This window comes from Magnolia sinica, chromosome 19 (genome assembly GCF_029962835.1).
Source record: "Magnolia sinica isolate HGM2019 chromosome 19, MsV1, whole genome shotgun sequence".
Lineage (NCBI taxonomy): Eukaryota > Viridiplantae > Streptophyta > Magnoliopsida > Magnoliales > Magnoliaceae > Magnolia > Magnolia sinica.
In genome coordinates, this window is record NC_080591.1 from 12271303 (window position 1) to 12343391 (window position 72089).

The following is a 72089-nucleotide window of genomic DNA, read 5'->3' on the forward strand; positions in this document are numbered from 1 at the left end:
ATGACTCATGGACTTGTCAGTTTTTTTGTTTACTCTGTTATATATGATTCATGATCTTGCCAATATTTCCGATATTGTATTGTATTGAATACTTGACACTTATTTTGTGCACACTTTACTATAAGCTTATACATGATAGATGCGTGCAGGTGGCGTTAGGTTGCAGCAACATTGAGCATGGAGTGTGCAGCGGTCTTCTGGAGCTTTGATTTCGATATATGTATTTCCCTTTTAGCACTGTATTCAAATGTTTATATTAGTGGATATGTGATGATGATGTTGCCTTTGTGATTTGGGTAAACTTGTGGTTATGCTTATTACGAGATAAATGTATGCTGGAGAATCCTCCTTGTAGGATCCCAAGATCGGAATCTGGCGCATGCGTGCTGAAAGTCGAGAATGGGGTACTACGGAGGCTGTCGGCACCGAATTCGGCAATAAAAAATTTTGTGATCCCGGTTTCCGAGTTTGGGGCGTAACAGTTAAGGTCCAAGGTATCTCTACTATGGTGTAAAGTATCCACTAGATTCTCGTAGGAATTCGAAAGGGACGTCAACAGGATAATGACTTTATCTTCTTCGTCGATCTTTACCTATACGCTCCTCAGTTTGTAAATTAATTTGTTGAAGGCGCTGATGTGCTCATCGAGATCTGACCCTCAGCGATCTTTAGATTATAGAGTTGCATATTCAGATATAGATGATTTGATAGAAATTTTGTTATGTACAGACTCTCTAACTTTGTCTATAAGCCTGCGGTGGTTGTCTAATTAATGACATTATAGAGGACATTGTTAGACAAGCATAATTGAATCGAGGTTATCACCCACCAGTCAAGTTCTTCCCACTCTTCATCATTTATAATTGCAGAACACTTTGTTATACCAAGGAATACCTGCGCGATCCTCGTTGAACTAGAAGTCATCTCATCTTCACCTCCATAATTCAAAGTTATTCTTCCCGATGAACTTTTATGTCTCATACTTCACATTAGATCATTTCATCGTCATGTTTCAAATTCAAACTCAAATCCCAAGGTATGCTTTGATACCACTTGTTGGGAGCCGCATAAGCAAACCCCAGGTAGAATTACACAAGAGAAAGATAAATGCAAACATAGCACTACAGAGAACACACGAAATTACATGGAAAAACCATTGCAGGAAAAAACCATGGCACAAAGCGACAAGCAAATCCACTATGAAATTGAATTACAAGAGATTAGAAGCAACTTACATGCAAAAACCTTTGTCTCCCTAGACAAATCCCTTTAAAACCCTATCATCTCTTTAGAACAAGCCTCCAATCAATTATGATTGCTTAATCATACCCTAAACCCACATTACACCCATATATATAGTGTTACACCTGGAATATCAAACAAATCGTGCGCGTCATCAATCTAAGCTTCGATCGATCGAGCAACCCTTTATTGATCGAGCCTCCATATTTGATCAATTGAACATGCTCAAAAGTGTCCAAAGAGCTAACTTGTTTTTTCTGAATTATCTCAATCAATCGATCCTCCAAGTTCGATCGATCGAACTTGTCTAAAACTATCCAGAGCCCAATCTGTTTAATTTGAGCTTCTTTCAATTGATCAAGTATATTGTTCGATCGATCAAAACCCCCTATTTTTGCATAGATTGAAGACATTCAATCAACAAATTATGGGAAATGAAATATAGTTTTTCTTATTTACTTTGTCAGTAAATTTTCCTAAAAATTTTAAATTTATTATTTGGCAAAATAAAATTATCTCAAAATTAGTTCCTTAATGGTTGTTTGCTTGTTTGTTTTTCACATGATTTTCTTAAAAATCTTGAACTTATTTTCAAATTTGTTGCATGGCGAAAATTATTTTTTCTTTAAAAAGTTTCCTAATAATTATTAACATGGGTGGGATTAGCACACTTTTTTTTTTGACATGTATTAGACACTAGAAAAATGAATGTGGGCCACTGGAAGTTTAATTACACATGCTGCACACACATGTATGTGGGCCACTGGAAGTTTAATTGTATCACATAATCTCACATGTGAGGTGCTTAAAGTTATATGGTGCCACATATGACATGAGAAACACATTGACATATTTTGTTGGGGGCCTTGCACAAAACCTTAGGATCTAGCCTCCCAAAACAAACCAGAATTATGGGATAATAAAGCAATGAAATAAATCAAAGCATAAACCACACGACATAAAAGATTTTTACGTGGAAAACGCTCAAAGGGGTAAAAACCACGGGACTTCGTCCAGATCAACAATCCACTATGAAGTAGAACGTTACAACCTTCTTCACTCACGCAGGAGTGGATAAACAATAAGAGAATAAAAGAAAAATGGAGAGATCTCACCGATCACGAGGACGTAGAAGCACTGAAATGTTGATTGCATAGTAGATCACCTCCACGAGCATAACCTCCCTTCTACAAGCTTCCTCTCTCTCTCTCACACACACACACACACACCTTTGATATCCCTAAACCCTTTAGCAAACCCTTGCAAAGCTTTAGAAAACCCTCTTGCATTGCCTAGAAAGGCCCTAGGCACCCATATTTATAGATTTGGAAACCCCCTTTCGCACCTCTTGCGAAACCGCCTCCAATTTCCGCAGTCTGCACAAGATTCAGACTCAAATCTGTGTAAGCTCGACTAGTCGAGCAGAGTCCTCAATTGGTCGAGCACTATTCACTCTACTGGTCGAGCTGGCCCTCGACTGGTTGAGCACTGTTCACTGAGCTCGCTGGACTTTGAGTCGAGTGACCCTTGACTGGTCGGGCGCTGTTCACTTGACTGGTCGAGTAGTCCACTCGATTGGTCGAGTAGTTTGGTGAAACACTCCAATTTTCAACCGTTTGCACTATCTCTCCTCTGAACTAAGGAGGAAAACTCCATCAAATCTCCCCCTTTCCGACTCAGGAGAAATTCACCTTCTTCAAGTCAGCCCGGTTTATACAAACTTCAAAACTTACCTTTGAGCAAAGCCTTAGTCATCATGTCTGACCCATTATCGTCCGTGTGGACCTTCTCAAGCTGTAACATATTCTGTTCCAAAGTATCCCTGATCTAGTGAGACCAAATCTATTGCGAAACCGCCTCCAATTTTCATAGTCCGCACAAGATTCGGACTCAAATTTGCGTAAGCTCAACTAGTCGAGCAGAGTCCTTGAATGGTCGAGCACTGTTCACTCGACTGGTCAAAGCCGACTCTCGACTGGTCGAGTACTGTTCACTGAGCTCACTGGACTTTGAGTCGAGTGACCCTCAACTGGTCGAGCAGTCCACTCGACTGGTCGAGTAGCGCGGTGAAACACTTCAATTTTCGACCACTTGCACTATCTCTCCTTTAAACTGAGGAGGAAAATCCCATCATATTTAACATGTGGGCACTCAAATTTAGAGGGTAGCACTTGTGCACATTAGCACATTGGGCATATATGGAGTAATCAAAGATAGACAAAGGCACATGTGTCGTGTGCCGACACACGTTGTTTGTTTTGCACATATGGGGGTGTAAGGGACGTGAATTGCCAGTAACCTTGGTTAAAGGAGCCCCTATAAGTAGGGTTGTACACGAGTCAAGCTAGCTCGAAAAGCTCGCTCGACTCGGCTCGACTAAGCTTGGATTGACTTGGCTTGAAAGGCCCACTCAAGGCGAGTCAAGCTTGTTTACTAAAGCTCGAGTTGAGTTTAAGCCAAGTTTGACCATGGTGTATTTTGACTCGAACTCGACTTGACTTGAAGCTCGAGCTCGACTCGGCTCAAGTAATATATTTTAATAATATATTATATTAATATTATATATATATATATATATATATATATATATATATATATAATATTTAAGTTTAAAAAAAGAAGTTAAAATTTAAAAGTTTTTACTAAAAAACCCTACCCGACCTTACCCGTCCCCATTCCCTCTTTTTCTTTCCTTTACCCTACCGAGGTAAACTCGACTCGACTCGAACCACTAGCTTGACTCGAACTCGACTCGAAAGCTTTGGTAAACAAGCCAAGCTTCAATGTTGAACTCGAGGGCGAGCTTGAGCTCGAGCTCGAACTCGAGTATAGCATGGACGAGTCAAGCCAAGCTTGGCCCACCTCGACTCGACTCGGCTCGATGTACAACCCTACCTATAAGCCCCCAATGTGACCCAATGAAAAGGCACATGCGTCTGTATTAAATATAGCGCCAATAATGAGAAGCAAAGATTTACATTGTCCATATCACATAACTTGTAGGTGGGCCTAGGCACGTAGAGTTGGGTTCATCCAACAATCACATTCAACAAACCAGATAACAACATTTTCAGTGAAGTGGTGACGGTGGACGCACTCTGATGTATGTATTGAATATCTATGCCGACCATCCATTTTGCCAGCTCATTTTAGGACATGGGCACAAAAATAAAGCAAATCCAAATCCCAGGTGGACCACACCATAGGAAACATGATGATCAAATGCCTACCATTAAAAACATCTCAAGGGCCACAAAAGTTTTGGATCAAGCCGATATTTGTGATTTCCTTTCATCTTGGTCCGTGTGACCTTATCAACAGGTTCGTCTATATGACCTTATCAATAGGTTAGATGGGAAATAAACATTATGGTGGGCCTTAGGAAGTTTTTAGTCATGGGCGTTCAATGACAAATGTTTTCTATGGTGTGGTCCACCAGAGATTTGGATCTAGCCCATTATTGGGCCAATGCCTTAAAGTGAGCTAGCAAAATGAAGGGATGGAATAGACATATAACACATATATTAAGGTTGGCTCCACCGTCACGGCATTGCCGAATTGGGTGTTTCCTAACCAAACGTGCTTTCCGACGAAGGTGTTTTAAAAAACATACTTACCAAATATGCTTATCTACTGATTAAGTATAAACCAATATACGCCACTGAGGCATAAGTAACTTATCATCCAAACACACCCTAAGAGCCCATTCCGATTAGAGTTAGGCAGAATCCAACCTGATCCGTCGAATCGAGTAAGCCCACTCAGATCCAACCGTACATCGACTCGAGTTCGGATCAGTGGCCAATTCGGACCGATCCGATCCGATCCGCATAACGTTCATTCAACACTGTTTCCTGTAATGTTGTCCACTTGAGATTGGGATATACCTCATTTTTTTTAAATACCGTAAAATGATATAGAAAAATAGATGGACGACATGGATGAAATATATACATCGTGGTGGGGTCATCGACTAGCCGGGGGAGTAGCCAATCCGTCTCCTCTCAGGTGTATTGATGTGATAAAACCATCAAGTGCCTTGAGACTCCTAACCCTGACGTGACGTAGGAAGCGGATTGGCAGGTGTACCACGCACCCAGCTATTATTGACGTCAACAAGTTCTGTGGGTCCCATCATGCAGTATGTGTTATATCCAAACCGTCCATCCATTTGGCGGGCTCGTCTTAAGGCTTGAGCCGAAAAATAAGATAGATCTAAAGATCAAGTGGACCACACCGCAAAAAGCAGTGGGGGTTTGAACGTCTACCATTGAAACTCTTTTAGGGGTTAGAGGAGTTTCGGATCAATATGAAATTTATTTTTCCTCCTCATCCATGTAGTTGTGACCTTATTAACAGATTGGATGGAAAATAAATGTTATGGTGGGCCCTACAAATTTTTTAACAGTGAAAATCATATTTTTTTTAAATTTTTTCAAAAAAAATAAAATAATAATAAAGTGGAAGACTCGATCCGAACCGTACCCAACCCGATCTGACTCGGTTCTCCTGATTGAGTCAGACTCGGTTCGGATCAGGCTAGCAATGCAACGAATCGGATCAAGTCAGATGACCTGGACTCGGTCCCAAATTGGATCGAGTTCGGGTCAGTTCATTGAAAATTTCAGACCAAGTCGAGTTAGACCCAACCCGGTCTGACGGGATGCCCACCTCTAATTCTGATACCACCCAGTAACTTTTTCAACCAAATTAGTTAGTAAGTACAATTATAAAAGTAACTTATATTACTATAGAAGTTACTTATCTCCGAGGTTGTTGTTTTTGCTTTTCAACTGTACATCTCTTTTTCTCTCCATGTGATGGATGGTCCGTATTGAAGGTACCTCTCTCTCTCCATGTGGTGGATGGTCCACATTAAAGGTACTTCTCTTTCTCTCTCATGTGATGGACGGTCCACATTAGAGGTGGGGCCCACATGGTGGACAGTCCACATCAAAGGTGCACTCTACATTATGGATTACCCCATGTAATGGATTGTCCACATCAAGGGTAGGCCCCTAATAATGAATGGTCCACTTCTAAAGTGGGCTCTGCATGATGGATGACCCACATTGAAGGTGGGGCCCACATGATGAACGTTCCATATCAAAGGTCAGCTCTACATGAGTGGCAGTGGATATTGAAAGTGGCCCCAGGCAATAACATTGAAGGTAGGCCCTACATAATGGACAGCCCACATCAAAGGTCAGCTTTTAATGATGAGTGGCACACATCCAAGCGAACCTTGCATGATGGATGAACCACATAAAAGTGTGGGCCATGCATGAACCATATCAAAGGTGGGGCCCACACAATCGACAGTTCACATCAAAGGCAGGCCCCACATAATGGACAATTTATTTTGACCGTGGGCCCCACATAATGGATTGTTCACATCAAAGGTCTCAATGATGAATGGCCCACGTTCAAGGTGGGGCCCATATTATAGACGGTAATATTGATGGTGGGCCCCACATGATTGATGACCCATGTCAAGGTGCGCCCCATATGAGGACATTCACATCGAAGGTTCGCTCCTATGATGAATGACCCACATCCAAGGTGGGCCCTGCTTGATGGACAGCCCACTTCGAAGTTGGGCCACATGATGGACAATCCACATTAAAGGTGAGCTCGCGTGATGAACGTACCATATTCAAAGTGGGCCCACAAGATGGATAGCCCCCATCAAAGGTGGGCCTCATAAGGTGGATGGTCCATGTTGAAGGCAAGCCCCCATCGATGGGCGGTTCACATTGAAGACAGGGCATGGGCCCACATGATTGATAGCCCCCATCGAAGGTGGGCGTCACAAGGTGGATGGTCCATGTTGAAGGTAAGCCCCCATCGATGGGCGGTTCACATTGAAGACAGGGCTAAGGTGGACCAACAGAATGAATGGTCCACATCAAAGGTTGAGCCACATGATGGACGGTGGATATTAAGGATGGACCGAATAAAGCAATCGAGGAATAAGTAGTTATGTGATGTTGGGAACCAAAATTTCCTTTTAACATTTTGGCTGATATGTTGAATAAGAGATAAGCTACTTAAGGCACGAGTAGCTTAAGTGCATTAAGATCCAAAGCCCTTCTAAGAATGAGATCCAGGACCAAAAGGACCTGAACCTGGCAAGACATGAACTCAGTTAGACCTGAATCTGAGCCATATATTTTCCATGTGTGTTGTGTATATACACATGTTTGCGTTGGTTATCATGTTGGGACTACCTTTAATTGATTTGCACTTACAAGTATTATGGGTTGGCTTCGCATACAACTGGTTGTACAACACAAGCGAACCACAACTTGCACAAGCCGTTCGTTACTCACGAGGAACCTAGCTGCAGTTTTGTTGTCCATGTTGTATGATGAGCTAGTCATATAATAGGTCAATTGAATTACGTGCTTATCACATGTATTCATGCACTTATATGCATGAATAGTACACAAGGACTGTCCCATGTGTGGCACAAGTGTATAATTCAATCTGTGCAAGCTGTTTACAAGGGCTATTGCATGTGTGGCATAAGTATACAATTCAATCTGTGCAAGCTGTTTAACAAGGGTTATCACATGTGTGGCATAAATATACAATTCAATCTGTGCAACCTGTTAACAAGGGTTTTCACACACACACACACACACACACACACACACACACACACACAATGAAGGCGTGTCAGCGTGGACTGCCAGCCCCATTCCAGACCCTACATTTTAATTGTCGGCCTGGACAGTTGGTGCCGTTTCAGCCGCTACATTTCAATCAGTGATCGAAAATGCTTTACGAAGAAAAATATCTAACTAGAAACAAGCATTGAGGTCATGGACAAATTGTCCAATATAGTGTGTGTGTGCACGCAGGACCCAAGCTTCTTAGCAAGTAGACTCTGCTGTGTAGATGCCTCTCACAAGGGGCTACGCTTATAAAAGTCCACATTCAATGATGCACGTGACCTACCACATTAGCAGCACAGCCTGATTTTCAGCCCGGATAATCTAGATAGTGGGGCCCACCTGATTGGGCGGATGGGATCAGCCATGCATGTGCCACATTGGCATGCATTAGCCACAGGTTAGAGGTGGCAGTGGGTCGGTTGCCCGTGGGTCAACTGGCCTGACACACTTCTGGGGCAGGTTCAGAACAAGATAAACAGCTAGCTCACATTAAAAAATGTAGCCCGTTTAAATAAAGGGTCAGGCTTGGGTTGAACACTACCCCACCTGATCCACACATATTGCTTTCCCATATAGCTTATCGATGGGTTCTGCTAGATGACCCGACCCGACCCGACCCATCCTAAACCCTACATGGATTAATAGAGAATAAGATTAGATATTGTACGTTTGCATGTATCCGCTAATAAGACAGGGCTGGCATACATTTAGCCCCATGTTCCATCATAAAGCCGAGTTACGTTGCACCTGAGTCAATTACAAATAAAATCAGTAGTGCATGTTCACCTCTGGGGTTTGATGAATTCTAAGTGGGTCAGGTCAGGTCCATGTTCCATCATAAAGCCGAGTTACGTTGCACCTGAGTCAATTACAAATAAAATCAGTAGGGCATGTTCACCTCTGGGGTTTGATGAATTCTAAGTGGGTCAGGTCAGGTCTGGTCTGGCCACAGGGTAATGGGTGTCACAGGTTGGGTTCGTGCCAGAACACTCGGCCCATTTAGTCAATGGGCTGGGCTCCTGGTGACTCTGAGCTGACAGGTTGGTCAAGTTTGATCTGCACTCTGCAGTCAAAGTGGGATGGCTCCCCTTTCACATAATGAAAGAAATCCAGTTAACATACATGTGAAACAAATCCACTGCCAAATAGCCTCGGCTATCTCTACTAAAGGAGGTATATCAAACAGCTCTATACAATTTCAAAAGTACCCAAACGACATGATGTCATCCATAATCTCAAGTTCTTCTGCAGTATGTTTTCAATCTGTTCTGCCTACATGCTATGGAAGCAATTCGTGTGTGATTTGAATACAGGCGACGTAAACTGATCATGAAAACAGGAATGACCAGTTTGGTTGCCACTTAATTTTTGAGTTCATCTCATTTTATTTAATCCTAATTATGCATTAGATATCTTTTTTTCAGGGGGCATGGATTAAAAAGATACCAACAATCTATATAAACTGTGATCTCTAATATGTTATTGGTATTAACTAAAATGAGATTAAATCATTTCTAAGTGGCATCCAAAAATGGCCTAAGATTTTCAACAGAATCATACCTGCTAAATTCCATGCCTCGTGTCATTATTATTATTATTATTTTTCTTTCTTTTTCCCTTCTTTATTTATTGTGATGGTAGCTTGATGAGGGAAAGAATGTGTAGGGCAATATGTGCAGATGCATCCGGCCGTGCAGCCTTCATAGCCTTCTCACACATCTCTGCCATCAGAATATCTTCACCTGCACAAGGGTGAGAAAAGCCAGAAATCATTGAGAAGTTATAATAATTTCTGCTAGACTTTTCAAATTTACAGTGTTGCATTCTGATTCAAATCCAGAACTCCCTCACCGTACATGTGGTAAACATGTATGGTAATTGGGACCTGCTGATAACACGAGCAAGCAGGTGGACAGTCTATACAAAAAATCAAAGCGATTGGAAAACTCTGACCATTCATTTTTCAATGGGGACAGTTGGCCCTGTTTAAATCAATCCAAACATTTTTCAGGGTTGCCACCAATCAAACGGTTACTGTAGTCTAAGCCAATTAATATCAGGATATGGCCCATCCAAGTGGTGTACTACAATAGTCCTGAACACCGTAGATCAGTGCCACTTGTACAACATAGAAGCCTTCTTATGCATACCATGGAACTCCACGACGCACATGCATGGCACAGTAGCATCCCTCATTACTTGACTCGCATTGAGTACCTTAAAAAGGTGGAGTAGAGAACATACCACCATTGGACTTTTACTTTAAACACAACCAATCATATTTTAACAATAGTTTCCTTTTAAAAAAACGCAATTGACAGTATTCCAAAAATCCCTTGCTAATAGATTATAGGCAATATCATTCATGTTATAATGACTTGATTTTGCCCAGCTCATTAGATAGGCAGCAGGACATTGAACTTTCCTACGCAATCATTAGATAGCCAGCCACAAATAGCTGATGATGGCTATGATGACGGCGACAACCACCACAACTTAATTTTAAGTTCTTCTTAAAAAGAGAATACTTACAAGGTCATAAAAGTCAATGCTTTTGCAACATTTCACTATCATTTTATAAATCTTAAGGAAAGGAGAAGAATGAGGAAGAAAAAATAGAGAAGACAGAGAAACTTGTAAAAGGGAGAAGTGATTAGGGTGTAAGTTACAACCCTATTCACAACTTACTAACAAAAGCAAAGATAGAAATGTCCTTAAGCAATCTCATCATTGCATGCACGGGCGTGCGCACATACCCACACGCACGCAGGCGCACACACAATATATATATAGAAATCAGTGTTTTAAATAGTGAATGCTGTGTAGCATGGCATTCACCCCTTTAAAGTGTGAGTACAAGTTACATAACTTGTAGCATACGCTACAGGGTACTTCTAAATTTTTAATATAAGGTCGTGCTTGATTAAACCAAATGTAACAAATCATTGAAAACATTAATTAATTTTAACGTTTTGTGAAAAATAACTTGTAATGTAAGCTACATAGCATGTAATTAGTGTGTAGCATTGGCTGCATGTGACCTAAGTGAGCTACATAGTGTGAAGGCTAAGCTACGCTACATAGCGTAAGCGACAAGCTCCATAGAATAAGCTATTTAAAACACTGCCATATACCAACTAAAGCACCACCATACATGGAAGTATTGTCACCCGTACACAGATGGACATATAAACTGGTGCATGGATATCAACCCAACTTGTCTAAACCAAAGAGCCAAAACCTGCAAATAGCTCTAGTAAAGTATTGGTAACTTGATCAGTGGACTTTTTCCTTCTTTTTTATTATTTAGGGAATAACGAAGACTGAACTAAAATAAGAAGGGAGAAGCAATGTGGACTTTGACGTATTGAGTTTGGATTTGATTGACTTTCTTTGCTATGAATCTACTTCAATGTGATTAGTTCTTCATGAAATACTGGATTCCAAGCAATATGGATAGCTTCTTGACTGTCACAAAATAAGGTCAAATAAGGTCATGAGAGAAGTTCTGACCAAGCTCTGTTATCAATGATTAAATCCAAATAAACTTTCTTTTAGTATGCGCCATAGCGGTCGTGTTGGCACTGATACCAGTCAATGTGACTCCTTTTTTTAAACATACCAGTTCACCCATCTATTGCACAGCGAGGAGGGATGATACAACCGTATCATAATAGCTTTAAATCAGGATTCACTCTACCCTTAACGAGAAAAATGTGTAGTGAATATTTTTTTTTAAAAAATTGTGAAGGGAGAAGGTTTGTTGTATGAGGATGTGCTTTCACGTGCTTCTTCTCCAGTTTCCTCATGATGCAACCTTGCAAAAGCTCATAGTTCTGGATTGATGGATGCTTGAATCTCTCTGCTTCAATGCTTGATCTCTCAACTGTTTATTCTTGTTAATTTTCTCTATTTGTTCACGCTTGTAGATGCAAATTGTGGCCTTTTAAGAGCCTCTTGAAGATCGGTGGTTGGAGGAAGCAGGAGCAAAAATGGCAACAAACATGACCATTGTCTCCAACTTCCCGGAGAAGGTGGCACGTTCCGGTGCTATTGATTGGGTCAACTAGGAGCTGGAATCAGGATCTGGAACTAGGTTCAGCAAAGACGAGAAAATGTGTTGCGGCAAATCTGGAAGCCAGAACCAAGCTTGGCTGGTTCCTAGAACCAGGGGCTTGGTTGGTTCTTGGAATCTTGTAACCAAGGCTGGGCCTGGTTGGTTTCTAAAACTATACAACTCATATATGGCAATGCAATTCCACCCAGTACTGATCCCAACCCAACTATTACATGCATAGCCTAAAGGGTGAGCAAGCAGAGTAGGGTCATGCAAGGGCAACTGCCATGTGAACCCTTATGCACGAAGCATTGACACACCAAAAAGGCATGCTCAAGTGGTTGGCTACTCAAAATAGCAAGAGACCCACCAATACATGACTACCAACATGATTCACATGCCAACACGGTCAGGCCCCCTTGCTGCACCATAGTGCAACTATTGCCCATTACCCACAAAGGGGACTTCGTGAACAGCTGATGTCTATAGCATATGGTTCCAGTTCCACACAACTCAAGCCCATTGCATAACAAATAATCATACAGATAATCATGTTAGGATATGGCAAGTTGAATTTGTTGCCCAATTGGTACAATTCACCATAAATTATAAATAACTAACACCTCTGGAGTTTAAAAATTCTCATTAATCTGGATTTCAAGTCTTATGAAAGGGTTGTCCCTTATCCTTACCCATATATGAGTGTCCAAGTATCCAACTTGAGCACTCTTGTTTTCCTAAGGGTCCAAGTAACACGAATGATCTTGTATAAATTTCAGCATAACATTGAGTCACACATGGAAATGATGAAAGCAAAGGAAGTTCCAAGAATAAATTTCATGAAATGAATGAAAATTATAATCGCTATGCTAAGTAGGACACCCTTCTCCAGAAATTGAGGTTGCCCACTTCAGAGGGCTTGAACATGCACGCAATGAGCCCTGATAAGGGGACTTGCACAAGTGATATGGTGAAGGGGCTTCCCCACACGTGCTGTAGAAAAAGTGTGAGAGATCCAGGTCATTTATCAAGCGGTGGCCACCTTGTACATGCCTGGCCCAAGAGTCAGACTGATCCACTCATGAGGTCAATCAAACTTGTATGACACAATTTGATGATACTAAAATAGACAATGAGCAATGACCCAAATTCAATGTATGCTTGTCACCCACCTGATGAGCGGACCACCTAAATTTTGGGCAGTGGAGTGTTTACTGCAAACCCTACTTGATGAGTGGCCAAACATCTCATGCATCCATGTTTGCAAGTGTGCGATACAGCCCCTTCTCCATCTCACTTGTACAGGTCCTGTTGGCATTCACTTGCGGGCCATTGGTACATACTAGGAAGAGAGGAATTACAAAGATGCACTTAGGTCCATAGTTTAAGAAACCTTTGTCCTACAACTTTGAATGAGATTTGACATATCACCAAACAAAGTTAAGAATCTCAGGTAGTCAACTTTCAGACATGATCAACGCTTGTTGAGAGAAGCAAGAGATTTCACATACCTAAGATCTCATCAATTGCATTTAAAAGAGTAGTTGAGTCAAGTTCATCTTCTGTTAGAACCCTTGAACCTGCTATGCTTGCCATAATGGATGCATTTCTTGTTTGATGACCTTCTGTGACATTTGGTGATGGTATCTACAATGATTATGAAAAATCTAATAATTAGATTACACAAATAATGACTCCAACATAGAGAAAAAAGGCCAATTAGAAAAAGAGAACTTGTATCCAATTAGAGAGAGACAGCTTGCACTACAAGATTTAGTGTAAAATGGTCATTTCATTTCATCTATTACACACAACACTTAAATAGTAGACTAGTTTTACACTATCTTTTCTTTATATTAGCAACAACACAAATTTTACCGAAAAAGAGATGGGATAGAACGAGCCATCAAGACAACGGATAAGAATCACCAATACAAAGCAAAATTCTAGTACAACTCAGCTAAGGAATGAGCTACAAAATTGACTTCCCTTAAAGCATGGTTAAAATCTCTACGAGGATGAGGTGTGCAATCTTAAATCATTTAAAATTAACACTAAAACTCACAACTGTGTAACTACTAGACAACCAAGCGATTGCATTTCATGAATCACCTTAATTAATGCCCACCAACTTGAGCGGAGAAGATTTCCACACTAGTTTTGATCAACACGAGTTTGGCTCCATTCAAATTATCATTCTTGCTAGAGTAGCGACGAGGACATCACTTCCCGTACACTTTTGCGTACATATCAGAGGAGGAGGCGGGCCATACTGATTTCCCTGTGGCTAAGCGAGTATCTGTGATCGTGGTGAAGACCCATGTGCATGTGCGGGCATTTGGAAGACCCCACATTGGGAAGATGCACATGGGCTGCTTTATGGAGTGATCCAGATCGTTGGATCAGAGGGACGTGAAGATCAGGCCGTTGGATCACGTGACCGGGTCATTGATCGTGGAGCATCCACACTAGTTTTTCTTAGATTTTATCAGCTTATAGGATTTAGTTTTGTTTATGTTATGTTTTGACACCATTAGGAGTGTTTTTAGTTGATTTTAGTTAGATTAGGGTTATTTTCATCAAATTTCACAAAACATGGTGTTTATTGTAATTTTCGAACTTTCTTGAAGCTATAAAAGAAGATGGGCGTGTGACCCTCTCCCTCATTGGATTTTTTGATTAAAAAAAAGAAGAAAAAAGCTCTTGCTTTCTTCTTCCATCTTCACGCAATTTGAAGATACTTCCATGCGATTTGGAAGGGAGATTGGTGCGAAGCTAATCTTCATCAACGGAGGTGCGAGGTCTTCATCTATCCCCACACTATCTTCTCTCTTCTCCTCCATCAAGGTATTTTCTTCGAATTCTTTGATTCTCTCATCCTAAGCCTTCATCTTTTTATAAATCCATCTTTCCTTTACCTTTATTCCATTCTCAAAACTCTAACCCTAAACCTAAAATCCCTAATTTTCCTACTTTCCCAAATTACCTAAACCCTAATTTTGACCATAAGTTGTATTAGGCCTTCTACTTTGAAATAGACTATATCTTATGCTAATTAGATGTCCTTACATCCATTAGATACTAGTTTCGTTTTGTTTAATGATCTTGTGAGATGATGTTGGTAACTTAGGCTAGGATCATGCATGATGTTCTTTTAGTTTTCACGGGTTTCATGATGATTATAGCAATACTTGTGTTTTTTTTTTTTTAAAATTTATTATTATTATCTTAATTCTGCTACTTGATCTCACATCTTATTCGGTCCGGCGTCAAGTAGACAAGGTCAATTTAATGGCTCTGCTGTCGACATCGTATTTCACTTACTACAAAACTAAAGCACATTTTCATATGTTATTTCAATTTCAAAATGATCTAATCCATGCAATAAAGTCCAGTGTCAAAAAGCAAGTGCAAATTATCAGTGATGAAATAAGAATATATATTGGGATTTATTGGAAATATCTAATTCTGACATTTCCAGCACTTTTTTGTTGGAGAGAAAATAACCTTTTCCATTTGATGAGCCCTTTAACTTAATGCTCGAATGGTGCCACAATAGATGGAGCATTTGGGTGGCTCAAATGGTGCCACAAAACAAAGGATGATGGGGCATTTAGGTATCCTCCTTCCCTATGAATTTATTTCAAAATTTCCCAACAACAATTAATGGCAATTTGTGGATCATTAAATGCTTCCACAAATGATGGGGTGCCTAGGTTGCAAATTTGGTACCTTGTGGACTGCCTGCTCACCACTTCTCTACCCTACCGAGAACTCTCCATAAGGACTTGGTTTAACTAATGGTTAAACATATGCTATTTTGGGAAGCTAGCCATATGCTTTCTGGTGAATAACGTAGCCATGGTTTTGAAAATCATTTACGATACAGCTGTACTCATAGATTTGATATTGGTATCATATAGTATCCTGTACTATCAAAAACGATATGGGATAATGGGTCAAGTCAGCCCACCCCAAAAAAGCTTGAGTCCTATTGGCATTGAAAAAAGCTCAATATGGCCATGATGGCCCAAATTATTATTATTATTATTATTCATAATCCTGTACTATCAGAAACAATATGGGATACTGGGTCAAGTCAGCCCACCCCGAAAAAGCTTGGGTCACATTGGCACAGAAAAAAGCCCAATATGGCCTTAAAGGCCCAAATTAAATTCTTTTTTTTTTTTTTTTTAAATTTAAAATTTTTTTTTCAACCTTGGAGGCAGCTTAGAAAATCATTTTAGACTAAATCTAGGTCATTTTTTGGGATCAAAACTTGTTGTCTTCCAATGTAATGGGCATTAATTCACCAAATCATGCTTGATTTATGTTCAATTAAGGTCCATTTGGTTGACTTTCGACAAGTCAAGCAAACATACAACATTCTTAACAAAGAATTGTCTAATATAACATTTTATACATGTCTAAGATACAAAAACGATAAATAGTTGAATATCTCATTTCTCCCCCCTTTTCTAAAGTTTTCTTTAATTATTGGCTTTAAAAATGTTGACTGATACGGGCAATACAGTGATAAGGACCAATATGGATATGTAACACCTGTAAAATATCGTTTTCTAGTTCAGCCGATATGCCTCTTGATACCAATATTCAAAATGAAGGCTAAATCGTCCGCATCTTTTTTCCTTTTTCCTTGTTTGTTTGTTTGTTTTGTTTTGTTTTTTTTTTTTTTTTTTGAGTGGGTGCGAAAATTAATTGAAAGAAAGGCCCAAGGCCCAGGTTCCAATGAGAACAACTGGAAACAGGGGAACACCAGCCTACCCTCAGTTAAAAGAAGTGTTTAACCAAAGGAGAGGCACAAGGATCACCGCACCAGATTGCGCTACTCGATCCCTATCTCACTAGCAGATACCCCACTAGTTCTCAGAGATTGTACCACCCATTTGATTGCCAAGCCTCTTATTTTATCGGCCATATCATGACTACATCAACCACCTAGGTCATGTGATATGGTTCACCAGTCTATTTATTCCAAAGGGGCTGTAAAGACAAATACAGGCTGATACACCTCATATTGGCACCAATATGGCTGCTACAACCATAAAGGGCTCATCTAAAAAAAAATAAACTTTTCTCCTTTTTCTTTTGTTCATTTCAACTGTGAAGGAAGCTTTAGAACTCATTTTGTACTAGATTCAGGTTTATTTTAGCAATCAAAACACAAGATTTGAGTGAAACTATGAATTGAAGCGAAATGAAACAATTTGGGAAAATTTAGAAGAATAAGAAAACTAGTGTTGTTTTCATCTTCTTTTGTTGTATTTCAATATAACGGGCCCTAATCTATCCCAATCCATACAACCATGCTTCATTTTTGTTCGATTTCGGCCTATTGGGTTGACTTTCCTCAGGTCAAGATGACAAACAACATTCTTATCAAAGAATGGTCTGACGCACCACTGAATACTTACAAACATAATAAAATAAGATAAAAGGGACAGATTCAGTTTCTACATGTTTTTCCTATTTTCTTAATAACTTTTCAAATTTTGGGCAAAGGATTTTTTTTTTTTTTTGGCCAATATGAGTCTGTACCATCAGATTTGAGTCCAATACGCCCCATATTATATCATTTTAGGTGCCTGCAATATGCCGACCAATAACATTATTTAAAACCTCGAGTGGCCAATCCAAAAGAAGCTCAAATGAGCATATCTAATCCCCATGATTTCTTAAAAAGGACAGTTCCATGCCACTTAATGGCATAAACTATAAATAGCCTACAACATTATGCTCAAATCAAAATCAAAATCTGCTCACATATACAATTCATCATATCTTCTTCTTTTTTTTTACACATGCACTCACACCCCACACACACTCACACCACAGTGGGATTTCACCACAATGGGTACTCGAACCCATGAGCTCATGTTGAAACTCTTGTGAGTCTTGCCACTAAGGCATGAGTAAGGACTCAAATATCTTGAATTTATTATTATCACTAAAAACACCAGTCATCCACATGCTCTAGAATAGGAAGAAAAGGATAAAACGTAAGTGTTGTTTATAGAATGCACAGACTACCAGAATAGATGGCTTCCCAGTGGCCAAGATCTCAGAGCAAGTCATTGCACCAGCTCTAGAAACAACAAGGTCTGCAGCTGCATACGCCAGATCCATTGTGTGCAAGAACCTACACAATTAGAAAGTAAATTAAGATATTCTTCTAAAATGAAAAGTTGCAAAACTACCAAAAAAAACCAATCCGCTACTGAATACAAGAGATGAACCTCAATCATTTTTAACCAAGGTGAAGTATACAATCAATGTTTATTATAGAACAAAAGTTCTCTCCTAATTCTACACTTTTAAAAGATCTAGAAGTAAACAGTCCTCTGAAGATATAAATTTGTAACATTTTGAAATAGAAATGATGTGAAGATAGACCAAAAAATAAAATAAAATGAATCCCCATCATTGTATTTCCAATGAATACTTGAGCCAAAAAAACAAATAATGGACAGACATAGCAACATGCCAAAAGTTGAAGCACATGGTGTGACTCATGAGCTAAGCTTGCAGGTATAGAAAGACAGTTAAAATAGACCAAACCAACAACCCCATAAATGTGAGTCTATATCATCTATTAGCCTCCTTATGGACATGATTAAATGCTGATAGAGCATTCAATAGTGACCTGATAGAACATCGGAGAAACAAGCTGATCACCCTAAAACAAGGGTCCCACCCAACTTATACCATTTTACAACTGTAAGAGAATCACTTAGAACTTACAAGCAGAAAAGGCCTAAACAATACCACTTGCACAATAAAACTGATCTGTCGGTGGGATACAGGGATACTCAAACACTGAACAAAAAAAAAAAAAAAAAAAGGAGAAAAGAAAAAGGGATTGAACTCAACACACCTAAAGGGAGCTAATGAAGTATTGGAAATTAAATCCAACTTCCACAGACAGATTTCCAAGCATCGCAGAAAGCGGAGCTAGACAGCTATTCAAATGGAATCTGGAGAGTAAGGATGTAGCTGTTCAGATTTAGGACTAGGATTTGTTCAACAGAATGAGGGAACACTTGGATTTTCCTATAATGACTCATATAATTCAGATAGTGGGTGAGTGGGATCATGTCTGGAATCAATACAGTCATATAAACAAATTCATATGGTAATTTATATGTGAAAATGATGAATGACCTGGCCTTAATGTGTCACTATGGTGTTCCATCCCCTCCCTCAACAATATTTCACTTTACCTATAAATAATAATAATAATAAGATCATCATTATCATCATCCTCTTTGCCTTGTCACTGATCATTCCTATCTAAAGCCCTACCGCTAGGAAGTGAACAAGCATCATATCCCTTCTCACCACCCCAATCCAAGTCCTTCTCATCTTTACCTCATCCTCTTTTCAGGCACTTCACATTCTTAGGGTCTTTGAGAGTACATTGTGGAAACTGCACTGTGTTTATTTCGTTGAGCATGGCAAGAATATATAGAAAAAATGGGAGTTCTTAACAGATTTACATAAGTCTAGACATATACATATCTATAGTATGTACAATCATACACACGTATCCCATACTCTAACACTCCCCCTCAAGCTGGAGCATGGATATCAATCATGCCTAGCTTGGAATACATATGAAAAAGACAATGATGATCAGCACATGAAACCTCTTCCTCTCACATACAACATGTCTATATACAAGATCTTCAAGTATTGCTTGTCAATAGATTAAGTTTTCGTCGTCCGGTGAATCTTCTCTTCATATAGTAGGCCATCTAAACTCGACAACCACTGAGCCACCAATTGGCCATTCACATGCAACATGCAACACTACACAACAAGTGAGTGAACTACACCCACAATGGTTGAGAATCTTGAGATAGAACTACATCCATAATGGCATGAGAAGGCATGTGTGCAACACTACACAACATGTGAGTGAACTACACCACCAATGGATAACCATGGCTTAATAAACGATGAACAAAAAAGGTAAGCTTGAGTGCTATCTTGAGAGCACCATAAAATGGAGGTGACAGCAGTAGAGATCTAACAGCAGGCTTAGATGGGTTTTGACATAGCTGTCGAATGCGATGCGTGGGTTAGGTCTGGCATAATTAGAGAGGAAGATTAGGGTTCACCAAAGATGACAAAGCTGCAGGAAGAGAAGAAGCTGTATGTTTTTTTTTCCTGTGCACATGTCAATGACCTGCAAAGCACCACAAGGAAAGGCAAAAACAACATTTCTAATTCTTGTCACTGCGTCCGTGCCCTACTTCCAGATTTGGGCCTGGATATGAATTTGGATCTTGGTGGCGTTGGTGATGGAGAGCACAAGCAAGGTCTAGCGAAATGGTGGTTCTAGATCTGAGGACGTTGGTGATTCTCTAAGAAGCTAGAAAGCTCAGTGGACCAGAACACCTAAGGTAAGAAAATTGAAGAAAAAAGTATATTTCTTTTTGCATGGATTTTAACTACAAATTCATGTTTATGCATGATTCTCATGCACTAACATGGATTTGAGTGAAAAAGCAAGAGATTTGAGAGTCGAAATGGGGAGAAATTGGGGGAATTGAGGAAATCCGATTATCCTCATTTTCTCGCCCATAATAACTAATTGAGGGCCCAATTTTTAATATAATAATAAGAGTCGGCTGATCTATCAACTCATGTAAATTTTTTGACTTTTCGCTGCCATGATCATCCGTCTAAGTTTCGCTGCTGCTCGCACACTTTTGCTGGCCCTAAGCCAAATCTACCCCCCTCTCTGGGTCCAAGATAGTAACACGACTTGTTGCGTCATGCGTATTGCTGGGTCTCCACCTCGACTTCTTCAATGTCCTCTTATACTTGTTTTTCCCTTAGTTTCAACTAAGGCAAAAGCGAGTCCTCCTTATCATAAATGTTGTCTAAGTTTATTGGGTGGAAGTCACCTCCGTCGAGTAGATTCCCCATATGCCTTGCATTCCACAATCTTAGCTTCATGTGGTAGTGTATGTAGACAAGTTGCAATCTATCCATATTGTCTCAACTCTTATATTTCATGAGCATTCTAAACAAATAAAAGTTGGTTGCCACTTCTTCGAGAGAAACTATCATTTGGTTTTATTAGTACTCCACACCTTTCTTCTAAGGATAATTCCCTGATATTTTCACTAAAGCCATTGCTGAGATATACTCGTCTAATATTGTATTCAAGTTGAGTGTGCATGATATCCATGCTCCAATTTGAGGGACAGCGTAATGCAAGGGCATTTTCACACCGGGTTCGAGTGGGGTTGCTTGTAGGATGTAGGGTACACTCGGGGTGAGCGGCTTGTGTGAGGCAGGCCCCACCCATGTGAGGCGGGTGGCTCGTGTGAGGCAGTACCCATGTGATTTGGGGCCCACGAGGAGGGTTCGACCAAGGTCCTAACCCATGAGATGTGGGGCTTGGGATATGAGATAAAGGGATTGATTCGCCATGCTCTAACAGTTCAAGCTTTTAGAGTTAGTGGTTAATTATCCTACATCAAATTGATATCAGAGTGGGAGGTCTCGTATTCGAAACTCCTCACCAGGGGTGATTAATGCAGGGGCATTTTCATACCGGGCTCAAGTGGGGTTGCCTATGGGATGCAGGGGCACACTCGGGGTGGGCGGCCCGTGTGAGGCGGGCCCTGCCTGTGTGAAGGGTACCCATGTGATTTGGGGCCCACGAGGAGGATTTGGCCGAGGTCCTAACCCATGAGATGTGGGGCCTGGGCTATGAGATAAATGGATTGATTCGCCATGCTCTAACAGTTCAAGCTTTTAGAGCTTGTAACAAGTTTACAGGCAACTTCAAGAATCCAAACAGCCCTCAAAAATTTCACCTGTAAACCCCTTACAACTAAAGGATTTTACAGGCATCCAAACAACCCCTAAAACTTATGTTCCATGCTCACTGATTCAAAACCTATATTATATCTTCACTATCAAAAGTTCCACACAAAATACGGGCCAGAGATGGCTGGCCCTTCTATTGTATCTTCTCCAATAATACAAGGGCAACGCCGACCAATGTTTTAAATAGAGAATAGCTTGTAGCATAGTGTTCACCTCTTTGAAGCGTGAGGTGTAAGCTACATAGCGTGCAGCATAAGCTACAAGTTACTTCTAGATTTTTAATCAAGGTTGCATGCGGTTACACCAATTCATGATATTCTGCACCAAATTATACTGATTTATATGAAATTAACAAAATTTCATCATATTTGGTGCAACCAAATGCGGCCTAAAGTAATAGGAAAGGGCCATGATTAAATGTAAAGGTAAAGAAAGAGCAATGAAATTGATTTAATATTGTTACTTATATTATTTTGCTACAAGCATTGAAAAGATTAAGTAATTTCTATTGAAAATAGGAATTTGTAACCAATCATTGAAAACATTGACTTTGATGTTGTAGTAAAAAATAACTTTTAATGTGAGCTATGTAGTGTGTAGCGTAGTCTATGTAGCATGTAGCGTACACGCATTATCATGTAGCGTAGGCTACATGAGACTTAAGCTATTTTCATGAGCTACATAGCGTTAAGGCTAAGATACACTATGTAGTGTAGCGTAGTGTAGCTATTTAAAACATTGGCCGACCTTGGTCGACTAATGCAACCTTCTCGTTCAAATTTTGGTGATAAAACAGTGCAAAATAGATAGAGAAGGGCATATCTATCAATATGCTGGGTCTAGATAGTGGCTCCCATAAGCAACACAAACAGATAACAAAAGGAAAACAAAAGACCTTGACTTACGGCGTCAACAGCAGCCGAGGATGGCACCTCACCAAGCTCTCCATCTCATCAAACGCTTCCACACCGGTCTGCCATATCAAGAACCTCTTCTCATTCTCCGTCAACATCTGACAATACATGTTCAGAACCGCAATGTTGATCGAATTCGCCCCCAAAGACCCACCCAATACCAGCACCACCTCTGCCCCAGCCACCGCAGCCCGCGTGAAGAAATGCAGCCTTGCCACCGCTTTCGATGTGTAAGTACGCAGCGACGCCCGCACCGGGTTCCCACTCAGCACACACTTCTCTCTGGGGAAATACGACGAACACATGTTGAATGCTATAAATATGGTGTCAGCAAAGAGCCCAAGAAGCCGGTTTGCGATCCCAGGCACGGAGTTCTGCTCTTGGATCACGATCTTGATGCCTTGGAGGGCAGCAGCCAGGCACGTGGGGGCCGAGACGTACCCGCCGGTCCCTATAACGATCGCCGGGCGGACGTCGCGCAGCATCTTGTAACTGGCAGCGATGCATTTGAGAAGGTAGAACGGGAAGAGGAGGTTCTGGAGGGAGAGGAGGGGGCGGGCTAGTGCGACAGCAGGGACCGCGACAAAGTCGTATCCGGCGGACGGAACAGAGACGGATTCCATGCCGGATTGGGTCCCAGCGAAGAGGATCTTGACGGTTGGGTCCTTGAGCTTGATGTCATCGGCGATCGCGATGGCCGGGTAGATGTGGCCACCGGTACCGCCGGCAGCGAAGACGACGCAGAGATCATCGGGTGCAGTAGTTGATGAGGAGTGATTCTGGTCCGTTGGATCTAGGGATAGGCAGCAGGAGAGCTTCTAGTGTATGCAGCAAGAGAAAGTAGAGAGTGAGAGTACGAAGAGAAGGGGAAGAGCATTTTCGTAAATTGGACAAGAGAGAGGAAAGAATACCTGCCGTGTAACTGTCGTAGAGGGAGAGATGGGAAGGAGATAGGGGCACTTTCGTGATTTTGCAGAACGATGGGGGTAAAGATGGAGAGAGAGGAGAGTGGTAGTAGCAGCCATGGGAGCTGGTGGAGGTCTGCTTCCGCACGTGCATTTGTATTTTAGAGATAGACTGTTCTAGCAAAGCATCAGAGACAACAGAAGCTCTGTTATGTAGTACGAGGCCGTTTTGTCGTTGTCGGCGTCTCAGGATCTAGAGCCTGTCGATTCCCATGGGGCCCACATGATGAGTAATTCGGTGATCTGCACCGTCCAAGTTGTGAAATCTGTGCTACATGGACCACCGTAAAATAAAATAAAAATAAAAATAAATAAATAAATAAACTTTCCCTGAATGGATGATTATGAGCATCAATGAAAATAATGTTTCTAATAGATCCCGTGCACCTTTAAAAATCAAAGGCTCAGGATCATCTCAGAATGTAGGCCCTAGGGCGTGGCCATGCAAAAGCAAGTTTGAAAGGAACGAGGATTGCATGATGACCCCACCATCAGCCGTTACTCGCACTGCAGGATTATGGAGCCATGTGCCAATGTGGGAGGCAGGCGCCGATTATGACAGGGACTTGGCTGCGACCCGGAACCAGCCCATAGGACCCACTTCAGCCCACTTCAATGTATGCATTGCAAATCCATGCCGTCTATTTATTTTTCCAGCTTATTTGAAGTAGATACTAATTTCATTTGAATGACACCACAGAAAACAGTAGTTATTGACCGTTAAAAAACTTTCGTAAGCTACGAAAGTTTTGGATTGATATTTGGGTTTTCCTTTTACAAAGGAGCCTTTTCATGCCTACTTTACACGGTCATGAGTTTGAGCATCGACTGTGGTTAAAAATCATTGCAGTGTGAGTGGATGGGTGATGGGTGGTGGGGCGTGAGTGCCTGTGTGAATAAAGAAAAAAATAAAAAAGCCGAAAAAACATGGGGTAAGTGAACCTATGGTAAGGTCCTCGCTCATGCCCTGGTGGTAGACCTACAAGAGTTTTTAAAGCATGGGCATTTTCACACCAGGCTCAAGCAAGGTAACCCATGGGATGTGGGGACACACGTGACCCATGTGATTTAGGGCTCACGGGAAAGATCTCGTGTTTGAGACTTCTCACCGGGAGTGATTAATGCACATTTCACACTGAACTCGAATGGGGTAGCATGCGGGATGCGGGGACACACTCAGGGTGGACAGCTCATGTGATTTTGAGCCCACGAGGGAGGTTTGGCCCAGATCCTAACTCATGAGATGTAGGGCCTGAGATATGAGACAAAGGGATTAATTCACCGTACTCTGATAATTCAAGTTTTTAGAAAACACCTGCCATTAAAAACTTTCTAAGGTCTACCGTAATGTATTTTAACCATCCAACTTATTGATAAGGTCAAAAAGACATCAATGAAAAAAAAAAAAATCAACTTAATCCAAAGCATTTATAGCCTATAAAATATTTTTAATGATTAATAAGCATTACTTCCTATGTTGTGTGCCACCTTAAATTTTTATTGTTCCGTTTTTGAGACCAGACACAAAATAATCTCACCAAATAGAATGATGGTGTGGATATACAACGTATACATTAAGATTGCCCTACGGTCAGGTTCCCACTCATATCACTGGTTTTTCGGGTCATGCTCACTTACCCAATGTGCTTATCCTAACCGCAGCCGATGGTCCAATCAAATTCTATTACATTCAATGTTATTGATGTCCATGTGACGGGATCACCATATGTCATCTGCATCCGCTGCCCTTATCTTGGGGCTAAAATTGGGGTGCATCAACAACTCTGGTGGGCCATATTGCAAAGAAAGACAGAGATAAGACACTAAACATAGGTGTGTGTGTGGACCACTATGGTGTGTATATTTCATTGTACTAGTTCACATAATATAACTCATAGTGGATAAAAGTAAATATAAAAAATGAGCCTACCCAAAAGTCAAAAAGACCACTATTTAAACTTGAAAGTTTAATGTAGTCATATGATTTTTTATATGACGTAGCCCATATGTACAGTAAAAATCTCAGACTGGGTCTCGGTTTGTCACTGGGCCGGATTGACTTCGGATTCGGTGGGTCAAGAAATTAATATTTTATTTTATTGTTATTACAAAATATAAAAAAGAACAATTGTTAGAGAGTTAAGTGATGGAATCTTCCAATTGATATTTTGAAATATAGACCATGATGAGGCCCAGTAGATGGACCATTTAGATTCACACTTCATCAACTATAGAACCGGATTGCATAAAAATAAATGGCTAGTGGTTCAAAATGTGGGTCAAACAGACGGTTTATTCACCGGCTCGATGTATATTTTGATTCATGCACCATCCACGGTTGGGAATTCCGATGGACCAGATTTTCAAACAATTACACTTGGACGGTGTGAGAGCTACGTTCATCACCATTTCTGAAACGGTAGTAAAGTATTTATTAGAAGAGTGGAATGGGGCCGAAAGTCGTAGGGTAGGGTAGGGTAGGGTAGGGTTGGTCCTCAACCCTAGCCCAACTCAAAGTTCCTATACCTCAACCCCAATTCAAACCAACCCAACCTTAGGTTGGGAATCCTCAACCCAAGTGGGCTTGGTCGGATTAATCGGTTAGATAGATGCTAATATGTTCATTATTACATTATATTTCAATACACGTCTTATGTTTTGTATGTATAATTTTATTAATTATATATATATGTAGTTATTTACTGTAAAGAATTTCACTTTTTCTAAATAAATAAGCAAGAATACTGGATAATTACTCCTTTAACACTCAAGCAGGTCAAATTTCAAGCATTATCAAATATCAACGACATATTAATTTTCGAATAATATCACACACACACATACACATATAAGAAAGAAAATACAATAGGAAGACAAGAACATACTTCAAGACTTTTATATTTTTGTTAAAGTGTTAAAAAAAAATAACTCTTTCATCATTGGTCCTACTTCTTAAAAAAAAAAAAAAAAAACGTATTAAAAGCTTTAATAACCTACATGGTACGCACATAAATTAAACTTTTATATTCAAAATCCAATACTACTTAAAAGAGCACCTTTATTCCTTAACTTCTTTTAAAACATGGCAGGTCCTAGAAAATGATGGACAATAGATGTCCAATGTGAATACTACTAATCATGTGCATTTCATATTTCATGATAAACTTTAAAAATAAAATAAAATCTTTATATATATTGTGCACATATGATGATCATGACCGTGGAATTTGCGTCAAATGAGTAGATGGGCCATATTCAAAACTCAATGGGATTGGATCATTTGACTTTAGTAACCACCCTATCAGTGACCAGAAAAGTGGGTCATAGCAGTCCACATTTAACATGAAGAGCTCATACAAAATGGATGGCCAAACTTGTTCAATCATAGCAATTTTTTGCCCAAGCCCATCTACGAAATGGATGGCCAAACTTGTTCAAACAGGCAAGCTCATACAAAATGGATGACCAAACTTGTTCAATTCATATACCATCCACAAGGTGGTCCACCAAATCAACGATCCCGATCATTAAATGAATGGGCGGTTGGGTCAAACCGGCCCAACCACTCACCTGATATGATACTGAAAACAATCACAAATACAGGGGCGAAAGGGAAAAAGAAGAAGAATGATGAGAGAGAGAGAGAGAGAGAGAGAGAGAGCATCTAGGGTGAGGCCCAGCATGTCAATGATTTGGGCTTTGGAACATTGAAACATGACCTACTCGGACAAACTAAAAAACCCAAACAATTGGACTATCGAAACCATCAAACCAACCTTTGTATGATGCAAAGAGAAAGAGAGAATAATATATTAATGACGATGCATAACTTGTGAGATGCTCTCTAATTCCTCCCTCTCCAGGCGAGGACGGGCTCTCCGACATCCTCTTTCACTCAGATGCAGATTAGCTACAGGCTGGAAGTGACGTCACCAAGTTTGTGGGCCCTACAATGATGTATGTGTTGTATCCACACTGGCCATTCATTTGGAGAGATCATTCTAGGGTAAGAACCAAAGAATGAGTCAAATCCAAAGCTTAAATGGACCCCACCATGAAAGCGGTGGGGACAGTGACACCTACCGTTGAAACCTTCCTAGGCCCACCATAATGTTTATTTGAGAGCCAAACTGTTCATACGTTAACGCAGACATGAACGAAGGGAAAAAACAAATATCAACTCGGTCGAAAACTTCTATGGCCCTCAAGAAGTTTTTAATGGTATCAGTTCAATCCCCACTATTTTCTTCAGTGGGGTCCAAATGGATGGACGTTATGAATACAACACACATCATGGTGGGCCCCACAAAACTTGGTGATATCACTTCGTAGGAGTACGTTTTAATAAAATGTTGTCTCTGGAAGTGGAATCAATGGATGGACAGCTGGACGCGAATTTCCTGCAAAAAATAAAGCAAATCCAGGCATATTTGGTGTGGCCTTTGGTGAGCCCATCTTGATATATGTGTTTTCATATACACATTGCCCATCCGTTTTTTTCATATCATTTTATGACATTATCCTAAAACTTAAGCATATCCAAATATCTGATGGACCACAACTAATGTATGATAAAATTAGAATAAGCGTGAATCGCCTGTGTTGAAGGCACAAGAAAATTTAGTGCCATGGCTTTTCGTTGTTCCACATCATCCTTGATGACTTCGGCTAACAAGATAAGCCAGATTTCTCTCTCCCAAGTAGATTGCCTACCACACACCACAACTTTTAGAGTGTCAAACTTCTCCAGGCCGCATGGTGATTTATGTTTTAAATCCACACTGTCCATCAATTTTTACAGATCATTCTAAAGCATGAGCCAAAAAATGAAGCACATCCAAAGCTAAAGTGGACCACACCACATAAAGCAACAGGGATTAAACAACTACCGCTGAAACCTTCTTAGGATCCACTGCAAGGTTTATTTGCCATCTAACCTCTTCATAAGGTCACACATACCTGGATGAAGGGAAAACACAAATATCAGCTTGATCAGAGCCTTCCGTAGTTTTAAGAAGTTTTCAATAGTAGGCATATAATACCTACTATTTCTGTAGTGTGGCCTACTTGAGCCTTGGATCTGCCTCCTTTTCTATTCCATTAGCTAAAATGTATGGAAAAATGGATGGACGGTGTGGATCTGATATATACATTATGATAGGCCCCACAAAAGTTCCACATATCAACACTTTTGATTTTCTCCTCTTAACTTGGAATGTGATGCACCATGGGAGCAGATTAGGTGAGACCCTGGCCTCACCCAAGACAGTGTGGCCCTGACCATGGTGGCTAAACTCTATTACATTTTTTGGTCCATGGTATGTGGACACAATATTTTGTTTAATGAATGACCCATAATTCTTACATTTGGTTGATATAAAGTAATTTCTACACCCTCATGTAAGACAGTGAGAGTAAAGCTGGGCACGGGATGACTTGACTTGTCCGACTAGTTCAGACCCAACTCGACCTAACCGAGTGAGTGAGTCAATCTAAACTGAGTAGACTTTGTCCAATCCAAACTCAAACCGAGTCGAGTTTGGGCCACCCAGTAACTCGACTGAAAATCTGACTCGGTACTGATTCAACTCAATCCGAAACATGACTCGCACATATAAAAAAACAAGATTTGATGTTTCATATATGAGATGCCATGTAGCTGATGGAGAGGCTACAATTCTGGCATGTGCACCTAGGTTCTGAGCTATGATTTAAGCTCATAGATACTTGTTGCACGCAACTCGACTCGATGTTGACTCGACCTAACTCGATACCTATGACTGGGTTAGACTTAGACTCAGACTCGGATCGGGTCAAGCGTGTTGGACTCGGTACTGAGTCGGGTCGAGTTCGGGCCAGGTCTATGTAACACCCCGTACTTTTCAGTACTCGAGTGTTATCGTGTAACCAAATTTGGTGTAAATACAAGCCCAACTTAAGTAAACACTGACGTGTATTCTAGTCTAAATCCGACCGTTTAAAAGTAGCCACAATTCATACATCAAGCTATCTATCCGTTGATTTCCAAGATGGCCATCATACCATTGAAGAGACCTTCCTTAGGATCACCACTTCATTGATGGACAAATCAAACTGTCCATTACGAACATTAGCTCTTAGATCACTAAACCCACTGTTCAATCTCAAGGTATACCATACATTTGTAGTAGGACTCATCGGAGGAACCATGAATCAATCATTACCCACTAGATCCACCGTTTTATCAAGCTACATCACTCAATATGGAAGACTGTCACATAACCAGGTAACCCAAAGCATAGCAGAACTACATCGACTCGCTAACCAGTCTTTAAAACTCAACCGGAAAACCTTATCCAGATGGTTATTGGGGCCCTATGACATTGTAGAAGCAGGTTGATTAGAGTTAGGAGTTATCCGCCATAGGATTGATAGAAATCAACAAATTATAATCAATCAAATCCTTGATGTTCAAACTATATAATCTACTATTAAAAACTATAATAAGTAGTAATAATAATAATAACAATGATAATAATAATAATAATAATAATAATAATAATGTGAAATTCTAAGATAGATGGTCCTAATAACCTAACCCACAACAGAGCATAGTTTAATCAGTGTCTATTATCATGGTAAGAGTATAGTTTAATATTTTCTAGCATTATCTGATACCAACAATTTAAAGGAAAATAAAATAAGATAATGATAATATATGTATAAATGCTAGAAATAATATTGTAACGATAATATTCAATGTTTTGAACACATATTAGGCTATCTATCCCAGAATTTCACATTATTATTATTATTATTATTATTATTATTATTATTATTATTTCCATTGCTATTATTATTATTATTACTTATTATAGTTTTTAATAGTAGATTATATAGTTTGAACATCAAGAATTTGATTGATTATAATTTGTTGATTTCTATCAATCCTATAGCGGATAGCTCCTAACTCTAATAAACCTGCTTCTAAAATGTTATAGGGCCCCAATAACCATCTAGATAAGGTTTTCCAGTTGAGTTTTAAAGATTGGTTAGCGAGTCGATGTAGTTCTACTATGCCTTGGGTTACTTGGTTATATGACGGTCTTCCATATTGAGTGATGTGGCTTGATAAAATGGTGGATCTAGTGGGTGATGATTGATCCATGGTTCCTCCGATGAGTCCTATTACAAATGTATGGTATACCTTAAGATTGAACAGTGGGTTTGGTGATCCAAGAGCTAATGTTTGTAATGGACGGTTTGATTTGTCCATCAATGAAGTTGTGATCCTAAGGAAGGTCTCTTCAATAGTATGATAGCCCATCTTGGAAATCGATGGATAGATAGCTTGATGTATGGATTGTGGCTACTTTTAAATGATTGGATTTAGACTAGAATGCACGTCAGTGTTTACTTATGTTGGGCTTGTATTTACACCAAATTTGGTTACATGGTAACACTCGAGTACTGAAAAGTAGGGTGTTACAAACTACCCCCCTTAAAGAGAATTTCGCCCCCGAAATTCAGCACTCTGACTATGAAGGTGGATATCAATCTATCTTAGGGCATCCGAACACATTCGCTAGTCTTCCACATACTTGTTGACTCGACCCAACTCGATACCTGTAACCGGATCAGACTTAGACTCAGACTCGGATCGGGTCAAGCATGTTGGACTTGGTAGTAAGTCGGGTCAAGTCTATTTCAAAACCGGGTTGAGTTAGGTCAATCCTAACTCGGTTCGACTCGACTCGATACTCAACTCTATGTGAGAGATCTACCACTAAATCACGAACCTAAGGTAAAAGCCAGAGACTCACAGGCTCACGTGAAATTTTAGTCCTCGAGGCCTTCCATGGCGTGGGTGATCAACTTGAGGAATTGGGACCTTTGTGCAATGGTGGGAGTTGTTAGGAAAATCCAACGGCCTTCTCTATTTAAACCATGCCCCGGTGTGCCAGTTGGTTTTTTTTTTTTTTCCGTTTCGTTTCTATCATGGCTGATACGCACATATACTTATAGTCTAATTGAAAGTATGAACCTCATAGAGTAGAATAGTGGGACATGATTCATGTGGTTGTATAACACCCCGATTTTCGTAACCTGAGTATAAAACTCTATTTATGAAAACCCTGGTATTAGCCTAGAGAAACAAATGTATGTATAATATAAGTCATGAAGACAAATGTATGTACAAAGTATGAGGGAGAAAAACTAAGCATGGTACGCTATCAAATATCAAATATCATAAAATCCCAGTCCACTTATCTGGAGACTTAATATAAACCCAATGTCATAAAATGTTTCAACACAACTTCTAATAGGAAAAATACTAATATCTACTGGTTGAGTCCATAGAACTCAGCCATGTCTTGACAGGACTCCTGCTCGAAGAGCTTCGCTCCCACCCTAGTGGGGCCAACATCAGGTTCCACTTCGTAAGCTCCACCATCTAGAGCTATCCCTGCATCATCTGTATAGTTATACATTCAAAGAATGAGTCGCCAGCTCGGTGAGAATTTCCTCTCAAGATTATACACTGCTGCATTATTTAAGCATAGTTTAAACAAAAAATGTAAAAAATAATCCATGATGCGATCTTATTTCAATGCATGGATGCGTGAATGCACATCAACTGTGGATACTCATTCAGTTGGCTTTTGGGTAAAACCCACGAGTAGGGCGAAATCCACATGCGAGTGGCCAGTCACCAACGAAAATATATCAAGTACATGCGTAGTGACTAGCTCACACAAATTAGGTCGATAGTTGGTGGTCTGGGAGTTAGCGAAACATACCGCAATAAGGGATACATGCTACAACATCCATAATTAGATACTCGGTATCGCCCGTATGCCATGGATGCATGATTAGCCCAACCGTTATTATTCAAATTGCAAATAGCTATATTGAGAAAACTCAAAGGTTACAATGGGGGGGTTCATCGCCTCGCATAGGCCGACATCTCGGATATAGTGTCCCATATCACTATCCCCAGCTCATAAGACTTCGACACTAGGATGTCTAAATGTTAACCTCCTCAACTATTGGTCAATCATAGTTTAACAAGCAGAATTTACCATCACAGGATTACACAAAAATGATCCATCAAATCCACATAGGGAAACTATGATCCACACAATGGTAAGTTCACAACCAAATCCCATTCGATCCATTAAATAAAGGGACAATTAGTTACATTACACCCCAATCCTGGATATACGTATATGAGGGGAGTTTTTCATCAAGTGTTAAGGTAATTCAAACTTCATAAGCAATTCTTAAGTATGAGAAGATATTCATGTGCAACATGTAAGGGTTCATACAAGATAAGTGTTATGCATATAATTTATTCCAATAGTTAACGCAAGTAATCATGAAATAAGACTATCAGTTATCAGATAAATTTAAAAGGAAAACTATCACTTAAGCTAACATGAAAATGAAAAGCCCAAGTAGAAAGGTCATCACCTTACGTGTTGAATAGCCCTCTAATACTGCTAAGAAGTGCACGCGCCTTTATAATTGAACTCTCTTACCTCCAATGTATGGAGTCGACTAGGTTTTACTAGAATCGGACGTGTTGATGCAAAAATCTGGTCCACCCTTTTCTAACCTTTGAGTACTTGCACAGGAAGAAGACAAAGGAGACCCTGGCTAGAGCAGGGGACCCTCCAATGCCAAAGTCAGGCTAGGAATCTGGGTCTAGTAGTATTGCGGAGTTTTGGATGAGAGATTCTGCATACCTTTCACCGTAGGCAGAGTCCTTATTTATAGCCTTTTGGAGGTGGTGGCGTATATGACAATGCCTCTCTATGATAAATGCGTATTGCGGAAGATCTTCCTTCGAATGTATCGTGATTGATTTCCTTATATCCTCGGCGAATATCTTAGAGAATAATCCTATCTTTATAGCGAATATCTTGGAAGATGATCCTATCTTTATATATTCTGAGTGTTTTTCTGTCCCAGGGCCAAGGTTGAGGTTGGTACCCTGGGCTAAGGTCGGGGTGATTTTTCGTCCCTCAAGCAATCCATAGTCTTCAAGTCTATTCATCTGGTCAGTCCATTTTTACCTATAACAGTAGCCCCCCTACTTCCGAGCATTCTTCAGAAGCTCGGGAAGTAAGTTAGTGTGGACTAACACTGTCATGACTTACGCCGAAGAGGTCGGAAGGTCGAAAGGTCGAACCGAGTAGAGCTAGTGGGAGGGACTTTTCTTCCCTTCAATTGAGGGAAATCTCAGTCGTCGATCAAAGGTCGGCTGATGTAGAACTAATATGAGAGACTTTTCTTCCCTTCAACTGAGGGAAGTCCTAATCAGGCGATGAAGAACTAATAGGAGGGACTTTTCTTCCCTTCAACTGAGGGAAGTCTCCTTAGTCGGTCGTTGTGTAGTTCGAATAGTCGAGAAATCATTTAAAAGAAATTTCTTCCCCTAACTTAGGAAAGTTCTTTTATTGTAGAAGCCCATAAAGCAGTAGAAAACACAATAGTAGAATCATGAGTATCTTTTTCCATTTTAAAAAGGGAGATCGCTCTTACTCAAGTAGGTCAGTTAGTCGACGCGCTCCTCAGTATCTGATATCGAGGTGCGTTGATTTGCCCTCGAATTTTTATGAGCTCTACTTCCCAAGGGCCATCGTTCTCGGCCACTGCTTCAGGGGCTTTTCCACAGCTCTTCCTCTTTGGCACGGGGCGCAGGTCGAATTCTGTGAGTGTGGCTATTCTCGAAGTGTGGGAAAGAGCCTAGGCTGGTAGCTTAAGAGGTTGCTTGTTTCTCTGCGAGTTAACTGGTGCTTGAGATGGTGCAGTAGTAGCACCATCCTCTGCATCGCGACCGAGTGGTGGATTCTGTCTTTTAAGGAGTTGCATGAGTATATTCATGTTTTTATTTAGGGCTTCGACTCGATTCTCCAAGGAGACTAATCGAACGCCCTGGATGCGGGATCGAGGAGCGGGTGCTGGGGGAGTAGAGTTGATCTGTTGTTGGTAGGGCTGGGCACCTTGCTTGGCTAATTCAGGAAGAGATGGGATGGTTGCAGCAATGACAGCTAGAACTTTTTCTTTCCTTTCACCATGTAGTTTTATGGTAAAGCAGGAATGGTTTTGATGTCGTTCCCACAGACGGCGTCAAACTGTTGATATAGAAATCTGGTTAACTCCTTCTGGACCTACTTACCTACATAAGGAACGGACAATGAAGACCCTAACTAGAGCAGGAGACCCTCCGATGCCTAAGTCATGAAAGGAATTTGGGTTTAGTTGAGGATTGAGGGTTTGGAGCTAAGAATTGTGCGTACCTTTCACCTTTAAGGGCTTTCTTATTTATAGGTGGGGAGAAGTGATGTCGTATAGCTCTCCCTATTTTGATAAGAACTGATTATAGGAGGATTCAGACTCCTTGCACTGCAGATCTTTCTAGATTCTTGGCTATAATCTCGGAGTGATCCGTGTAGGAGTCGGTTTCCATGATCTTTAGTTAAGAATGTAGACAGACCTGATAGAGGTCAGGTCAGATCGTACAGAGGGCGGGTTTAGTTGTCTTGAAGTAGTCCGACTTGGTCCACAACCGAGGTTGCGTCGCGTTCATCTAAGGATGGGTCTTGTCTACCTAAGGTGAGTTAGCTCGCTTCTTTCAAATCGTGGTTGATTAATAACTACCTCGACCTTGTGCTTAGAGGTCGAGCTCGGCCTATCTCCATACTTGGTCGAGGAGATGGAGGTTGGACCACTGGATCACACCTGTTGCCTTTTGAATTGTTGACTTAGCCTGTTAATAGTAGGTCGGTCTATTTTCCCCATAATAGGACACAAATCAATTGAATGTAGACTTAATTAAGGAGATTTGGGGAGACTAAATCTCTATACTCGAATCATGGCTAAAATTAATAAGAATAGTTTAAACTTTATTTCAATATTTAAATAAGAGCCCAAGGGGTTGACTCACCTTAATATTTGAGTCGTCCTAACTCGATATCAAAATCCGAGCTCAACCTGCTATAACTCAAGCGGATATATCTACACCTGGATGATTCAAATTTCTCACATCTAAATAAGGATTTAAATATAATTAATTTTAATTTAACATTCCATTATAATTGAGATTGACTTACCTTATTGAGTGATTTGCTATGCTCGGATTCGATTGAAGCAACCTGGTTTAACCTCCACTCGACTATGACCCGATGAGTAAGCTGTGATTTCAGATTAACCGATACTTGTTAGAATAAAATGAACGAAATCATATTTCAAAACAAGAGCAACTCAATGAAACTAATCGAGTTAGCTTATTAGCAACTCGGTGTAAGTCAATTGCACAAGGCTTGGCCTGGAATGAGTTTCCTATGAACCAAACCTCGTTGGTAAGACAGAAATGACCCCACCACTGGCCATGATTGGCTGGACTTGGAGGCAAGCTGAGTTGACTCGGCACAACTCGGTCCTCCCATTTCTTCTCCTCTTCTTCCTCTTCTTTCTCCCTTTTCCTTCTACCTCTTGACTGATAGAGATCTGAGAGCTCATCGGCGACTGAACATTGCTTAACTCAAAGTCCAATCAACTTAGTGCATTACGACACCCAACTGACTCAAACTAACCCCAACAACAAAAAACAACGGACTTTCAGAGCTCAGTTGGTTTCTTCTTCCTTTCTCCTTTTGAGGTGTCCGGATGAGGCTGGACTCGGACAAGACTGAGCCAGAACTCGCCCAACTCGATGAGAGACTCGGCAACGAAGAGTGGTCGAGAAAAGTGACTTAGCTTAACTCAATAATGGTGGCTTGGCTCGTCGTCTCTCTCTCTCTTTCTTTCTCTCCCTCTAACTCTCTTGCTTCCAATAGGGCCAGGGCTTGACCTGGTAACTCAGAGGATCTTAACTCAAGCCTGAGTCACGGTCATGACTCGGCAGCCTAGTGCGGCATCGAACTCAGACCCGCGTCCTGCTCTCTCTTTCCTTCTAGATTTTAGGGCTCTTTTCCTAAAATGGAAAGGGGGCCGCAATATATAGTCCTCGTAATCCCCTTCTAGAGGTTTTGAACGAAACTAATTAAGAGTTTAGTTGCACATTCTCTTCTAACCAAGGAAAGTTTAGGGACGATTCCACCCAATTAGGGTTGCATGACCACAATCTCTCATTACATACATTCTTCTAACATCAGGGTTCATCAAAAGGACGTACCCGATCATTGAATAGGGTCCACCACGTGATGATGGGTTTCACCGTTAAATGGAGAAGATGATGAGACTGCCCTTGGTGATTTTTTTTTTAATTATTTATGGTCCCATCCGACGATCTGTGGCCTCTGGATGGACTGGATGGGTCCACTGATCACTATGGGACCCACCAATCATCGGATTGTTTCTAAAAATCTCATGGGTGCCGAGATCTCCCGTTTCTACTACTATCTCTCGAGAGAATGAGATATTCTGTGAGATCTCCTATCTAATGTAGAGGAGGCCGATGAGTACCCTAAGACAAACACTCGAGATCCCCCCCCCCCCTCCCGTGCTTCTAGAAGCAATCTGGTGGTTGAGATCATATCACCCTTTTAATAGAAAGATCCCCTCTGCCATCTCTCCTCCCAGCAGTGGAAACCCTAAAATGGTTCGTTGATTGAATATAAGGCAGAGATTTGTGCAAGATGAATGGTTTGGATTTCCGCGAGAGCGGATTGCCAATGTAGCACGATGGTAAGAGATCCAACTTTCCTTGTTCATCGAACGCGTGACCCTATTGCCCGAAGATCGTGTGGGTGTTGTAGATTTTTGATTGTCAAAACCAGGTGGGGTTTAGTCAGAATTTCGAGCACAATCAATTAGATGATTAGGATTACCGACATGCATGATCACTGTGGGCCATAGTTGATGAGATTGGACATCGCACATTTAAATCCGGATCGGGTGGGTTTTGTAAAAAGCTCAAGGAAACTTCTTCTTCGGTCGTCAAGTCAAGCTCGCTTTGATCTAGCATTCGGGTCTAGTGCTCCGTGGTTGTGCACACCCTCAGTGTACACCCAATGTAAAGAGTGGGGTCCACAACGACGCATGATCCAATCCCCTTCGACCGTTCATTACTAAGGGAGCCTCCTTGGGTCATTTTACCGGAGATGAGGCATATCCAAAGCTTAGGTGGCCCATAATTTCTTATTTGGACGTCTCAACAACAATCTTATGTGATCTGGTGATTAGATATGTTATTTTAAGTCATAATATTGACTTTGCACAGTTCATATTTATAATTGATAAGTTCAATGAAGTTCAGTCACGTTTGGATTTCTAACCATAGGGTTTCGTGTTTAGATTTTACTATTTTTGAGTTTAAGTGGAGTATCTGCACATGTGTCACATAGGGTGGGGTTTACACTAGTGATTTTGATAAATATACTCCGTTTATTGGTTTTTTTTTTAATAGGTTTACATGGTAACACCTGAGTATTAATAATGTATGAGGTGTTACAAGTTGACCCTAGTTAATGGGAATAAAAGTTAGATGATGATCATGGCCATCAACTACCGAGTGAATGATTTGATGGCTCTAGTAGGGCACTCTAGTAAGGCCCGTAGTAACGAAGGTCATGGAATGAAAAGAAAAATTCGAGCGAAGCTGCTTGTCTCAAATTCGATCATGTAATACATGTGTGCTATATGTTGGGCATGCCAGAGCATGATGCAGCTCGATCCAAACCAAACGCCTTTGACCCTAAGTGTCGAGATAGACTGAGAGACTGAGAACCTGATGGTTCAACCATCTATTAGCTACTTGTAACAGAAACAAGCGATTTGCAAAGGGGAGGACAGTCGAAAGGACTTTTCTCCCAGCATGATAACAATGGTTAATTAATTAATAATATAGCACGAGAGTAATCAAACTAAAAAGAAATTGCATTTATAAATGTTATCAAGAAAAAAACTTACAAATTATAGAAAAATCCCCCATGATCTAGTGACAATGGCATAGATGGCAAGGTCTGAAAGCTAGTGCCATCCTTGGTCCAACGAGTGGGGTGTAGACAAAGTGAATTACATTAAATGTCGGTCCAACATAGTAGTGTAGACAGATAGGATTACACCAAATTTAAACTAAAGTTGGTCCAATGTGGTAGGCAGATAGACTAGATTGCACTAAAACTAAAATAAAGTTGGTTCAACATGGTAGTGTATGTAGATTGGATAAGTAAGCTAAGATAAACAATGTTGTGATGCATTGTTGTGTTGTGTTGGGTTGGTAAGGACTCATAGCTCTTCAATCTTCCTCCTATTTATAGAATGTTTAGGCAGTTTCTAGAGAGAGACCTGCGTAGCCAATTCCCATGTTTGATGAGATGTAAACAACTGTCCGGGCTGGTAAACAATCACAGCATATCATGTGTTGCCACATATATAGATTGTTTGTTGTGGGTTAGCCATTGGTTGTGTACACTTCTTCATCCAACTACGTGGGTGAGAATTCTTTGTATGCTGCCACGTGTGTCATAACAATCGATCGGTCAACTTGGCATTGCTGTTTTGCTTCTCTAGATTTCTTTTTTACCGAGCAGTTTTGGCCATAGAGGTCTTCTTTGTATGAAGCTATAACTCATCTACCGAACTTATTACTAGCTTGACCGTATTTCAGTCGTTATATGTCATCAACCACGGGACTGTCGGAGTGAGTAGCAGACTCTGTCATGTGAGTGAGATATGTTCCATAACGGTAGCTAAGTAGACTCACTCCTTTTGGGACACTCATGATGTCTTGGACTCTGATCAAATTTGACCGTTAGAGCAGTTGAGAAGAAATTCTATTTATCATCTATTAAGATTTTGCTATCATATGGTATCATTTGTGTCCCTAGATCTATCACGAGCGATCAAATCAAGTGTAAACATGAGGACAAATGAAATGAAAACTTTAATACAATACTGAAATTTGATGGTTCACACACGGGCACCAAATGCGACGAGTCTAACATAGATAGCAAATACCACCAATATACATATATTTCATAATATACAAAGGAAAGTGGTACATGTGACACATGTATTGAGAGATATAGCTAGGGTTACGTTCACCAAAGCTGGAGAAATTACTTAACAAACATGAAATCCACATTGTCCATCAGGTGCACTATCCTTCAATTGGTCTCATTCTAAAAATTAGGCTGTTCAACATTCAGGTGGGTAACCCTATTACAAGAGAAAGCTAGGCGGCATAGGCAAGAAGCCTTTTTTTTTTTTCTTTTTTTTTTAGCACACGCACACACACCCCCACACACTCACACCAGTGGGATTTCACCACCTATGGATACTCGAACCCTTGATCGGGTGTCGAAAGCATAGGCAAGAAGCCTATAAATACGGAGAGTTGCCTAAAAAGTGGCATGAAATTCTGTGCTCTAAGGAATGGCACATGAAGTACGAACTATGGGATGAGAATATTGTAGGGATAGCACAACGGAGCAGAAGTGCCATGCTGATATTGTCCTCTTTCAACTATTATTAAAAGTTGTATTTTTATTTTAATGATTTTGTTAGAAGTAGGTTTGATTTAATTTTATTTTGCTTCTACCGCACTCAAATGCTTCTCCATACGCAACTTTGTTGTGACTAAAGTATATAAAAAGTTTGTTTGCACATTTGCCCCACTATTTAAAATAGAATAACAGATTTGTTCACACATAACATGCAATAAGAGTCATTGCTCACATGATGAGTGGAATAACATGCATTTCAAAATAGGTTTCTCATACTTAATTATTTGAAATGAGTTTTTGTCCTTTAAGTGTTTGGAGATGTCATGCCACAATATTGAAGAAATGGCATAAAATTTTTTTAAAAAAAAAATCATGAAAATACCTCTTTGTATCTTTAAAAGAACAGTGGTTTTTTTTTTTTTACCAATCTTATTTTGATATTATTTTTTATTTTTAAATTGCAACCTCTTTAACCTTCCCCAAATGCTATCTTGAGTACAATATGAGCACGACTTTGATGCACCTTAAAAGCATGAAGTGTCACTAGACCATTTAAAGATGGTTGGCAAGAATTTAGAAAAAAAAAATAAATTCAAAATTTGAATTTTGGAAATTCCATTCCTTTTTTTTTTTGGGTTTGAAATGCCCGCTAAGATTCCCACTCATGATTATCGGATGGTGGGAGAATTGGGAGATAAACATCAGCTCTCCATGCACACGATTTCTCCTTAGAATTATTGCTTCTTCCTTGAATTATTGGTTATGGACAAAGAAGTGGAATTGGGAGACATGGGAACATAAACTCTCAGTCAACAATTTCTCCCTTGAATTATTAGTCATGGACAAAAAAGTGTTCATTGTATCTTGAGTTCTCGAGTCCCTCATGTCATGTGCCCAACAAGGATCTGTACATTGAACTTGAACCTAGGTTTATTTTGTTAGTTATTATTATTATTATTATTATTAATTTTTTGTAATTACAGTGGTAATCAACTATAAATGAGTAATGATTACTTACTATATAATTTAATTCTAAAAATGTCTAAGAAAATGATGTATGTTTTCTTCTAAATAAAATAAGTTTATAATATAAAATTATAATGATTACAATTTTTTTAAAATGCATTTGAATACCAATTTTTGTATTACAATTCTTGTGTTAACAAATACCTTTCAAAGATAATGATAATTCATTTACTTGTAACTACATGTGAAATTGGAAAAACAAACAAGTTTTCTTCTTATATTAACAAGCCATTCCTAATCATCAAATGACACCTAAATGAGGAGTAAGTTTTGATTTTTGTTGTGTTTTATCTTGCATGCTCTTGTATCATGCAATAGGTTAGCCATATCATTTTATGGATTCCAATCCATGAATCCACCGTTGAATCATTAATTAATTCTTTTAAGGTGAAATGATCCTTTCATTTGGAAAATAATAATCTTTTTCTTCATCATACTTTAGACAGCTTTAAAAAAAAAAAAACATTATTAATAATTATATTAATGGAATTTTACAAAATACTACATCATTTATATGGTATTTACATCTTAGTATCTATTTAAAATAACTTTTTATTAGCCTACCTCATTAACCAAATTAATCATCAAAGGGTACCTTCCCTCAGTTTTCTCTAAATTTAGCCAAAGTAAGTCTGATTTTTTAATAAAATGATAAAAATGCCCACCAATATGGATGAAAGAGGAGCATAGTCATTGGCTGTTTGGAAAAAGATGGCCCACCATGTATACTATGTGGGGCCTTTCTAAATTTTTTTATTACGACTTGTTCATGGTGACATTCACATGATGACTGGTCTCGGATTCAATACACATAGACGTGTCAACTTGCCGGTGATAATTGGATCCGTTTATTTTTGGAATAATGCCCTAAAAAAATATGAAAAAAATGGATGGATGGAGTGGATACAAAATAAATACATTAAGGTGGGCCCATGGTGAGGGCCTTACTTGGGAGAGAGGGTCTTACCTTCCCCTCTCTCTCTACCTCTCTCCCCAGCATGCAACCTTATACAATATATACTAATAGGATATAATGATAGAGAAAATGAGAGAATAAAAGAAAAGGATAGGAAATAATACTGGGACACTGGATCCTTTTTTGTGATTGGTCTCTCCTTTGACATAATATCATCACCAATATATTAATCAGGAGAGTTGAATGCGCGGTTGATTTGAGTGGGCCATAATGTTAAGGTATTTTGGTTCTCAATATTGTCCATTGATTTTAATTGTCAAGCGATCCCCACCGTTCATGTTGTGCACCCAACACAACCATCTATGAGAAATTGGCTAAAAAAAGGCATGAAATAATATTCACGTTGGATGGATATAATGGGTGAATCTAAAACATCGATGTGTATAGTCCATCCATCTTGAGGCCCACCATGTCAACATTTAAACGTGGATCCCACTTGAAAATACATATGAATGATGACACAATTACCAGGATGGCAAATGGGCTGGGATTGTCTGGCGTGATAAAAAAACAAACGGTTGATGCATAAATCTGATTAGCCCTTTTTCGACCCGCGTACCTATACAAGGAACGGACAAGAAAGATCCTGGCTCATCCAAGGAACCCTCCCATGAAGTTGGTAACCAAGGTCGAGTTCTTTAGTCGAAGCTGAGGTTGGTACTGAGATTGAGGTTAAGGTGATTTTCTGCCCTCAAGCAATTCTTAATTTTCAAGTCTGATCATCTGGTCAATTCATTTTTACTCATAACACAAACCAAGCACCAACTGACCTAGCTGACTCAAATCTGGTTAACTCCGAACTAACCTGATTTCAAATGGGTCAGGTTTCCAAACCTAATCTAACCCGAAACCCCCACAACCATCAGGTTGAGTTAGTCGTTGGGGTGCCAACCGCAGGTTGGAGCTGGCCCAAGCTCTATCAAGCCCAGCTTGCACTGCTCAATATAAAATCCCCACCTGCCAAAATTGTCCAACCTGTTGCTAACCTTTTATGGGCCCACATGCTAAAATATTCTGATGATATGAACCGTCCATTTTTTGCTTACTACCATAGGTATCTACTCCCTCATAAAAACCCTTCATTGATGATCTTAACCTTTGATCTTTAGTTGAATAGAATCCATTGGAAATTTTCTTTTCATTTTTCTAAATTCATTTACAGTTGCAATTTTTAAAACGGTCCGTTCGGTCTAATTTTCTATCTGTGGCCCATATACCATGGATTCCATGATATCGACGGTTCGGATTATCATAAGACTCAGCATGTGGGCTAGCGGGTGACGACGCACGGTGGATCATGAGTTGCGAAGGGCAAAACGAATTCCTGAAAAAATAGAATCTTGAATATGGAATCATGTACGAAACTCGAGGGCTGCGCTGGTGGGCACTAACTTTGAACGTTGAATATGGACCGTCCATTATATCATTCAGACATGACGTTACATCAAACAAGATCTGGAACATCAGATAAGATCTAGACTTTTTCAGGATGGAAGAGGATCCAATGGATCCAAGATTGAAGAGGCATACGTGTGTGCGAGATCCACCCCACATTGGGTGGGTTCCGCAGGAAAGCTGGCCCACTATCAGGTGGAGCACACGTTTTATGAGAAAATCCAATGATGAGTGGGGCCCACTGCAGAATGGACTCTTCCATCTCTCCTCGCATGAATCGCCTCGGCATTCCTCGTCTTTTATGTGACTCTCTCTCACAAGAAGCACATGTCCAGTCAGAGCCATTCATCAATGAGGCCCACTGCAGATGAAGAAAAGTCAGCAAATGGTACACTTCAAGGAACGAAAATCCTCCAAAGGAATGGTCGGGATTGTTTGATCACTTTTGTTTATTATTGAGGATATAGCCCTTTAGGCGCATCAGATGAACGGTTCATGTATTGTAAGAGCATCTCTTAGCGGTAGGGTTATGCACGAGTCCAGCTACCTCCAAAAGCCCGGTTGGCAACTCGGCTTGAAAGGCTAACTCCGGGCGAGTCAAGCTCACTTTCTAAAGCTTGAGTTGAGTTCGAGCCGAGTTCGAGTATGGTGCATTTCAACTTGAATTCGACTTGACTTGAAGCTCGAATTCGTGCTTGACCAAGCTTGAGTAATATTTTTAAAATTTTTAATATTATATATTATATTAATATTAAATATATATAATGTATATTAAATTATTATTTTTTTTTAAAAAAAAGGTTAAAAGTTTAAAAGTTAAAACAAACCTTACATGACCCTACCTTCCTCTCTTTCTTTCCCTTACCACACCCAACATGCCGTTGCCCGCACGGCCATTCCCAGCATGTCGCTGCTCGCCGATCACTGACATATGAGCAAGCTCGACTTGACTTGAGGTAAGCTTGACTCGACCCGAGAACTTTAACAAACAAGCCAAACTTCAATGTTGAGCTCGAGCTCAAACTCAGGTATAGCATGGACGAGTTGAGCCGAGCTTGGCCCACCTCGACTCGACTTGGCTCGATATACCGCCCTATTTAGCATGTGCAAGTAGGGGTAATAACTTAGTGGGTAAGTCCTTGATCACAGGGGCCACTTCAATATATGTATTATATCCACGCCGTCCATCCAATTTGCTAGATCATTTTAGCTCATGGGTCAAAAACTGAAGAAGATAAAATTATCAAGTGGATAATACCATAGGAAACAAAGGTAATTGACCGTTAAATTTTTTTTGTAGGCTATAGAAGTTTTTGATCAAGATGATATAAACGTCTTTATGACCTTATCATTGGGTTAGATGGAAAATAAAAATTATGGTGTACCCTGGGAAGTTTTTAATGTTTGACGTTTAATAACCACTGTTTTCTGTGGTGTGGCCAACATGAGAATCATTTCAGCCTCATTTTTCAAACCATGCCCTAAAACGATCTATAAAAATGGACCGGCCTGGATATACAACACAAATATCTAGGTGGGCCTCACGGTCAGTGACTCACCTCCCCCAACTCACCTAATACGCGCCCCACTATAGCGACACGCACACCTGCAAATAGGCACACATGCGACATCTAAGCAGCTCATTAATTGGGCCCCACCATATAAATGATCGGACCTGAAAATTGGTCTGATCGACCCATCAATATCGCCCAACGAGTAATTTTGAAAAAAAAAAACAGAAGAAGAAGAAGAAAATGGACGGTAAAAGAAGGGCCAATAGTCCATATATAACATTCACATGACGACCACACGATGAGTGGACCAGCCCCGATTTTCTGAGCCATCTCCACAGGGAGGCCTGCCCGCGGAGTAGTTTGGTGGTCACACATGTGGCACAAGTTAGCACGTGCGCACACCAGTAGGGAGGTGCATGGAAAATCAGTAGCTTTTGTAATAGGATACGTGGCGATTTAGCTTTTGAATTTTGGGTCATCTCTCAATGATTATCGTCTAAAACCTTTTGATTATTTGACTTTTTTACTTTGAAAATGGACCGTTCAATTAATCTTGGGATCATCAAAGGTTTAAAATAGTGCAATCTTCTATTTTTTAATGAGTGTTCCTCATCCAGATTATGACCCATCATATATACGGTTTTGGGTCATTCAAAGGACCCTAATCCAACGGCTAATGTACCGAACGGATTCTTTTATACAATAAGCCGAAGGTATTCTCCGTTCGCTTGAAAAGGGTGGTGACTCATCTCTGCACACGTGCACTGATGTACAGCTATCCAGGCCATTCAAATTGTAGGTTCGTTTGTAAATGTAGCAAAATCTATAAAATCAGATTGAGTAATTAATCCTAACCATCCACTTAATGGCTATTGACTGAATTGTCAAAAGTAAAATAGCGAGTGATCCAAATCCAAAGTTAAAAATCAGATGGTTGATGTCACTTTGAAAATGAAAATTTCTCTTTTATTTTCCATCCGCAGTTAGTGAATTGGACAGTCTGATTGCCTTGCAGCTACGCCATGTGTACGGTTGATGAGTCTCAACCATTTTTAAATTGTGCAAAATTGTGCAAAACTAACAGAAGAGCGACTTCAAACCTGTTATCTTAACATGCGCGAGGAGATATTGAGGAGGCGAGTCGCGGAGCATATAGTAATCCAGCATACATGTGGCATATCAGATCCATTCATCAGGTTCTTTGCATCTTGAACTTCATCTGACTCACACATCTGCATTGAATATAGATTTTCGGTCATGTTCTGTTATGACCGTTCATTTTGATCTGACGCTCTTGATCTACTACCGGAGTATTTTTTAATAGGACGTGTTTATGGAAGTCCTACGATATGAACGGCTCTGATTTGATTAGAAGATGCTAGGCTAATATGTGCGCCCCACTTCTTTCTATTCATCAGGCAAGTCAGCATACAATTCTCAATTCAAGGACAAACATCGAACAAAGACAGACGACATACGACGAGAGGATTCTTAACGTAAATGCCTCACTCAACTAACTCTTTCTTTATTCCATTAATTAATGAAATGGGGAATCACATGGTCTCATCAGCAAATTGTACACTTGACGGTTGTTATGCCTTACATGTGGGCCCAACCTCATCCAAACCATTGATCTGACTAGGTAGGCAACTGATGGTAGCTGATTCACAGATCTTCAAGGTCCAAATTCAAAGAAAAACAGTTAAATCATCCAAGGTTCTCAAACTCGGCGACTCGACTCAGCTATGTTCTGAGCTGAGTTGTCCTATATAATCAGCTTTGGACTAGGTCGACTAGACCTGGCTCAGTGAGTTGGGACAATGTTTATTTGTAAAAGGGTCCATGTTCATAGAAAAATAGTTAAATGGTCCATCTTTTTAATACTTTGTTATTCGACTCGAAATTTGGCCAAGTTAACTCAGCTTGGCTATGTTTTGGACCCAGTTATAGTGTAGACTTGGAACTAAAGGTTGGTAGTGGACCAGGTAGCCAGCTGGACCTGCCATTTGGCTGGGTTTGGGCCTCAGTTATAGTGTAGACTTGGCCTGATCAATTTTTGGGTTAGGGCACTAGGCCGGTCCCTGGACACTGGGCTGAGCCTAACCCTCGGGCTAAGTTTAGTGGCCCAAGCCTGGGCTCTTCAGGGTGGAGCCAGGTTGTGGCCCCTAGTTTCTGACGTGGACAGTCAGTCCACTCAAGACCTGGCTAGAGACGGATGGTCCTGTCAAGGGCTCTGTGGGGACGACCATGAGCCATGCCGTCCATCTATTATGACAAATTATTCTAAGCCCGTCGGGCTATTCATCACTAGCCTAGGCCGAGACAAGACACCGGGGGTGAGCCCAACCCTCAGGTTAATTTTAATGGCCCAAGCCTGGGCTCTTTAGGGTGGGGCCGGGTTGGGGCCCTTAGTTTCTGACTCAGATGGTTGGTCCAGTCAGACCTACATAGAGAGCGACGGTCCTGTCAAGGGCTCTGCGGGGCCCACCATGAGCCATGCCGGCCATCTATTTTGATAAATTATTTTAGAGCATGAGCCCAAAACATCCTTGGGCCATAGAAGTTTGGGATCAAGCTTATATTCATGTTTTTCTTTCAGCCAGATTTATGCGACCTTTGATGGCAACCAAAGGTTACGGTAGGGTTCCAGTCCTACCCGAGTGGTAGATTTTGAGGAGTTTCAACACGAGGTCTTGGGTTCGAAACTCATCAGTGGTGAAATCCCACTATGGCATGCGTGGGTGTTTTTTTGCTTCCTATGGTGTGGTCCACTTCAGCATCCAATCTGCCTCTTTTCTGGGTACATGCCCTGAAATGATCTGTCAAAATAGGTGAACTGTGGATAAAACATATACGTCACGGTGGGCCCCAAAGAGCCTTGACAGGACCGTCCCAATTTCACACATGTAAATATGTGAAGTTTCTACCCCTCTATTTCGTAGGCTAGTCTACTAGCTTTCCTTTGAATCATTTCCGTCCATTCAAACGTAGGCACGCCAGTCCAAAATATACGCCCCCACTGTAAAATATATCACACCCCAAAAATCACATTTGCCGGATAATCCCAAACATCCAATAAGTGGGCCATCAAATGTACACTTATCCCATACAAGACGAAAAGAAGAACTTTATTTCTATCACAAAAAGCAAATACAATACAATACAATAACCCAAACACAAGAAAATGCTATGCCAATTAGAGGAATGCGACTATAATACAAAGCACCTCACAGAAGTACGATTCGTCTCCCTCCTCATATTGACATGTGTCATACGTGTTTCCATCGGGACCATTGATCCTGTGGGCCACCGGCTACACAGGCCATATCCCCAAGAAGAAGGGGATCGGTCTGCCGTAACCATCTGATCAGTGACCTGCACAAAGAACGGTTAGATCAAAACAGACCGACTTTTCACTACGAACCACTAAAGCTGGATGGTCAGAGTCCTCCAACCACAGCTAAATTCGCCCAACAGCCCATCAGTGGCCCACCTGATCAACGGTCCCGGTCTCCAACATGTTTGTCACATGTACTGTGAGGAGGGAGCTGCATTATAGCATTCCTCATGTAAACATACCAAGATGATTGTAGCCCAAACACCTCCAACTCCAAAATTGCATTTACAGCAGCTGTGATGTTCCGCTCTGCTTAGCTTCAGCAAGCTGTGGTGGCCTCAAAGTCTCTGAATTGACGGTCTGATATTGAGCCATGGCAGCTGCCGCTGGCTGATTATAGTACATTTGGGAGAGCGACGGGTCTGCGAATTCATACATGAAATTAGATGCAGCAACCTGCGATGGTGGTGGCGGATTGTGCAGCTGTTGATAGCCCATGTACTGCTGCTGCTGATGCTGAAGCTGCTGATGCTGCTGGTATTGATCATGTATGAGCTGTTGGCTAGCACCAGCAGCTGTTCTTTGAGGCGGTTCGGGTCTTGGTGGATAGACGGATGCAGTGGGGATGGTTGCAGGATTAGAGAACTGGCCGGCCGGCTTGCGGGAATGGATTGAATGGGCGTCACCCAAATTCGACTGAAAGGCTAGATTGTATGCTTGGTTCTGTCTGACAGGCATGTAGTACATCGAGTACTGCTGATCGATCTGCTGCTGCTGCTGCTGCGGGTTTTGCTGCATCGAATGCATCTGGTAGTAGGAAGAGATGGGCACCAGCTGCCCCGTTGCAGGATGCTGAATGTACTGGGGACCCATCGCATGGAAGAATTGTTGCTGCTGCTGCTGCTGTTGCTGCTGTTGTTGCTGCTCTTGCTGTGGTGATGACATAAAACCTGGGTCCTGAAATTGAACTGGAATTTGATAATTCCGATTGGAAAATTCCCGTCTTGGATCGGTAACAGGATTCACTGTCGCAGATGCAGAAACCCTGTCTTGAATGGGGCCACCCGCCGGAGGATCTTGATAAAACTGGGGCTTTGGGCGAGAAACAACAGCTCCTGGATTGCTTTCCCTGCAAAATAGAAAAAACCCAATTCAAATTCAATGGAAACAAATGCAAAATTCCAACAAAAGAATGGAACCCAATTCAGAGAAATAGAATTATACCTCCCAAATGTCTCTGTTGGAAAATCCAGAGTACTCTCTTTCTGCTGTGAATGGATCGGCGTCACTGGTGGCGATTTCAGATTCCTCGCTGCCGGCGATCCCTGTTCTACCCTCTCAGCTTCCGACGGAGAAATCCCCCCCGCCGCTGCCTGCTTAGGCGAAAAACCGGAATGAGGAAGAAAACCCTCACCTTGCTTATTCCCAACACCGACTCCGATGCCCATCCGGGCGAATTGCTCTTCCAACCCGATCGGCATGTCGGGAAACCGGCCCAAGCCATCATCAGCGCCGAACCTAGAAACCGACGGTGCGGATGACCCGGACCCGAATAACGACGGCGTGTTCTCGACGAGCGGCGAATCGGGCACGGACTGAACATCCGGCGCAGCCGCTGTCCCGTTCTTTCCAACGTTCCGATCGACATCTCCGCTCACATCAAGCCCCAGCAGAGAATTCACATCCGCAGACATCCCTCGGGTCACGGAGACATCAGCGCCGTTCAGCGCGTCAACGAACCACGACTCGGACTTGGTGTCGGACCCGATCGAAGACGGGGCAGATACCGAATCGGGCTTGGAAGGGAAGATGAAGAGACGGACGCGGGTAGGCCTGTTGGGCACACCAGATGAAGCGGTTGTGGCTCGATCGTACTCGTCGATCATGTTATCGAGATCTTCGTCGGTGGAGATCGAGATGAGGGAATCGAGATCTTCGTTTGGGAGCTGGTATTTGAGGGTAAAAGGGCGGGTTTGGAGGAGAGAGGAGGAGAGAGTGGAAGAGAGACAGGAGAGATTGGTTGTGGTGCGATCGAAGGATATGATGCGGGTATGGCCGCCGAGATAGCAGAGGGATTTGTCGTGCGGGCGCGGTACGATGTGGCCGCCGTAGCTGCACATCAGGCGTATTTTAGCGGAGGGCAGGAGGTTGAAGGAGTTGGGCTCGTCCCAGGAATCGGTGTTGATTGAGTGCGGGGACGAGTCGACTGAGTCGGGATAGCTGGGTTGAGGAGCGAGTTCCATGGCTTTTTTCTAATGGATTCTCGCCCTCCTGGAGAGGCCGGAGGAAAGGGTTTTTGGGAGGTTAGAAGGAAGGAGGTGGTGGGTTTTAAGTAGTTTTGGGACGAAACTCCTCTGAAAACACCTCTTTTATGCGGCAAGTACGACACCCAATTCTGTGGGACCCACTTCTTAATTCTACCATCTAATCCGTTCATCAGTTCATCAGAAGCATGATCTTAGACCTAACATCGTCTATATACATGCTTCTGTTGGCTATAGTACGAGAAATAATAGGGAGGGAATACCAAGCGTAGGCTTGGTTTTGGGGTCAATATGGTTTTTATATTCCATCCAAACCGTTCATGAGTTTAAAATTACGAGAATTTATAGATATATAAACTATTATTATGATTAAAATCTAAAAAGAGCTACATCATGTGAATTTAATATTTTAGGTGTAATATTAGATTATAACCCGTGGTGTAGCCAATATAGGTCTTTTATAAGTCTTTTATTTTTTATTTACGGTGAATCATAGTATATAAACCTGATGGACGGAGTGGATTTTAAATTTTCAATAAAGTAGGCCTCATAGAACTTGAGTGTTTTATCCGCTGTGTACAACAGGTATTGCAACGATACCGGGAGCCAGGCTTCGTTCGTCCCAGGAATATTTTTGGGGGATTGCTCGCGTGAGATAGAGGAGGGATTCTCGATCCACTTGCCAATACAGCCGACACGTTAGAGATCTGGGACGTTTATTTGGCAGGAAAGGAGTTATGATATTCCTCAGTACAAATTTAGGTTGGTTTAATTATCACATAGGCTGAAATTATATGAGAAACATACAGTTAGATTGGTTTACTGGTCCTTTTTTAATGTATTTTTATGGCCTGTCCTTGAATCTAAGGTCTAGATTTTATCTTTCGTATGTGTATTGGACGATCTATTTTTATGGCCTGTCCTTGAATCCAGGGCCTCTCAACTCCATCTCACGTGCGAGTCCGCTCGGAATTCCTTCGTCGGGCGGTTTTGCTCCGCTGTGTGGGCCCCACTGGGGTATGGTTTTCAGTGCATGGACACGGAAACCAAGGAACTTTGGTGGGGTCCTTGTCATCGGCACGTGTAGGTGACTGTAGTTAGTACAGGTGGATCCCGGGCTGATCTGGACGGTCCATCTGGGAAACGGATTGGCTACTCCCCCTTCCACTAGCCCGGTGGCTGGCTATCGGTGCTCCGTGGGCCCAACAATGATGTATGTGTTTCATCCACGCCGTTCATCCACTTTTACGTACCATTTTATAGTTTGTTCCCAAAATAAGAGAGATAAATCTCAGGTGGACCACACCGGAAATAATATTGATTAGATATCCACCATTAAAATCCTCCTAATGCCCAATGTACTATTTATTTGACATCCAATACGTTGATTAGGCCATAGAGACCTTGATGAAGGGAAGAAACAAAGATCAGCTAGATCCAAAACTTTAATGTCCCAAAAAGTTTTTAATGGTCAACATTAATTCGACACTGTTTCACTTGAGATTGAGATATACCTCATTTTTTGTCTCATACCTAAAAATAATTTAGAAAATTAGATGTACAGCGTGAATGAAACACATACGTCATGGTGAGGCCGACGGAGTATCGACTAGCAGCCATTGGCTGGTGGAATGGGGAGTGGCTAATCCGTCTCCGTCCATCTGATGGCGACGGAGCCGATTCCATGCTGGGGCGTCAGAAATTCCTGCAGCGCCCGTCGTAATGCATGTGTTATATCGACTCTGTTCATCCGTTTTGCCCCCACATTTCAGTGGGGGTTGAACGCCCACCGTTAAAGCTTCATGGCACATCATGCTGATATTTGTACTTTCCCTTCATTTTCGAGGTTAGAGCCACCTTATGAACGGGTTGGATGGCAAATAAACATCATGGTGGGCTTAGGAAGTTTTCAATGGTGGGCGTCATTACCCCACTCATTACTGCGGTGTGGTCCACTTGGATTTTTGATCTACCTCATGTTTGGGATCATGCATTAAAGTAAGCTGAAGAAACAGATGGACGGCTCAGATATACAACGTACATCAAGGTGCCTAGGACTGCAGGAATCTTGGTGCAGCCGGGAGCGGCAGGCAATCCGCGTCCGATTGCGACGGTATATGGAGAAAGAAATGGACGGCTCATTTTGGGATCATGCCCTAAAGTGAGCTGAAGAAACAGATGGACGGCTCAGATATAACACATACATCACGGTGGGCACCCCAGAACTTAGGGTTGCACGAATCTTCCTGCAGCTGAGCGCCGCAGGCAATCCGCGTCCGATTGCGACGGTAAACGGTGAAAGAAATATTCAACATTGGAAGATAGCAGCTATCCAAACGATGACTTTTTTATTGATCATTTTTATAATTAATCTCAACCGTCAATTTTAAGAACGTGGATGAACCGTTACGATCTTCAAATGTGGAAGATTTTTGGGTTATCCCCCGTGAATACCGGGTGCAACAGATGGACGGTCTGAATCACCAGACGTTAGATCAGGACACTATATTGCCTCCGTCGCGGCTCACAAAAAAACGTGTGTTGCCACCTATTCGGGCGCACATGATAAGATGATCCGATGATTTGAACCGTCCATATTCTAGTTACCATCTTAAATAAGCTATTTTCCCATGATCACACTTCAGTGATGATCCCACCCTTTGATTTGTACATGAATTCGAGTAAAATAAGTCATTGAAGTATTGCTAGATTCCCGCTAATCATCTTTTGACTGATGTGCGTACTGATTCCCAGTGCTCACCATGCGCATCGAAGTCATGCTCCAATATTTATTTATTTTTTAACATTTTCAGTACTGAGTGAGATCCAACCCATCCATCCAGTAAGCTGCCTCATTTTCACCATGGAACCCAAAAATCATGACCATCCAGAATTCAAGTACACCACACCGTAAGTAAAAGAATGAAAAAGGGATGGAACACCTATTATTAGTTTTGTGTAGGGCCACCGTGGTGTTTACATGCTATCCAATCCATTCACTAGATTTTCCTCGTCAAGAGAAAGAATTAGCCAAAAATCACAGCATTTCAAAACCCGTATGGCCATACCACGTGAATTTAGTGTGTTTTAGGTGTATTTTTATGGGGTGATCTACCTGAGGGTTGAACCATCCTGGGATTTTGAATCAACGTTAAAAAAGGTGATTCACATGATGGACGGTGCAGATCTTATTCACGTGGAGTTGTTTCGTCCAAGTTACAAGAACTGACCCGGATGGTTCCTGCCCAGGGTACGCAACCGGTTTTCCTTTTTAGCCGTAATCCTACGATGTACGCGGATGGGGTACTACCCTGCCTGTTTCGACCTCAGCACAGGTTGGACCTCTGAGGGGCCACCGTTATTTATGGATTTTATCCACACCGTCCATCCATTTTTTACATTACGAACCCAAAAATGAGGTAGATCAGAGATCAAGTGGACCACACCGCAGGAAGCACTTGTGCTAAAATGCTCATCGTTGAAACCTTTATAGGGCTCACGGTGATGTTTATTTTCCATCCAACCTATTCATAAGGTCATATGGACCTAGATAAATGGAAAATAATATTATCAGATTGATCCAAAAATTCTGTGGGCCCCAAGAAGGTTTCAACGGTAAGAGTTTAATCCCCAATGTATGGTCCATTTAAGCTTGGATCTACCTAATCCTTGGCCTTACAACCTAAAATGTCATTTAAAAATGGATGGACGGTGTGGATAATATCCATACATCACAGTGACTCCTCAGAGCCCCAGCATGTCCCGAGCTAGGGAAAGGGGGTATAGTACGCAACCCGTGTCCTCCTACGATGGACCATTTCATCAGATATACCGGTTCGCACTAGTGGTACATGTCCAAAAATCCTCTTAAGGGCAAAGTTGAAATCCGCTGCCAAAGTGGGACCCAATACGGACCGCCCATCATGTGGGGCCCAATACGGACCGCCAAAATCGTGTCACTCATCGTTGATGTAACATAACGCCACCGCCCATAAACGAACTTATCTCAGATATAAGTGTAAACCATCCAATTGCTTCCCATCAAGGGAAAGATGAGATAAAGGATAATTTCAGCCGTCCAAATTCGATGGGCCAAATCAGATTTTAAGAAGGGCCACGCAGCCTAATCTTTGGGCCATGGTCCGTCCACGATGGGGCACATGGTTTTGACGGTCCAGATGGGAGTGGATCCATGCGAATTATAAATAATATACTTTGGATTTTATTAAGGGCAAGAAATATCATGATGTCGGTTGAAATATCTTGGATTTGGACGGCTGTTTGTATTAATGAGGAAGGCGACCTTTGGACTTGTGCTGGGTTTTGTACAACGTTGCCTACCCTTTGAGGGAAACGAATTGTCTGTGGCCCCGTGGCAAAGGAATATATATATATATATATATATATATATATATATATATATGGGAAAAGGTACTATGCGCTCGACCTCACGGTAAGCTCCCGTGATGTTGACCTGTGTGGGCCCCACCGTGATGCGTGTCGACCATCAACACCGTGCATTTGATGGGTCCCCTTTAAATTATAGGAAATCCCAAAAATCATCCGTATATGGAACTCAAGTGGGCATACTATCTAAAATCATGCCAAAAACATATAAAAGCACTTGGTGGGGCCCACTTGAGCTTTTAATGCTGCTGAAACTTGGTATGACCCTTGATCCTAGTTGGACACACATAATGGATGGTCTGGATTTTCAAACCACATCTCTGTGGGCCCAAAAAATGATTATGAATATTTTAATGGTGCATGGCCTCTCTCAACTTCTATATGTGGTGTGGCCCAAAAAGTCACGGATTGACTTGATTTTTGAGACCTAGGCCCACGATGGAATGGTGCATCTGACTGATGGGGTAGATGTTCGAAACGCATCACGGTGGGGCCCACACAGCTCGACCTCATGGGACAGACCCGTGAGCTCGAGCGCACAGTACCTTTTCCCTATATATATATATATATATATATATATATATATATATATACACACACACTTGGGCCACATAGTGTCAGGTGATACCCATGCGGCGGGTGCCAAAGGCAATCCGTTTCCCTTAACTATTAACTATTAGGGCTTACCTGTCACCAAGTTACCTACAGTTTGGGTAATTAGGGTGGGACATGCTACATGATTTTCAAATCATGACTCGTTTTCTGACTTGGTGGGTTGCCTGACTCAGTTGGTGGCTTTGAGACAGGGCATATTGGTCAGATCAATAAAAATATATTTTATTATAATAAAACATAATAAAATTATTTTTTGATTTAAAAAAATTAATTCTTTTTTCTTTCTTCATCTTTTCTCTCTCTTTATAGATCTGTCCCTCTCCATCTCTTCTTTGGATTGATTTAGTTCATTTATATAAACTAGGTTAAGTAAATGAATTCCAAACTCAAATTAAAGAATTAGAGCTAAGTTGTTTGATTTTGTGTGGCTTAACATGCTCACATGTTTATTCATTAAATTATAATGAGATTTCTTGATGTTTGTGTTTATATGTGTAGATGTGATTGATTCATGATGATGTATGCATGGCCATGTTTGGATTGGTCAACATCATGATGAGATGTGTCCAATAATCATCAAATAAAAATACTTGGTTTGATTCTTGCATGACATGGACCATTGTGAGGTATGCATATTAAAATGCATGTATATATGAGATGTACTGCCGCCCTAATTTATGAGATGATTGAGATGAGATCTCATGTGCATCAACGCAATTGACTCCGTATCTGGTCAAATTGTGTAGGCCTATTGCAGTGGGGATGGCTCTTTCATTGATTGAATATTTCCCACATGATAATCACGTAAACAAATATTTAATCATTCATGATGTGTAAATTGAATCATTAGTGTTGTGAGACTAATTATCTATATGTAATGAATCAATTTCAATCTAGTTGTTGTTCAAGTATGCTAGTCTCCTACATGACTCTGGTGTCCTTATTACACTATTTTCTTTTTTACACGCACACACCCTTACGCCATAGTGGGATTTCACCACCCATGGATACTCAAACCCTTGACCGGGTGGTGAAACTCCCGAGAGTCTACCACCGGAGCAAGAGTAAGGATACGTCCCTATCACTCTATGTTATGTGGCCATGTTGTGATAAGTTTATACTACTATTGTGTGCATTCTCAAGGCCATGTATGATGAATTAAGATTGGGTCATGGGGATAGATTAGAGAAAGATCGTATATTATCACATGGTGATGATAATTTGTAAGAGACTTACCTATGCTGCCAGATCAAATGGATGATTTGATTTTATTGCTAATGATTTTGAAAAAAATATGTATGTATGTCTTAATATTTTCAATAGCCTTAACCGATCTAGCTTGCAAAAGTAAAATTCGTTTAACCTCAAAAGTAATTTCCTCCATTCTGATTATTAATCCATCAACAAATCTAAATGAGGATTTCTTTTGGGTTGCTACACTATCTATGACCATGTCATTCCTATAAAACAGATTGAAGCCTATAAAACTTTCCATGTTCAATCATTGGCTCAAAGAAAGTTCTTACCAACTCCTTGTGTTCTTTGAATTCATTTATAATATCTTCCTTTAAAGCTTTAATGTCCTTTCATTTACAATATCTTCCTTTACTGCTTTAATCTCCTCCTGCAAATTCTCTGTCCAGTTCTCTTAAACAGTCTTGTCCATCATTGATTTTTTTGTCCAATAGGATGCTTTTGAGTAGCCGACATGTGATTGTCGTTACTCATGACATCTTAACAAAATTAAAAAGTTATATGTGTACACTTTACTTGTAAAATCAAAATAAAATTATAGTCTTAACTAAAACTCTTAACAAAACAAAGCCTTCTTGTATTAAAAGGGGGGTGATTCATCCACTTTATATATGACACAAAAGTATGATAGCAAAAGAGGTCCACATCGTGGGTCCGAATGGATGGATCATAGCCCAATTTTCAATGACCAAATGGATTGTTCAAAAGAATGTGATCAACCTCCAGATTCAGTGGGTGAAATCTGATTTTTAGAATCTTCCAGTAATGAGAGTTTCAGGTCTTCCAGCCCATGTGAGTTTCAAGGTATGCCCCATCCATGTTTACATGATTACAAAATAAGTTGACTCCACTCATCAAGTAAGCTGCAAGCCATGGACAATCGATCATCTTCCTACAATGCATTTTTCTCACATGTGTGGTCCCCAGATCCGCCAACTCTCTTCCCAACATTTAGACCCAGTCATAAACCCAGTCTTTACAATAGAAATTCTATCTTTCCCTTCAAAACCCTCTGGCTCTCAAGCTCTCTACGTTCTACTAACCCTAATCGCAATTAAAAGGGTATTTACACTTCGGTAGAAGATTAGAAAATAAAAATTCACACTTATACATACCAGCTCGAACTGAAATTGTGTGAAACGGGAAATGAGCAATTCACGAATCCACCCCTAATTTAGTTGAACCAAAAGAGATAATAGTCAAACCGGCACCGAATTGCACTAGATTAAAAGCACTTGATCAACAATCGAACCTATAGTGAGTTTTTAAATAAGTCTGATATACTTCTTAGGTAGGCCACTCCATAAAAAACAATTTATAACCTTGTCAATTAATAAAATATAAATTCTATAACCCTATAAATTAACAAAATATAGGCATCTAATTTTCAGACAAGGTGGCGGCCATGACACGGCAACCCATTGGAGTGGTGGAATGTTGCACACAATGTGACCGGTTTGAATATCTTTGGGTACGGCTCTGTTTGTATCAATCTCTCGGCCAACATGGTAAGTTTTGATTGGATGATTGGATGTTATCGTAAATAGACCTACTCGAGTACAACCAAACAACTTTAAAATGTGCTTTTCCCACCCCATTTTTTGACAGCAGCTTACCAGCTTATAATGAGTTAGTCCTGCCACGTCTTGACTGCATCGAGATCCGTACCAGGCAGTATCCAATCATAGTTCAAGAAACTTATAATCTGACCTGTCAGATTCGAGATCTTCTCAAGTGGATGTCAATCAATCCAGCGGAGAAAAAGGTTGGCTAAGCCACGCGCATGTAAATGAGGAAAGGTGGCACAAGGTGATCTGTCCAGCTATTCAGGTGGGCCTGCTCATGCAAACTTAAGCCGACTTGAAGGGACACGGTATAGGTAGTTACCTGAAGACCCGCCAGCCAGCTAGTGTCAAAGTTTTGTGGGCCCCATGTAGTTCATTGATTTTGTCAGCTAATTTTAAGGCATGAGCAAATAATTGAAATGATAGAGGTTGAATACTTATAATTGAAAATTTCTTAAAGGCCTTAAAAGTTTTAAATCAAGTTGATATTTGTGTTTTTCCTTCATAGGTGTTTGTATGGTCTTATGTATAGGTTGAATGATTCATGGATATTAGTGTGGGCCCTATGAATGTTTCAATGGTGGACATCATACTCTCCACTCTTTCCCGTATAGTCTACTTGGGTTTTGGATTTGACTCATTTTTGTAGTGATGTGTTAAATTATTTGGCAAGATGAATAGACAGCATGATAGAACACATACATATTAGTGGGGCCTATGGAGCTTTGACACCAGCTATCTGGCTAGTGTTCAGGTCACCAGCTGAACCACGGCTGGCCTGAAAGCACACGGTGACCTATCCATCTATCCAGGTGGGCCTGACCATGCAAACTTGACCTGACCTGAACCCGACTCGAAACTAAGGGACATACTCCAAAGACCCAATAGGAACCCAAACCCGATCGATTCATATTCGGGTCCATGAACTCTAGGACCCGACCTGAACCCGATCAGTTGAAAGGTGTGGCCATGGAACAAGGGCCCTTCATCACGACTAGCCCCAATGTCTCAATTGAAAAATGAAATTCAACAAACGACGATTATAGTATTATACTGATGCCTTCAATCACCAAAATTGTCAACGCTTGCAACTTGTCTTTGTTCTTATTTTATACCCTTTTAACCCACTTTCTTTGTTTTGTAGTCTAATTTCTGTCAATCAAGCTTATTTAAACAAGAGAAATGCTCCAATGCTTTTATTATACTATAAGTTGTTTTTAGTTGCATTTGTTCAATTAAATAGTCCAAACTATAATTCTGAACCGTCCATTATGTTTAAAAATATTTTTAGCCAACCATGAAAAATAAAATCACTGATAAGATTATCCAATCTATTTTTTAAATTTGGTCTTTTTTTTTTTCTATGGCCATCCTTTTTATAGATGATGGATGTGATGGCTATGATTATATAAAGAAAGCAACTCTTTAGAATCATAAGCAATCCATGATGGTTCCTATCTAATGTACGGATCATATTGTTGATTTGAGCTATTTTGTGTAAAAGATCTTGGCCGTCCATCAAATTCCATTGATGAAATGTTGATATTTTTCACATCTGTGTGATGTTTGCATCATAGCCCATGAGATATACAGTGGACCTGATTAACAGTCCAGATCAATTGATTGGACTCTCTACGTGTCCCAATACAACTAGGAGCACTATAACTTAGAAATGCTCTGGGAACACTAGAGGATCTCTGGCCTGCTTTTTTTGAGTGGCCATTTGATACCATTATCGTGTTATGCTCGATATGCATGCACTCGGAAAACCGTACAGGTGGACTAATGAAATGAAATCAAACCGTCCAAATCATGGATCTCAAACTAGATAGGTTAAAACGCTGAAACCGGACTGATTCGAGCCTTTTAACCTCTAGTTAATTTACATTTTCTTATTAAATTATGACCGTCAACTCACCGTCCATTGGATGTCCACCAATCTGATGGATTGATATCAGATCAATCTACTGACATATCTAAAGTGGTAGAAATGATTTTGACGGTTTGATTTGATTTAATATTCTACAACGTGTGCAATTTCTGAGAGCGTGAGTACCGAAGGTTTTTACTCTCGCTTTATGTATTACAATATGCTTCTCTTTCTTTTATACCGTTTAAGGTTAGCTGGGGATTCGGATAATCTAAACAAACCAGTCAACCTAGTCATGACTCATCAGGTTTGCTAACTCCATGCGCGCGCGGATCTCTTCCCATCCACACGCAAGCACCCGTGGTAAATGGAACACGTGTGAAAGATCAGAGCTTTCCATCTGGTTGTAAACAAAGGCTAGATCTTCATTGTCAAAAAATCAGGTAGGTTCTCTTCTCAGGTTGGCCTTTATATACAATGCAAATAAACCGTTAAATCTTTTTGTTAGCCGTCCATTTTCTTTTTGTGCTTCGCTCGCATGAGATTTGAGATTTCCTAAGTTTTAGGTCTAGCATAGCCCATCTGATGTAAAGATATGATGTCCCACAAGAGATCCGTATTGGCACGTGTGAATGAGTGTGGATGTTCAGGGTTCCCGCAGCGTGTGGAATTAGCACAATGATGCTCTACGCACGAATGTGTTTTTTTAATGCAACGGCTCCAAGCATGACAGCCGTTTGGCTACTCTGTGCTTCCTCCATTACTGATTGAATGCTATCCTTGTAAGTCTTAGATAATGGCCCACATACACGTGTCATGTTGTATAGGCCATCAACTACCATAAGTTAATGATGTGATGAGGACATATACGGTAGGGCCGCTGTATGGCATAACAATCTCTCGTCAGTACACGTGGCAGTGTGACCTTTCATTTGTGACCATCCGTTTTGTTCCTCCAACTATCGATTGCTTATGGTCCCAAATACCCGATGATCGGACGATATGAAACATCTGATCAGCTTCCTTCAAGCAACGGAAGAAAAAACACGCTGTAACGGTTGATATTCAGTGCTAAGAAGTCAAGAAAATATTATCAGAAAGATGTCAGTCTTGACACATGGGCCATCCATGATATGTACCACTCGACGGACCGTTCCGATTGATAAATCAAACTGCCACGTGTACAGTGGAGAGATGGCTATACCACATTCTGGTTCTACTGGCTCTACCTTATTGCCTCCCTTACGGCCGACGGGAATGGACTTACCCGACTGTAAAGCAAAGCAGATATACTACTGCTTTTTACTAGGATGGGAGGGCCCAGATAAATAGAAAGGCTACTCGCGGTTGCCCTGCGTGTAACAGTGGCACCTCTATGATTACTGCAAGATCTGGACCGTTCATCGTGAAGACCCAACTGTGTTTGAGTCTTGAGTAAAAAATAAGAATGATATGCTAATTAAGTGGGCCATATATTGTAGATTAAACTAAACCATTGGTTTTTTCTGGCGGCCCATTTGTTGAGTGGATAGATCCGATTTTCAATCCAGGGCAGATACACACCAATCAACGAACGAGATCTTCGTGCACCCTGAATGCTTGCACGAGTGCTCGAGTTTCGGCTTCTAATTCTACTCGAGCGAGTACGTTAATGGCTTGTAGGAGAATCTCGTGATGTCAGCTGTGTTGGCAACATGTGGGTGGGCCCCTTGATGACTGGGCCACTTCATTGTGTTTTTCGACTAGGCTGCCAGCTAGGTCTGGCAAGATCTATTGAGACAAGTTTGCTAATTCCACACGCGTGTAGATCAGTACATATCTACACGCAGGCACACGTGCAAATAAGGAACACGTGACTGAGATCTGAGCTGTCCATTAAGATTAGAAATAATGCTCAGATCTTCTGCCTAAAAAACTAGAAAATTACACTTTTCGGGTGGGCCACAACGTACAGACTAAATAGACTCTTATTTTTCTAGCCATTCATTTGCTTTGATATGTTGTGGGCCTCTGTCCCACCTGAGGTATTCAATGGCCTGATTTTAATTCTCGTGGCAGAATTTCTAAACAGTGTAGCTGACCTGATGGAAAGCTAACGATCTCACACAAGCATCACATCGGGACACATCCTCACACGTATGGATCCGTACGGTTCCCACACACGTGTAGAATTTAGGAAAACCTCAGAGGGAAAATATTCAAACGTCCTGTCAGTCATGGCCCAGTGCGACCAAAAGAATTGATGACATGTGGGTGGGGCCCACTTTATTTAGTTTTTCAATTGGAAGCGTCTACCCATATAATTCCTCCGGGGGACAGTCTGCAATGATATGACCCGAGTATACGTTAAGATGCTCGGGGTTTTAGATTTCTACAAGTGGGGCCCATGGGCCTGAAGAAATCTAAATCCTCGTCAGGGCATAAACGCAAGTGTTTCCTTTTTCTAGGATGCGGATTGCGTCCTGACCTCCGGACGATAATCCGTCCAGGCAGGGCCCTATGAGGTCCACCGTGATGTATGGGTTTTATCCACGCCTTACATCTGTTTTTTCAGATCATTTTAGGATATTATCCCAAAAATTAGGAAGATCCAAGGCTCGAGTGGACCACACACTGGGGATTTAACGGACACCATTAAAAACTTCTCGGGAGCCACCGAAGTTTCGGATCAAGCTCATATTTATGGTAAATAAACATCATGGTGGGCCCTGGGAAGGTTTCAATGGTGGGTGTTATTATCACTACTGCTTCCTGTGGTGTGGTCCACTTGACGTTTAGAACTGCCTCATTTTTGGGTTGATTCTCTAAAATGATCTGAAAAAATGGACGAACGGAGTGGATAAAACCCATATATTAAGGAGGGCAGGAAACAATCTACTACTCTTTTTTACCAGCACTAGTCGTCCTTTTTAAAAAAAATCTTGTTGATGGTGTGTTTGGTTGGACAACATTTCATGAAATATCGTAACTTTGTCATCAAATTAAGCTAATTAGCTATGAAATTTCATGATACTTGGTGGAAGCAAATACACCATAAACCATGAAAACTAAAGGTGCGTTTGGTGGGAACCTAATGCATCCTTATACTATAAAAATCATGAAATTTTATGATATTCAGTGCAACCAAACACAGCCTTAAGATAAGCAAAGGAATGCGCTGATAGGTGTATGCTTACGTCATCCAAGAGAAAATTCGGATACCTATCCATCCATTCAATATAATCTAAAGCTGCCCACGTGGTTAAAATGACAGCCACAAGGTTTGCTTCTTTATATTTTTAGCCAGTTTAGGTTGCTATTCTCTCAAAATAATCCTCCCATTCTCTACACCTGCTTAGAGTGTAATTCTCAACCATCTACTTATAGGCCACAAAAAATGGATGCCAATGGGCTGGTATATGGCCAACTGGCTGACCACGGTTGGCCCTAGGGTTGAAATAACGATTATGTTGGGTTTTTTAATTTACAATAGTAATATATTTATTTAAACAAAAATTACAACTCATAAATCAAAAATTCAATACACTCGTAAAGAAAGTAAATAAAACTAATATTTTTACCGTGATTTTCGAGTGAAACAAACAATGGTAGGAATCTCATCATTGTAGTCGAATGTAAGTAATATCACCACATAATTACCCATTTGTACTCATTTCCCTTGTAATTGAAAAAACAAATACCTCCTAAATCTTAAAAAGGATATCGCGTCATCGTATAAATAATTTTTATTATATAAACATGACTCTGAATCTGAAAAAGCTTTTAAAATGTATTAAGGTAAATAAAAATCTAACACTTACATCGAAACCATTTGTTTTGTATAAAAGTGACCCATTTGATGATTGGATCGGGTTGATAGGGCAAGCCAAGCCCAGACAGGCCTTCATCATTGGCCTTGGCCTATACACCCGTCGTGGATTTCAAGCATGGGTTCAGCCCTAGGGCCAAGATTAGGGGCCCAAGCCTTGGACCTACAAGGGCAGGCTGCAAGGGCCGCCCTCCTCAACCTATTGTCTTCCTAACCACAAATCAAAAGGTTAATGAGTTGTTTTTATTTATTTATTTAAAGATCCCAACCGTCTAATTTAGATTAATAAAAAATACGACACTGCTTTTCAAAATTAAAAATTGACTACAATATTCAAAGCTGAAGGATCCTATAATAAGATTTATAAGATCATATATTAGAGGCGTTTGCAATGTAATGAGGTTTTAACCTCTGACAAGTGGGGCCATGGTTTGGCAATCGAGACCACTGGTCTGTTACATACGTGGATAGACCCTGTGGCAGAGCCCTCCATGGTTGGAAGACAATAACCACCTTCTTTTAGTTGTGTACCATTGTCATATTCTCTTCTCTGGTTGACCACAAATAAAGAGATATAGATTGGATTGTCCAATCCATGAAATTTTGAAGACAGTCCATACATAAAGACACAAATGTACCTATTTCCAAACTCCAATAAGTATGTCAGTTGTCCAATCTCAATAGGAAAGACAGTACATGAAGTACTAGATCCGAATCCATAAGATTTACTTACACCAACTTTACATAGGAAGTGGATCGGCTGGTGTACCACACACCACCGACGTCAGTAGTGTGTTTACGTCACCATATTTTGTGGGTCCCATCATGAGGTATTTGTTGTATCCCGTCTGTCCATTTTGTGATTTTGCGATGAGCTCATTGTAAGATTGAGCTGAAAAATAAGACGGATCTAAAGATTAAGTCCACTACACTGCAAAAAAACAGTGGAGGATTAACCATCTACTTTTGAAACCTTTGTGGGGTTACAAGAGTTTGGGATCAATATGATATTTGTTTTTCTTCTTCATCGAGTATGTGTGACCTTATAAATAAAATGGATAAAAAGTAAATGTGATGGTGGGCTGTACAAATGTTTTAATGGTGAGAATTGTTGTTCCCACTGTTATTTGTAAAGTGGTCTACAGCTTTGGATATGACTCATTTTCTATCTATGCTCTAAAATGATCTAGCCAAATGGATAAAAGGTTTGAATATAATAAATATATCATCGCCGGGTCATGTAACTTTGATCTCCTTTAAACTGTTCATACAACTCAGAGCTTGAGGAGCATCAACGCTCATCGCCGTCGCCAACACATAACCACACGGGGAAGTTTTGTGGTCCAATAGTGAGGTATGTGTTGTATTCAAACTGTTTGTCCATTTGGCGAGTTTGTCGTTTGAGCCAAAAACTAAGACAGATCCAAAGATCAAGTGGACCACACTGTAAAAAGCAATTGGGATTGAACATCTATCATTGAAACCCTTTTGAGGGTCACGGAAGTTTTGGATCAATATGATATTTGTTTTTCCTCTTCATCCAGTTTTGCCTGACCTTATGAACAGATTGGATTGAAAAAAAAATGTAGTAGGCCCTATGAATGTTTTATCAGTGAACATCATTATCTCACTGCTATTTGTGGTGTGGTCCACTTAAGCTTTGGATATGACTCATTTTTGTAATCATGTTCTAAAATGATCTCTCCGAATGGATGAACAGTGTGGATATAATAAATACATCATTGTAGGCCCATGTAGCTTTGATATCCTTTTGGACCGTTCATAGACTCTGAGCTCAAGGAACATCAGCGCTCGTCTTTCGCACTACACGTACCCACACCAGCCACGCCAGTGGTGTGTGGTACACCAGCCAATCAGCTTCCCTTTACAGAATTAAAACAGTAAAAAAGTAGTGCATGTCAAGAAATTCAAACTCACATGAGTGCCCTTCCCATCCACACGCATACACTCTCCTCTGGTACGAAACATGTGTGAAAAATCAAATGTTTCTATCTGTGCAGAGTCATATACATAATTATGGGGCTTACAGATTTAAGTCAGCCCTTCCAGGATTGATTTTCAAGGAGAAAATACTCTATTATTATATTTTTTTTGACAAACAGATGTTAGAAACATCATAATTGCCTATTTACGAGTATTTATAAAGTGATTTGAAGAAATCAAACACCCCTTCGGTCAAGCAGTCAAGCCACTTCTACCTTTGGTGGGCCAGATTAATACGCTCCAACCTAGGTAATTAATATATTATTTATTAATGTATTGAGTCGAGTCAAGTAAAGACTCCTTCGAGTTGACCTGACCCAATTGGACATCAAGTTGAGTCAAGTTTTCCGGATTTTGAGCTTTGACAGAAACTCCAAAATACAGACAACATGTCCGAAATTTGATGGTTAGCAAAGATAGCAGGCTTTGTGATTAAAAAAATGGTAACAAAGCCAAAGGTTTTCTTTTCTTAATTTAGTAGACGTGCGAATACAATTTTTCATACACATATATCACATGTTTGATATGTAAATTTATTCACTCTCTATATATTATTAATGTAAATATGTGAATTTACATATTATTTAATCTATTGAGTCGGGTCAAGTAAAGACTCCTACAAGTCAACTTTACCCAATTGGACATCAAGTCAGTTGGGTATTAGGGGTTTCTGAGGAGCTACGAAAATACAAACAATCCAAAATTTGATGGTTGGCAAAGATAGTAGGGTTTGTTGAAAAAAAAAAAAAGAAGTGGCAACAAAGCCTGGCTATATTTTTCTTCCTTAATCAGGTGCACATGAGAATACAATATTTCATGCACATATATCACATGTTTGATATGTGAATTTAATTCCTTCCATGCACACATAAGCCACCATCAATCTTCAAGCATTGAAAGTATGTGCATATTCTATAAATGTTACACGTCACGGTCGACATTAAGTTCCTATTTCAGTGAATTGGATAAACGTATTACTCATAGAAAGGTTAGTCTAAGACGACTTAAATAGTCAATCCGAGATAACATGACTTAGTTGATATTTACATTGCTTACATTTAAATGGTCTGTGTCTTATATGACAACTCATCAAAGGAGTGAAATTTCTCAATTGCTCAGCTAGACAATCTACTAATTTATTTATTTTTTAAAATAATTGGCATGGTTTCATGAAAAAGTTATATCTTACATATGTGATGCATATTACATTTTACACGTGTGCCAGCGTGCTGATGGGCTTCCCATTTTTATAAAAATAAAGAACTCTTGTGCTTGAAGAGGAGAAGAATCAAAAGAAAAGCCAGAAAATGCAACTTGTCGTGCACATATACACACATATACGCTACTCTTGCCTTAAACACTAAGAAATCCATAGAGGGATATGCTTTGTGCTGCAACATTTGGGAGATTTTACTCTCTTACATGTTTTGGAATTATTATTTATTTATTTATTATTATTATTTTTTTTGTGAAAAAGGAATCAGGTTCTAATAGTTAAAAAACTGGGGGCATGCAATGTCAAGGATTGAATGATTATATATGAAAAGATCTCAAGTCCAAAAGTTATGGTCTACCCAGTGGATAATTTGTTTAGTGTAATTTACATCCAACCCTTCCAGCTGGTTGGACCTACCATGAGGATCAGCTTGTGCAAAAATCTTCCATATCTACATTACGCCACACCATAGGAAACAATTTCTACTGGTTGATAAATAGAAAAATACAAGTGTGATCCATTGGGTAAGTATAAATGGCTGACTTTTTCATACTTGATCCTCATGGTGGGGGCCACCATATTGAACGGTTTGGATGTCGCAAGGACTTGAAAAGTTGGAAATATTATGCAATGGTTGGACCGTAACTATAGTCCATCTGTGGTTGGTGGAGACTGTCCATTTCCTTTGAGTTTTCAGTTTGCAAAAGTGGATCTCACAGTTGAGTAATCCAAACCGTTGATACAGTGGGCATCGACGTGGATGTGGCATTCAGAAAAAAGTTCGAGATTAGAAGATCCTAGCCATTGAATATTTGGCCTATCTTTCGTTGAATATGAACGGTAGCTGTTCTGTCTTTTCTGCAATACCCCGAGTAAAGAAGTGAGGTGCAGATATAAGGGAATAAGTTCCCACCGTAAATAGAAAAAAGCAAAGAGGTTTTTTCTTCAATGCATCTTGCCATACATGAAAAAGTAATGCGTGCAGTGAGATCATGATCGTGCACTGGTGGGCCCCACCATGTACGTGCCCTGACACGAAAATCAGGACCATGTATATCTAAAAATGGACGGCCAAAAAATCAGCCACTGATCCACATTTGACAAACAGACGTGGACCACCTGATGACCGGCCCAAATTGCTGAGCATGGCACTTTGATGTGGGGCCCACCTGATGAACGCTCTAGCCTGCCACACTGGATTTCTTTTACTCCCAAGCGGCCATCTCAATGCACTTTATAAAGAGCAACATTGGTTTTTGGCACCATTGGCTGAAACAGATGCTTTTGACTATTTGGGGATTTAGTGAGTGTCCCATCTTTTCTTTTAGAAGTTTGGACGACTGACATTTCTCCATATAATGGGTAGAATATATAAAGACAGTAGACCAAACATCAAAATGGAGTTTTCTTTGAAATCATGCCATTGATTATTTTTGACATCCGAAAGGGACCTTAACTTTTATGCTGAGGTGGATGATAATTCATGCAGTGGAAAGACCCAAATGGGATGTGTAGAATGTATGGTCATCCAAGTACTCTCATGGGTCATCCATGCATTTCGAACCCGTAGGTTGTACCAGTGTACATGGTAGTTAGTAGGGCTGCAAATTACGTTTGGGTTTACCTGAACCTGACTAACCCAACCCGAATTAGGTCACGCCAAATCGGGGGTTGAGGTCCCTTTGTTGAGGATGCTGAAGCACCCCTAGAGTTGAATCGCACAACAATAAATAAACGCAAACAAAGTAACTATAGATAATACATGATTTTAAGTAGAAAAATCATCATGGAAAAAAGTCATGGTACAAAGTGACAAGCAATCTACAATAATGAATTATAAGATATAGAATCAACTTATATATACGAAAACCCTTCTCAAAACCATAGCTCTTCTTTAGAATAAGTTCTCCATACCTTAGTCTCGTGTTACAAACCCTTATATAGAGTTATGCCTAAATTAGAAAACAAATCAAGCAATTATGCAAAATCGCATGCCTTGTCGATCTAACCATCAATTTATCGACATCAATTGATGATCTTTCGATCAATCGAGACATGCTCAGAAGTATTCACAGAGTTAACATGATATTTCAAATTTATTTCGATCGATAGAGCTTTCATGTTCAATCAACCGAACATGTCCAAAATTGTCTAGAGAGAATTGAAAAATTCAGGATTTGCTCGATTGATCGAGGCTAGAGTTTGATCGATCGAACTTTCATATTTTTCACCAGATTGAAGGTACCAAATTCAACAATCTCTACTGTGGCTTCAATCTCCATGCTCTATTGTTTTAAGTTACTTCATCCATTTTTAATCATCTTCATCATCGCTTCACTATCGCTTCTTGTGCACACTCCGTCTTCATTTAGTCTTTGTCAAGCCCGGAGAAGTCGAGCAACAGCTGAATTTCTCTGCAGAAACCACATTTGTAAGCATGTCAGCTAGATTCATATTGGTGTGGATCTTCTCAAGAGTAACACCGCCTTCATCAAGTACATGAAAGATAAGATTGTGACAAACATCAATATGTTTAGTACGAGAATGACATATTGAATTCTTTGTCAAATTAATAGTACACTCGCTATCACAATTCATAGGTATGACTTCATACTAAAGCCCTAACTCATTCACCATACTCATCAACCAAATCGCCTCCTTAAATACTTTTGTTACTGCCATATACTCATTTTTTATTATAGAAAGAGCAACCATATACTGAAGCTTTAACATTCAACGGATCGTTCTACCCGCTAACATAAACGAGTAATCAGAAATTGACCCTCTGTTATTCTCTTGTCCAATATAATCAACATCCATATAATATACTAATTTCTCCTCATAATTATTGAACGTTAAGATATAGTTAGTTGTACATCATATGTAACGAAGTAGCTATTTCACTGTCTCCCAATATTGCTTACCGAGATTAGACATGTATTTGCTTACAACTCCCACTGCATGTGAAATGTCTGGTCTAGTACAGACCATGGTGTACATCAGATTGTCAACTGCGATCAAGTAGGGCACACAAGACATATGGTGCTTCTCTTCATTTGCAGTATGACATTATTCTGAAGAAAACCAAAATAAAGAAGTGTGGGGAGTGCTAACTGGTTTTTCCTTGTCCATCCCAAGCTTGAGTAGAACCTTCTCGAAGTATTCTGCCTGAAACAACCATAGCCTGCTCATTTTCTTATCATTGTGTATATCAATGTTAAAAATCTTCTTTGCAACCCTTAGATTTTTCATCTCGAATGTTCTTGATAACTGAGCATTTAATATATTGATCTCATACATGTTATGGCTTGCGATAAGCATATCATTAACATATAATACCAACATAATGAATTCCTCATCACTCAATGTTCGAAAGTAGACACAGTAATCAAATTTATTTTTAGTAAACCATTGGCTCAACATTAAAGAATTGATTGTTTTAAACCGTACAACAACCTCCTTAACCTACAAACTTTATTTTATACTCCATGCACCTTGAACCCTTCTAGTTGTTTCATGTAGATATGTTCTTCCAATTCATCCTGAAAGAAAGTAGTCTTTACATTTAATTACTCCAATTCAAGAATGTATTGGGCAACCAATGCCGATAAAAATCGGATATATACATGCTTTACCATAGGTGCAAAAATATCACTGAAATCAATACCTTCCTTTTACGCATAACCCTTTACTACTAGTCTGACCTTGTACCTATCATGTTTCTTCCGATAGATCTACTTGCAAGCGATCACTTTACGCCTAAATGAAAGCTCAACCAACTCTTATATCTAATTCTTATATAAATAATATATTTCATCATGCATCGCTGTCATCCACTTCTTTTCATCTACATTATCAAGAGCTTTCTGAAAAGTAGACGGGTCTCCCTAATCCGTAATGAGGGTGAATGCAATGTTTAAGTTATCTCTATATCCTGCTGGTTACCTGCGATTCCTTGATAAATTTCTCCTGAGAGGTGGCTGGTCCACCTACTCACATATCTCTTCATGCAGCTCGGCTTTTGCATATGTCTCACCTTTGTCAATTTCAATATCAATCACTGCTAACTTTTTCGTTTCCTTATGTTCATCCCTGCGAAACAAGGAACCCTCGTCAAACTTGACATCCTAATTTATTGTAATTTTTTCTATGACCAGGTAATATAGCTTGTATCCCTTTACGCCATTACCATAGTCAACAAAGGTATAATTTTTCACTCTTTGGTCTAGCTCATCTCTCTCAATAGATGGTACATGAGAGTAAACATCACAACTAAATACACGCAGCCCTGGGTAGTCTACTTTCTTACCACTCCATAATCCTTAATCAATAGCCATAAATGGGAACCAATTCACCAAATAACAAGTCATATTAACGGCTTCAACCCATAGATCCTTTAACAATATAGACTCAACATACTTTGAGCCCTCTCTAAAAGAGTCTTATATACATGTTATGTCATATCATTCTGCTTTGGTGTGTGCCTGACTATGTTATGCCTCACAATCCCCCCATCCTTATAAAACTAATTGAATTCATTTGAAGTAAATTCTCTATTATTGTCAGTCATCAACATTTTTAACTGTCACCTTGACTATTTTTCAACCATGACATTGTAAGACTTAAAAGTGACAAACATGTTAGATTTATTCTTCATAAAATAAACACACACCTTTC

The 72089-nt window shown here is 40.4% G+C and overlaps 2 protein-coding genes across 3 annotated transcripts; both read right to left on the reverse strand.

Annotated features, from left to right (window-relative positions):
• Positions 1–9145: 9145 nt before the first annotated feature.
• On the reverse strand, positions 9146–23869 carry LOC131235001 (uncharacterized). 2 transcript variants are annotated; one of them, XM_058232051.1, is made up of 5 exons: positions 23672–23869; positions 22752–23575; positions 18031–18139; positions 13491–13626; positions 9146–9664 (listed from the first exon to the last, which is right to left on the reverse strand). In XM_058232051.1, the coding sequence occupies exons 1-5, from the start codon at positions 23783–23785 to the stop codon at positions 9549–9551; spliced, it is 1299 nt and encodes a 432-aa protein (XP_058088034.1). In that variant the 5' UTR covers positions 23786–23869; the 3' UTR covers positions 9146–9548. The 2 variants fall into 2 exon arrangements, with proteins under 2 accessions (XP_058088034.1, XP_058088033.1); XM_058232050.1 differs by having other exon boundaries at positions 22752–23578; positions 23672–23868.
• A 24310-nt stretch (positions 23870–48179) lies between these two features.
• On the reverse strand, positions 48180–50725 carry LOC131234319 (RNA polymerase II degradation factor 1-like). Its single transcript, XM_058231108.1, has 2 exons — positions 49634–50725; positions 48180–49538 (listed from the first exon to the last, which is right to left on the reverse strand). Exons 1-2 carry the CDS (start codon positions 50650–50652, stop codon positions 48695–48697), a joined length of 1863 nt encoding a protein of 620 aa, XP_058087091.1. The 5' UTR covers positions 50653–50725; the 3' UTR covers positions 48180–48694.
• Positions 50726–72089: the final 21364 nt, after the last annotated feature.

Bases quoted from the DNA above. Each gene is read 5' to 3' on its own strand.
- LOC131235001 (XM_058232050.1), bottom strand. From the start codon at position 23,785: ATGGCTGCTACTACCACTCTCCTCTCTCTCCATCTTTACCCCCATCGT. The intron at 13,627-18,030 runs GTAGTCTGTGCA...TAATCATTGTAG, and splicing joins CTGGGAAGCCATCTATTCTG to ATACCATCACCAAATGTCAC. The intron at 9,665-13,490 runs GTATGTGAAATC...ACCCTTGTGCAG, and splicing joins TGCAATTGATGAGATCTTAG to GTGAAGATATTCTGATGGCA.
- LOC131234319 (XM_058231108.1), bottom strand. From the start codon at position 50,652: ATGGAACTCGCTCCTCAACCCAGCTATCCCGACTCAGTCGACTCGTCC. The intron at 49,539-49,633 runs GTATAATTCTAT...TCTATTTTGCAG, and splicing joins CCAACAGAGACATTTGGGAG to GGAAAGCAATCCAGGAGCTG.